This window comes from Amblyomma mixtum, chromosome 3 (genome assembly GCF_055824585.1).
Source record: "Amblyomma mixtum isolate Tamu chromosome 3, ASM5582458v1, whole genome shotgun sequence".
Taxonomy (NCBI): domain Eukaryota; kingdom Metazoa; phylum Arthropoda; class Arachnida; order Ixodida; family Ixodidae; genus Amblyomma; species Amblyomma mixtum.
This window is the reverse complement of record NC_143014.1, coordinates 103,213,517-103,285,605: the sequence shown is the minus strand read 5'-3', so window position 1 is coordinate 103,285,605 and position 72,089 is coordinate 103,213,517. Positions and strand designations below refer to the sequence as shown.

The window sequence follows — 72,089 nt, the reverse complement described above, 5'->3', positions numbered from 1 at the left end:
GTGGTCAGTTCTATGCGAAAAGTGCGACGATTATGTGGCCTCCAAACGGAAATGGGGAATGTATATGAAATGGTGAACCATAGCGGCGGACGTCCTGTGAAATCGCAAATGCCACGCGGAAAGTGGTCGGACGGTAACGGCGGCAGCTGTTCGAGAACTCTACTACCAGCTAGATCTGGCAACAAGACGCCCAGAAGCGAGGTCCTTGTTAAGCTATTGAACACACAACGGTAGGTAAATTAGAGATGCTGGTCAACACCTTCAAGGTTACGCTACAAGCAACACAATAAGTACAATCAAAAGTAGAAGATTGGACAGCCGTCGCCGTAGCCCCATTTGGAGCGCCGTACGCGAAATGTGGAGGTGGTGTGTTCGGATCCCACTGGCGACATGTGGTCGTTTGTTCTTACACTTTGGAATCCCTTACCTTTCTGGTAGGAAATGATTATACTGCTAATTTTCCATCGATCAACACCACAAGGAAAAGTCATTCGCCTATGCTTTCCTTGGTTTCAGTACCTTCGGCTTTTTTCGTATGTACCAGTGAGATGGGGATAAGTTTCCGTGTGGAACAGCAGAAACCATAGCGTTATGAGTTCGCCCAGCAGCGGCGTTACCTTCAGAGTGTCTAACAAGAAAGTGAGTAACCTGGGGAAGACTGCAGTGCATTTAAATTCAATTTTTTCAATTCAATTCAATTTCTTTAGGAGCTGAGGCAAAAGGCTGACTTGCCTGACGAAGGCCTCAGCACCCATACACAGTTGGCAATGCAGTGGCAAAAAATAAAACATTTGAAAGTATCTTACTTGTAGTACAAGTTAGGAAAAAAAAAGAGGACGTACGAGGTCTGTTAGAAAAGTATCCGACTTTATTTTTTTTTTTTTTTGCGAACACCTGATGGATATGAAACAAGCGCGCTTACAGCAGCCGACCTTGAACCCTCGTGCGCATGCACGAATTTTTTCCCGCCTGCCGATAGCGTCAGTCGCTGGTAAGCAGCGTTTGAGGGAGGGAGTGCGCAGTGCTCTCGTCGGTTTTTTGTTGCAAGGAAAATGGCGGAGCGAGAGGAGCAGCGCTACTACCTCAAATTTTGCCAGAAACTTGGCGATAGCCAAGTGGAAATTATTCGAAATGTTCAGACGGCTTTCGGTGATGATGCTATGAGCAGCACACAGATTAAGCAGTGGTGCAACTGGTTTAAAGACGGCCGCACATCCGTGGAGAGAGAGCCACGCTCCGGCCGGCCATCAACATGCCGAAATGACCAGGTAATTGCCGAAGTGAACGCTGTGGTGATGCGGGACTGTTGTGTGACTATCCGAGAAATTGCGGAAGAGGTGGACATTAGCAATTTTTCTGCACATTCCATTATCACCGAAGATTTGGCCATGGAGAGAGTTGCGGCGAAATTCGTTCCGAAGCTGCTGACAGTGGAGAAAAAGCAGCTTCGTGTTGAAGTCTCACAGGAGATGCTGGATTCCACAAACAGTTACCCTGACTTCACCGACGCCGTAATCCCTAGTGACGAGTCTTGGGTGTACGGGTACGACCCGGAAACCAAATCCCAGTCGTCACAGAGGACGCATTCCACGTCACCAAGACCAAAGAAGGCCCGACAAGTGCGCAGCAATGTCAAAGTGATGCTGACTGCTTTTTTTACTCCCTCTGTGTGGCACACCACGAGTACGCACCCCACAGGGTCAAAGAATGACTAAACAGTACTACAGGGATGTCCTCCATCGCCTACGTGGTGCTGTGCGGCGCAAGAGACCGGAATTAAGGTCAACAAGAAATTGGCGCATCCCTCGCGGCATTGCTCCTGCACATTCCTCGCATTTGATTCAGACTTTTCTGGCGAAAAACCAGACTCCTGTAGTTCAACAGGCTCCTTACTCTCCTGATATGTCCCCCTACGACTTCTGGCTGTTTCCTAAAATCAAGAGGTCATTGAAAGGAGCGCGATTTCAGAAAAGAAAGGACATTATGGCTGCAACGACAGCAGAGCTAAATTCCATTCCGAAAAGGGTCTTTTCGGAATACTTCCAACAATGGCAGCACCGCTGGGAGATGCATATGGAGCCCCAAGGAGACTACCTTGAAGGTTATTAGGTTTCTAACGCTCCAGTTATACCAGTTTTTTTATTCAGCCAAAGGTCGGATACTTTTCTAACAGACCTCGTATATGCAGGTTGTAACACAATAATGCACAAAAAACAATTTGTAACACAAGCTTTTCTACATAAAGTTCACAGAACAGGCAACACAACCAAGATTTACTCATCAGAATACATAATCATCAAACAAAGTAACATGATTCATAGAATACACACAGTAAATGTAAGGAAATCTCCAGTGAAGTATTATGGAAATTGAATGTTACTGCTTATAAGTAATGTTTAAGGTTCCTATTGGACCATGATGTGGAAGAATTAAAGTCATGAGGTGGCGGTAAATTATTTATGGATGTAGGAACTTGGTAGCGTAGTGTCTGTTTACCGTAATTGGACCGGATTTTAGGAACCAGTTTTCTTTGCTTTCGGAAGTGGTACGTTGTGGAAGAATTGCCAGGAATGGAAGCGTATAGTTGGTTTTTGTGAATATGTTGAAATAGTCGGAAGACGTATATCTGATCTGCCTTCAGAATGCTGTGTTTGATGAATACAATCCTTAATCAGCACCTTGATGATGTCTGAAGCACGGGCAAAAAGCCTAAGACAGGCTACACCTGACCCGTGCCCCAAAAAAAGGTATACAGCGCCGTGAATGCCCTAGCATGGCGTTGCCTCTGGTTTAAATCCTAGCATAAATGTCAGGATTTATGGCATTCAAGCTCATTAAAGATTCGAGTCTGGCCTTCCAAAATACACAAGTATTTCCTCGACTGTTGGTCCCAGGTTCCGCTCCACATTACCAAAGAGTAACATTTTGAAAACAATGCAAAAGTAATAAGTTATGTTCAAAGAAGTGTGTGGGCGTGCCACAAACACGGAAAAAACTTCACTGCCAGATCAAAGTTTTTAAAAGAAACTAACCTGTATAGTGGGAAATCATCTCGTTATAAGCGACATGATGGCAATCGCTTCGAAGTGCCCGCTGCCGAAAAATTTCTGCGAAAGGTGTATTATACATGTAGGTGAGGCAACTGCCGGCGTAACGGACATGCGGTCGTCGGTTAGAAGTGCATCAAGTTTGCTGTCGAGGAGCGGAGGATGTACAGAAAAAAGCCAGGTTTATAAACTGCAAGACACCTCTAACCAAAACTTCCAGTTTAGTTTGCAAGAGACGCAAGGCCCGCGACAGTGCTGATAGCCACTGGCCGAACACACGTTCCGTCGAAATATGGTGTATCAGCTATCACAGCAGGAAAACCTGTGTCGTGAAAAAGTTGACAGGACGATCATAAAGCCTATTGCGAGAAAGCTGCGATAGCAGTTAGATTTTCTTTCGATGGTCATTCTGATGCTTTTACCCTAATCCCTGCTTCTACTCTTAGCTGAGGCCTCACACACACCAACATTTTTAAGCAGGGTTCAGCCGCCAAAAAATGTTAGCTGGGTGGATGGTTTTTAGTGGAACTGCTGGAGGATGAAGGTGGGTGGAGATGGGGTGGGGAGGTGAGTCAGTGGTGCTAATGGGCAAGTTGGTGGGTTGATGGGAAGTCTTATAGATATGGGTTAGGGTAAGAAGAGGGCTAGCGGGTGGTGCTTCTCAAAGGCAGGTGGCTTTCCCATTGCCTGTATTAATTCGATTTTGCCGTCGTTTTTTTCGTTCCGCCAATGCGATAGGCATCATCTGGGTGCAGGTAGGTGGGTTGGTGGTCGGTGGCGCTTCTGGAGGGTAGAGCTGGGGTGTAGAGGTGGGCGGCGCTTCTGAGGAGGGACGGCTTCACTCGCCGAGACTTCAGAGAGATGACGCCGGCATTTTCGCCAAGTGTCACTGGTGCTGCTATCGCCATAAAGCAATACGGTTTTAAGTTTGTCAGAATGAACTATGAGACCTCTCATCCTAACACCATTCTATCTGAGAAATTTTGTGGTTATTGCTTCTATTACAGTCCAAAACTATGGCTAGATTATAGCAGGCATATAACGGAATGAATGTTCGAAGCAGCGGCAGAGTGTTTTGCGTGGCTGTTTTTCGGTTATTTATTTTATTCATTTTTAAGTACAACACTGCATGCTGTAAAGGCCCAACCAGAAGGGGGATATCATACAGTGGGACATCATTACACAATACTAAATGTAGCGTTCTGTACACGGGGTACAAACACAGTACGGAGGAAATACAGAAAACAAATTGCTACAAATGGGCAACAAAGGCTGTCAATCACAATCTCGTTCAATCGCAGAAAGAAAATTTTCGGATGCAAACCCATGAGAGGGTAGATTATTCCATTCGGCTATAGTCCTAGGAAAGAAAGAATATTTAAGGATGTCTGTGCGGGCGAATAACAGAGACAATTCATGAGCATGGTGACACAAACAGACAACAGATCGTGCAGAAAGCAGAAAGAATTCTGTTGCCAAGTCCATGTTTTTCATATTTGTAAATGACCTTTTAAAAATTTCAACACTCGCTTTTTCCTCACAGCTTTTCTGTGGTGCTCTGCAGCAAGGTTCATGTTTTCTTTACATTATTATTGCATATCAAAAATCGGTTCAGTTGGTACTGCTTTTTCGCTCTTCGTAATTTTGCTGCGGTTCTGATGCGCAGTCCTCTGAATTCATACCTTGGCGGTCAATAATTTGCTTTCCATGCCACTTCCTAAAGCATTTACTGCAGTACCGCATAATTCAATTTTTTTTTATTAAAGCAGTATACTCGCATTTCGCCGTTTCAGTCTTGCCTTAGTGTTCGAAGTATCGCAAAAACCTTAAATTTATCTGCAAATAGTTAACAATCATCTAAATGATTGAGGCACAAATGCTAATCTTAGTCAATATAGTATTTTTCATCTACATTTCTGCTATTGATTACTAGCATCTCATGTTTGTTGCCATGAAGTTGGTTGTAACGGATGAAATGATCAACTTTTTCCTCGGTAATGTGTGTCCTGCTCAGTACTGATATTTTTGAGTTTGTGCGTGTGAGCGTACTGCCAAAAGATTTCGCTCGCCTATAACCCTGCATTTTCTTTTTAAATCTATAAAAGGCCATTAGTCAACTCAAATCAAACTTCAGTTTGTCTCTCAGGGAAATTGAGCAAGGTGTGTTGCTGGGCGAGTTGGTTTTTGCGATGTTTTCCATCTTAAACTTTTCTGTAAAAACTTCTCTGTTATTTCACCTTAGGTTTTATCGCCCACACGTTTTTTACGATTCATTGCTTGTTTTTAGAGATCTGTTGTCTGTTCAATTCATGTTTTAGTGACCATCTTTCCTGCTTGTTTTTATCCTCATCGGCTTCTCAGGTTTTTGCTTGTATCTGTTTTAACGCTTTTAATTCCGTCATCTTTTAGCTGTGTCGCTTTTTTACATCTTCCGCATGCTTTTCCTGCACTTTTTATGCTTGTCTGTTCATCTTTGTCACCTTTCATCGTCATTCGTTTAGCCGTGTTGGTTGTTGGCTTCTTCGGGATCTTTTTAGAACTTTTTGGAATTGTTTCTTTACGCTCCCTGCCTTTGTTTCCCCCGTTGTTTCTATCTCTTTTTTCTTTTTTCTTTTCTCGCTTGTTTTGGCTGCGTTGTTGGTTATCAGTGACGATAAGAATATTTGGTCTATGTATTAGCTCTTTCCATGCTCCCACTTTGCTGATCTGTGCGCGTGCGCATCATTCCCTCTAGTTTGTATAAAAGGCGCGGATCGGCCCCCTTCCGAAATAAAAGTTGTTAGTCAGCGCAGTTGTGTGTCCTTCTTGTTCTGGTCCTTTGTCTGCAAGCGCTGTTTTTTCTCAGGGAAAGTGGCGTGGCGGGTAAAAGCCGCATAATTCGGGCTTGACGAAGCCCCGCCCTCTCTATGTACAGTTCGGCAGTAGTTCCAGTGCATGCAAGAAACTACATTATACCGGGTTCTAATTTTCACGCTTCAGCTCGCAGACCCAAATTAGCAGCTTAGAGAGCAAAACACTTGGATGAAAGCATATGCAGTTGTAAGTACATTGGAAACACACATTAGGTTCAAAACATAATTAATTTGAAAACACAGGCAGATTGAAACACATTCAGTTTAACGCACTTAAGTTTCAACATGTAGAATTATAAGCCATCTTGTAGCAAATCAAAGCACAACATCAAAATAAGCGTGGATAATAAAGGCATTAAGAACACGAAGAAAGTACAAGCACAAGTTTACAGAGAAAGGTGGGCTAGTTGGTGACTAGTTTTAGAATATTAAAACCGCGCGAATTCCGCGCGCTGTCTTGGTTTCTTCCTCGTCCCTTGTCTTTTTGCGCGGTTTTAAGATGCAGTCTAATACAAGTGTACAAGAAATCAAGAGACGTTGGCCATAAGGAAGTGTGCATGTATTTCTAGTATTGACATCTTTTCCGCGTAGGTATCGATGAGCGCAAGGCTATTCAGAAGATCAGCAGCATGGTAAGAAATGGATTGGCGACCGTACTCTGTACGACAATGAGGCACCATCCATGCGTCATTATGACGTGTATTCTAGATGTAAGAGCGAGGCTGAATGTTTACCAAATTCAGGATGCTGTGATTACTCGCCGAAACGGACGAGTGATGTGTACACGTTAGATGGTAAGGGTAAATTAATTTCATGAAAAGAAGCTTATAGTGCAAGAAGTAATCAGAAGTATGTGCATAACACGGAATATTAGCAATAGCGCGCAAGACACGCTTCTGACAGATATTAAGTTTATCTATGTTTTTGTTTGATGTAGCTGACCAGATTAAATTGCAGCAGTTAAATGTCGACAAAAATAGTGCGTTATGAATTAAGCGTTTAACTGCTGCTGACAGAAAGTGGGGATGTTTAGCATCCCGCAAACCTTATTAAGTTTGTTGCGGAGTGTATCAGCATGATTGTTCCATGTAAGAGTTTCCGAGAATGCTATGCCAAGTGTCTTAATTTCATTAACAATATTACCTCTTCGTCGTCTAAAAGAACTTTACTCTTGAGATTTTCCTTTGTGTTCTTAGTGCGGGAAAAAATAGCTCGTGTTTTTTTTTGTATTCAATCGCAGATAATTTCTCTGCGACCAGTTTCTAACTGATGACAAAGACTGATTTGCCGAGCAGGTTCAATCATGTTTTTGCTCCTCTGAAAAACATAGCAGAATCATCCGCGTACCCAACCCACGTAGTTGTGTCATGAAGAGAAAAAATGTCCTTAATACAAACAACAAATAACAGAGGTCCAAGAATACTTCCTTGTGGCACAGCAAAAGTGAGGTTTTTATATTTTAATCGTTCTGTCTTCGATATTGGCATATGTTTTGAAGATATGAAGAGAGAATATTTGCACTACCGTACACTCGATAATGCTCCAGCTTAGACAATAATGTTTTATGATGGACACAGTCAAACGCTTTCGTAAAATGTAAATGCAGTCCTAGTACAAGTTCTTTATGTTCAAAAACATCGATGATGAATTTCTTCTGTTAATAGTGCCAATTCTGTGGATTTGCCTTTCAGGAAGCCATATTGGTGCCTCGAAATAAGAATTTGTTTGAGAAATTGTAAAGGCGTGTGTGCATTAATTTTTCCAAGCCTTTTGAAAATATAAGTAGTATGGAGATGGGAAGGAAGTTATTTATGGAATTTTTGGCACCTGCAGAGTACGCCTGTTTTGTCAGTTACCAATATGTCAGCGTTTAAATCGCAAGTAAGTACAGCACATTCACTCACACCTTAAATGTAAACACTTTAACGAAAGATTCAATAAAAGATCTTAATAGCTACAATACAGGATTAATGTATCTACTCCGAAAAACTAAAACTAAGTTCAGAAATTAGTTAGCACCGCGGAGGTTTGGAAAATCAGCATTTTTTTTACATCGCGGAACCCGACATTTGCTCTATTTTGCACAACTTTTGCGACCTATATGGCAGACCACCTCGAAAGCATGTATTTGTAATAAAGATTATGAAGGTACCTTTATAGTAATGGAATTATATCTCGTCATTCGAACGTAGTTCATTTTGCCCTACTACTTGGCAATGTGACGCTTTTGGCGTTGTCTACTGAACATGTTGCTTTCCACTCTTAAGAAGCAATACCCCCCCCCCCCCAGCCTCCCTCCTCCCGGTCCTGGTTATCACTACTACTATTGCCCATATTACACGTCTGATCTCTTTCTGAAAGGCACATGTGATGAATCCGTAACGGCCACTTCCCTTTGTGTAGTAACTCACAGTAGAAAACAAGACAGTAAGGAAGACGGTCTTCAAAGCATGAACTTCGACAAAGGGAGGAGGGGAGAGAAAAGAAAGGAAGGGTGAGTTGATGGGAAGAAGAAAACCTCGGTCCGCTGGCCAATGTTTCGACAAGAGGATTTATCTTTGTCTGGACAACTGCAGTCATCCTTGCCAGGAACTGTACAGGTGTTTAGATCCGAGCAGAAAGCGCCCAAGTGTGATGAGAGAAACAGAACGGTGGTAAAAGAGGATAGGGTGGGCAGGTGTTCGTAAGTTGTAAAAGTTCTGAAAATGAATGTTCCTTTCCAGGTTTGCATGCATCCATTATTTAGCGAATTGAAGCGTCACTCCTGCCTAGTCTTCTTCAGTCTTGTTTGTGCTTTGCCCATCGCTTGTCACCATGTTTTTGTGACGAAACACGAGTCCATTAGCCAGTTCAACTCGCATTAGCTTGTGGTGCCCATTTTTTTATAAGGAGAAAAGCTGAAGTTCTCTACATTGACAATATAGAGAGTGCAGGAAAGATAAGCTGCTAAGAAAAGACCACAGTTAGGCAGCGTTTAACCTCGGTTATACCCAAAGGTCTAGCGAAAGCCTTTTGGCAATGACCCGGGCCAAATTTTCGAAATGACCTGGGTCAAATTTGGAGGTCGCCATCATGTCTGGCACGCTCAGTTATGGTTGGCCATCGATTTTGGTCCAAATCGGCCAAGGTGAAATTTTCGGGGATGGGCCAAATTTTGGAAGTGGCCAAGGTCAAATCTCAAGGTCACAAATGTGTTAGTGACGGTCAAATTTGCCTTTACATCGATTTTGGTCCAAATCAATGAAGGTCAAATATTCTGGGGCGACCATATTATGGGAATGACCCGAGTAAAATTTGGAGGTCGCCATTGTGTTGCTAGAAAACAAGTTTTGAAGGTTTGAAGGTTTGAAGGTTTATTTCCGCAACTAGGTGTTGCGAGGACAGCCAGGGAAAAAGCTGTATAGACAGCTTGAGAGGTCCTGGCTTCCTCTTACAGTGCAGCATTGACGGCGGCGGAATAGGACATCAAACAAATTGTAAGAAAAAACTCGTATGTTCTGTACATAGAATGACACATGTACGTTCAGTAAGCAGTACATTCTGCTTGTAAAAGAAAAAAGAACTATATTAGGTCAAAGAGACTATAAAGGCAAACACAGGGAGGAGAAAATAAAGGACAGCAGAACTGACAGGTGCACTCAAAATGGTAATAGCAAGAAAAAAAAGAACTACACGAATATTTGGGGCAATTCTTTCAGAGAAATATTGGAGACATCAAGATTCTTGTGGCAGTACAACTGGTTCAGAAGTGTCGGTAAGGTATGCTGCAACATTTGTTTGCCATAGTTTGTACGGCATTTCTTAACATTCCAAGGCTCTGCTGCGCGGGTATCATACACAGTTCTGCTTTGCTCTAACCTAGCAAGTGTAAGTAAGAAGTCATCATTTTTCATTATGGCGAGTTTATATTTATAGCACAGCCTATAGTTATACATGGATTTCATTGGAATAACGTTGTGTCGGTGGAAAAGGCTCGCAGTGTGGAAGAAATACGGCACTTTACATGCAATGCGTATAATACGTTTTTGTAAGAAAGTGAGTTTGTTAATATTTTCAGCTGTTGTTGTTGCCCACACCATACATCCGTAGCTGGCTATGGAAGAGAACAAAGAGTGATAAAGTAACATGTTGACTGACGTAGGAAAATTAAAGCAATGGCGGCGCATGATACCAACTGTTCTGGAAAGTTTCTGAACGACGTAATTAATATGGTCATTCCACGACATATCTACTGCAAAGTAAACGCCCAGAGTTTTCACAGACTGCAAAAATTCTATTCTGGTATTGTTTAATTCAATTAGAGGAAGTTCAAAGTGTTTGTGACGTGGGTGGAACATGACGGCTGCAGTTTTACTAACGTTAATTCTTAAGTGATTATCAGCAGTCCAAGTATTTATTTCTTTTAAGGTTTTATTAGCTCGATTTGCGAGATCAGCCGTTGAAGTACCCGAAAAAAACAGACTAGTGTCATCTGCATAAATTATGTACTTAGCAGTGCTATCGATGCGAACAATATCATTAATATAAAGAACAAAAAGAAACGGACCCAAAATGCTCCCTTGCGGAACGCCAGAAGCTACCGCTTTCAACTGGGAGCATTCACCGGCAATACTAACAAACTGAGATCTATGTCGCAAGTATGAGGAAATCAGCATATGGGCTATGCCTCTAATACCGTAGTGTTCTAATTTTTTAAGCAGCACAGAGTGATTAACAAGGTCAAACGCCTTTGAAAAATCTAAAAATAAACCAAGTACCATGTTTTTGGATTCAAAATGTTTTAGTATGAATTCTTTCTGAGCAAGGAGAGCTAACTCAGTCGATCTATTTTTACGAAACCCATATTGAGCGGTAGTGATAATGTTACATCTTTCAGTGAAGGAGGATAGCCGTTTAAGAATAACTTTTTCGAGGCCTTTGGAAAACACAGGTAAGATTGATATCGGGCGATAGTTTCCCATTTCATTTTTGTTTCCTTTTTTATACACTACTGTGACTTTTGCCCTTTGCATAAGACGCGGAAAAACACCGGAAACTAAGGATAGGTTGAAGATATGGGCGAGGGAAGGTGCAAGAATGTCGATAGTAAATTTTATGGGCTGTATCTGAAAACCTGACGCATCTGTAGCTTTACTATTATTAAGCGCTAAAAATTCTGTAATTACTTCATTTACTGTAACCGGTGTTAAAAATATTGTTTCACTATTTCTGGCACTCATATAGGAAAGATTTACGTCGCCGCTTGATGTGTCAGCAAAGGAGAGAAAGTAGTCATTAAAGGCATCTGCTAGATCAGAACCTTTTAATTCAATGCCTTCATGATTAATTTTTGTGGTCAGTTCGGAAGAATTACTGAAGATAGATTTTAAAACCTTCCAAACTTTTTCAGATTGTCTACCAGTTGAATTAAATCGGTTATAAATATATTGCTTTTTAGCGACGCGAAGTTGCTTTGTAACGAAGTTCCTAAATTTTTTTAATGTTTTCAGTGCTTCAGGACATCTACTTTGTAAAAACACTCTGTAAAGTTTATCGCGTTTTCTTATCAACTGCAACATGTCTTTGTCAACCCATGGTTTCTTACTTTTCTTTGACTGGGAGAATTTCTTAAGTGGAAAGGAAGCATTATAAATGTCAGTAACAATCTCTAAAAATTTTTCGTATGCTTCATCAGGGTCGCTTTCCTCAAAAACATGTTCCCAGTTAACAATAGATAAGCGTTCCTTGAACTCGCATAACGTGTGATGATTTATAACTCGATAAAATGACATTTGGTCGGGTTGTCGTTGAGAAATCGGAGCAAGATTGACAGATATGAATATTGGTATGTGATCACTCAGAGCATAAGCAATGGTGCCTGACTTCAAGCTTTGTTTTGGAGTTTGTTATGAAAAGATCTAAAAGTGTTTCTGATTCTGTCGTAATCCGTGTAGGTGACATGATGACATTTTCACAGGAGTGGACGTTAAGTAAAGTATTGAACTCGATTGTTGTGTTATTGTTGGCCAGCATGTCAATGTTAAAATCGCCACCTAAAATTAACTGATATTGGTTCATGTTAACAAATTCTAGGAATGAATCAAGAAATAAAAAGAGCTCAGCAGAACTGCTACCCGGTGGACGATAGCAGACACAAGATATCCTTGTGCCAGACTTGCCTGCCAGGACTTCGTAATGAGGCGTAATACAACAAAATTCAGGCACCATTTCTGATTCCATAATATTCGAAACTAACATTGAAACACCACCTCCCCCTCTTATGGATCGGTTCATATAGAAACATTTGTACGTCGGAATCACATAGACGTCACCTTCACAAGTAAACCACGTTTCAGAAAACATAACATTGAAACGAGTTTCCACTTCTCTGAAAAAACAGTCAAGTTCTTCTTGCTTATTTCGACCAGATCTGAGATTAACATGAATACAAGAGCAACAATGAGGATTATCAGGCTTAATGAAACTATTGAGGTCAGAAAGATTAACTAGATCAGTAGAAAGAGCCATTGGAAAAAGAGTGCCGCATATTGCCGCAGATTACTGGCTTTACAACTGGTCCAAATCTGCTGGACAATGAATGACAATCGCAGGATCGCGTTGTTTCCTTCTAACGAACACTTTCCCATTCCGGTGCCAAGCGTACTGGTAATCATTTTCACCTGCCCATGCCTTTGCATAGCGCAACAGCTCACGGCTTTGGCGCGTCATGTTTTCGCTGACTGATACGTCCGAGTGAGCATCTCTTAAAGCTGTACAGGTGCCCCAAAAGTAATACGGAGCACGCAAGCGGTGGCCTAAATGGATAAAACTGCATGCCAGCGCGCTCTATCAGCAGATGCGCGGCAAAGAGCGAAGGGGCGTCGGCACATCCGGCTGACCCATCTCGATAACTTGATGCTCGCGTTATCGCCGCCACGAGCGAAGTTGAGCTGCTACCATCAGTGCTCGCCAGGGGCACTTTCAATGCATCATGCAAGCGTTTCTTGTTTGTCCGCGCCGTGTAGAAAGTGGCGTTCGGCAGGTTGCACTTTTTTCTTTTTCAGGAATGCCACCATTTTCAGACTGCGGGACCGCCGTGGGTCGCTCTTCGCTTCGCGGCCAGTTTGTGACAAGGAAAGCAGAGGAAACTTCACGAAGGACGCAGAAAGGAAAGACGAGACACAGACGCTGATATAATCATGGAACGTCTTACTCTGATCGTCTTCCCTTTCTGCGTTCGTCATGAAGTTCGCGCTGCTTTTATCGTGATGAACAAGCTCGTGATGTGTTCGTCGAGTTTGTGCGCAACTGAACTAAGTAAAGATCACTTCCGTTGGCACAAATCTGCTTTCTTTGAATGGAGGAAAAAAGAGAAACAAAAAACGTGCGTGTCTCTCATTTAGTCGTCCCCTATCGGCTATATTTTACAAACATGCAAAGAAGAAAATGACAACAGGGTGGAGGCAATTAAAAAAAACAACTTCCAAAGGCACTTTTCATGCAAACTCAAAGTTTAATGACGGGTAAAGCTCCCGCTCACGTTAATGACATCGACCATGCGTCGATGAAGGGACTCGTATAATGAGTCTACGTATCCGGGTTGCTCTCGAAGGTTGTCCAGTGTAAGAAAGTGAATTTGTGTGGAAGAAAATGGTCTTGAATTATTAGCCCACTTGCTATGCCGTTGAGCACATATTTTTATCAAAGACAGCACATGCATGCTACTGTTTTTGTTTTTTTATTTGTCATGCGTTCCCTAGAGCGAAGCAAATTTTTCACCGCATTAGCCGAAACGTTGCTCGAGTGCTTATACTCGTCAGAGCACAAGCTCGCCGCCATGTGTATCACAGACTTCGGCTGCTCCACAGACAAAGATAATGGAGGACCTGACGAAGCGTAAAGCGCACGGTGCCGATGGCAAACATTTCTTCACGGCCCGGACGAACAGCAAACCATGAGGTATTGAAAGCGCCCCTGGCGGGCAGGGATGGTAGCAGCGCAGCTTCGCTCGTTGAGGCGATAACGCGAGCATCAAGTTATCGAGATGGGTCAGACGGATGTGCCGACGTCTCTTAGTCCTTTGCCGCGCATCTGCTGATAGAGCGCGCTGGCATGCAGTTTTTTCAATTTCTGCCACCGCTCGCATGCTCCGTATTACTTTTGGGGCACCTGTACGCTTCTGAAACCACATGTCACGAGTTGAGAGCTTTGAAAACCGCACAATGATCCCGGGCACCTTTCCTGGCTTTGAAGGAAGTCTGTGCACAACATCGACGTCATTCAATGTAAGCTCTGGCAAATCCACAGATTTTGCTACGTTATTTACCTTTTCCATCAGGTTCTCATCATTTGTCACCGGTATGCCGTGCACCTCAAGGTTCAGCTTTCTGTTTCGCCATTCAAGGTCGTTCACAGTCATTTTCAATGACTCAACATCATCAGCGTCGACTCTGGTCTCAAGTGCACTCACACGTTTCTTTAAGGTACAGATCTCTTTCTCATGTTTTGCCTGTTGTTCAAGTATATCATCGTATTTTTTTGACATTAGTTCAATAGACTTCTTCACTTCATCGACTTGGTCAGGCAGGCCAGCAAGAGCATCAAGTTTTTGACATATGCCGGCTAAACAGCTAGCAAGGTCAGGTTGCGTACTGGGTGTGTCAGAGCTTCCTGCGTTTGTTTTGCGACATTCTGGACATCGCCACGCTTTGCGACCTTTCTCGCCTTTTCCCTTATATGTTGACGCAGAGACACCAGAGCAATTGCCGAGATGGTAGGTGTACTCACATTCGGCGCACTTGATGGCGAGTCCGTCATTTGGCAGACATTCTTCGCAGGAAGGGCATGTCCCCGGCATGTTAGCCTTGGTATAGCTTGTGCAACATACAGGTTTAAATTCGGAAAATCTTTCTCCTAACACTACAACTGAGAGCACGGCAGAAAACAAGGCAGCAACGAGCAACAAGGCAGCAGCGAGCAACACGGCAGCAGCGAGCAACACGGCAGCAGCGAGCAACACGGCAGCAGCAGCGGTGGTGAAAGAAAAAATGGCAAGTAGAAAAGTAGGTTTTTTACCAACCTGTAAGGCGAAAACAAAGCAGATAAGGGGGCGTCCGATCACCACCGTCGCTGCTGCTCGTGTGACCCGTTTACAGCTCGGCCGGTAGAAGCGCGGTGGCGCAAAAGTCTGTGACGTCACACTTAGTGCTGTCTTGAGTCGAGTGCAGCAGGGTTCGTCGTTGAAATCTGCAGATGTAAGTAATTCACGGAAGCTGAGCGTCGGAAGGCACACTGGAATGTCCGCCTTCAGGTCAGAACAAGGCAGCGCACTATGGCAGCAGGCAGTCAGGGGTAACCCACCTGTAAGGCGAAAACAAAGCAGATAAGGGGGCGTCCGATCACCACCGTCGCTGCTGCTCGTGTGACCCGTTTACAGCTCGGCCGGTAGAAGCGCGGTGGCGCAAAAGTCTGTGACGTCACACTTAGTGTTGTCTTGAGTCGAGTGCAGCAGGGTTCGTCGTTGAAATCTGTAAGGCGAAAACAAAGCAGATAAGGGGGCGTCCGATCACCACCGTCGCTGCTGCTCGTGTCTGTCTGGAAGTTAGTCTGGATATCGATCTTACTCTAAATTGAAGGTCAAATTTTGAGAGACCAAGGCCACTTTCGGAGGTCGCAATTGTGTTGCCCTATAGTGAAATTAGCCTAGATATCGATTTTGACCCAAATTGATGGAGGTCAAATTTCAAATGTGGCGGTGGGCCAAATTTGGAAATTACCAAGGCCAAATTTGGAGGTCAAAATTGTGTTGGCCATGGTCAGATTAGTCTGGGCATCGATTTTGATCCAACTCGATGACCATAAAATTTCGGCGGAGGGGTGGGCCAATTTTTTTTTTTTTTTTTGGGGGGGGGGGGGGGGACAATGTTTGCAATGCTCAGGCCAATTTGGGAAGCATCGCATCGGCCATTAGTCAAAGCATGCTCGGCATCTTATTTAAGGCTGTTGCTATGAGCTGCTAAGTATGAAGATCATTTCAATGTCAAATCCATACCATAGCTGAAACTTGAGTTTTGTGTTGAGAAAAGCTACCGCTGTACAATCAACAAATAGTGGGAGGGAAGCCTCAGTCTCTTGTACAACGTTTAGGCAAAAGCACTTGTCTTCGTCTGTGCAAGGTGCGGCCGTAATTGGCAGGGGTTAAAGAGGCTCTTCACTTCAAGGAGGAAGGACCTGGCTCGGATGGGGATGAGAGTGTGGTGTGAGGAGGTTGATAAGGCTGCGACTGCTGGCAGCAACACCAGCTTGGGCGAATATGGAGCACGTGGTCAAAAACAATATAAAGAAATGCAAAGTGGAAACGGAACCTAAAAGCGTGTGCTATGTCAGAATGCTAAGTGGAGGAAATAGGGGAGGAAAAGCATCGCGAAAAACCGAAAACAGTATACATAGGTGTTAAGCCGAACGTAGGAAAGCGACAAAAAAAAGAAAGAAAAACAGGAAGAGGTGACATGAAGTATGGGGCAGCCAAGTGCTGCATGTCTTTCCTTTTTATTATTAGCGTTTATTCTGATTCTTCAGAGTTGTGGGGCCTTTTTAACTACTGCCAGTAATTACCGCACTTGCCCAGACGCAGACAGGCCCTGTTGTCAGAATTACTTACTTTTGGGCTAGTTGGTTCATCATAAAATTTAGAATGGTGCAAAGCAAAAAACACAGGAAGACACGGAGTCTAAGACGGTCTTTCGGTCTCCATGTCTTCCTGTGTTTGTTCCTTAGCGCCATTCTAAATTTTCGTGTTGTCAAAAGGTTGGCCAGTGAACTGGGGATTACCTCCTAGCACCCGGCGTGGTGACACAGTGTCTTTGGCGTTCTGCTGCAGACAAAAAATCGCGGGATCGAATCCTGACCACGGTGGCCGCATTTCGATGGAGGCAAAATGCATAAGCGCCCGTGTACTGTGCGATGTCAGTGCGCGTTAAAGATTCTCATAGTGTAGAAATTTACCTCAAACCCTTCACAACGGCGTCCCTCACCGCCCGTGTGTCGCTTCGAGATGTTTAACAGCCCATAACATTAATATACCATCCCTCCTGTCCTTTGTTCGTCATGTGCTTTCAGTGGATTGAGTTTAAATATTTTTTCTAGAACAAATACAAAGGGGTGAGAATGTCAAACATCGCGCAAACGCGTCACTACGATAAGCGGCAGCGTGCACCCCGAAATTATGGACATTGCCGAATGATTAGCCACCAGGCATAGTAGCGTAATGAAAGAAATGGCGGCGTGTGTGTGTGTGGGGGGGGGGAGGGGGGGGGACTTTTTTGACCTTAACAGTTACTCTCTTTTGGCAACTATCACCACTTAGTGGCATTCAGAGGCGGCCCGTGTCCGACTCCCCTGGAGCCCGTTCTTGATTATAAACCACAAAAAATGTTAAGAACATTACTTACGATTAAAATTAATAGCTTTTTTTTAATTCTGTCAACTTTTTCTAAAAAGAAAATCTTGAACAAAGTTCATAATACTTCGAAGTATTTTACGCAGCTGCATGACAGTGAAGCAGTATATCTGCCTATAAGTTTTTATTTATTGTGCAATCGTATATTACCCTTGCACGAAAGAACAGATTCACTTTTACCTTTGAATTTCTGCAGGTATAACTTCCAAACTCAATGAGCAGCACCTGATGGAACAAACATGAATTAATGACCTGTTCCAAATATCTGCACATCGTATAGCTACCATTGGGCGCTCTTCTTGTTAGAGCAGCAATGAGAGCAATGAGAACCTTACGCATGTGGTTCCCATTTTTGACTAAGCAAGATAAGAGTAGCTTCTGTGTCGTGCTAAACTATTTTTGCGAAACGTATTTCCTTTATTGCAGCTTTATATACAACTTTCCTTACCCGTCCGCTCTTTCTTGGTTAACGCAAGAGCGCCGTTTGGATGACCAAATATGGACAATACATTTAACGAAGCGAATTCGTTGCAGTTCAACGCACCATCTATTTCAGTAGTTTTATTTTCTTTGCCGTGAATTATTCAATTTATTCATTATTTTTGCAGCCTTATAACACACTAGGTGTCTCGTCGCGTTTCGATTAAAGCGGAGGATGTTATTTTGTTGATAGTTTTTAACGAGGCTGAGCGCACCCAAAACCAAATTCTAAAAGTAAGGGCGCTGAAAACGTGATTTTTTCTCATAGGAGATCACCGTAATATTTTATTTCGCGACTAGCCAAGCCATGGACAAGATGAGGATGACATTTACACAAATGTAGCAAGAGCATACAGTGGATATCAGCACGACGCGTACAGGACAATCACATCTGACGTGCAGGGTTCACGCTGTTTTTAGCGACGACGACGACGGCCGTAGCCCTTCTTGACACCAACAGGCCCGTAGCCATAGCTACCAAGTCCGGCTCCGAGCCCACCAAGTCCACCTCCCAGCCCTCCGTGTCCAACACCAACGCCTCCGACACCTACAACACCTCCGACACCTCCGACACCTCCGACGCCTCCAAAGCCTCCAAGGCCTCCAAGGCCTCCAAGACCTCCCAGCCCTCCCGCGTAACCACCTCCGAGGCCGGGTCCAAAGCCGCCTCCTAAGCCTGCGAGGCCGAGGCCATCACCCAGAGCAAGGCCTCCCAAGCCTGCAGCCCCGACACCGCCCAAGGCAGCAGCGCCAAGGACGCCGGCTGAATAGGTGACCACGGGCCTGATGGTGTGCGACACAGAAGCCACTGGCTGCCTAACATAGCTGACCACGGGCTTGGTGACATAGCCAACGCGCACCACGGGTTGCTTCACGTACGACACTGTAGCCACGGGCTTCGCGACGGCAACGGGTGCGGCCACAGCCACTGGCGCTGCAACAGCAACAGGCGCAGCCACGGGAGCTGCTACAGGCGCGGCCAGAAAGGGTGCGGCGCCGACGGCAAGCCCTGGCGCGAAGCCACCGAGGCCGACTCCTCCGAGACCGACGCCTCCGAGACCAACTCCTCCGAGACCAACGCCTCCGAGACCAACGCCTCCCAGCCCGAGGCCTCCTAGACCGGCGCCACCTAGCCCAACGCCTCCTAGGCCAGCGCCTCCAAGCCCGAGACCATTGAAGCCGAGGCCAGCAGCGCCGAGGCCAGGGCCGTAGCTGAGGCCGCCTACATCACCGGAGTAGGCGCATGCCACAAGCGCCGAGAGGAGCACGAGCTGCGTGAAGCAAGCGCCGCCAAAGAAAGCATATCGGTAAGAGCAGTGCAAAAATAAAGCGTCTGAGAAAAGCAGTGACAATACCACATTACAGCGTCGCAGCGACAGGGGTCACCTAGGTTAAAGCACGGTTTCAACGCGGCTCAGTGTATCTAATGTAAGAGCTCAACAACAATGTTATACACTAGAAACCTCAGACGTCACAGGTATGGTTTGTGTTATTAAGTCCAAGTGTCATTGTTTCTACACGACAACCACCGACAATGTACTGCAGCGGAAAAACTTCTTTCGAAGCTGAAGAAGCACTTGTCATACACTCCCTATTATCGCATCTCAATGCACGCCGACGGCACCAACACGTAATTACCTCGTTGACGTAAGCGACATGTCCCCACCTCTGGAGGTATCGGCCATGACATATATATGTCAATCAAGCCAGAGAAGCACTGCTCCATTCACTCCTGAAAAGAGGTAGCGCAACAACGCTGTGGTTGACTGCCTTGCTTTCAGTTAGCCAAACAACTGCAGATGCGTCCGCACTGGTGGTCAACGCCATTGCGAATGCACCCTATACCTGCCCTTGCGGCGTTTGGGAACACACAAGCGATACTCCAGCGTTGCGTTAAACGCGTTGCCATATGGGCCTGTCCTACGGCAGACCGCGTGTATATACTTACGAGGGTGTGCATGGCTGTTCTGGCAGTCTGTTCTTGGCAAACGTTATGAAAATGGTGCCGTGCCATCGACCTGTGCGCATCTTTTATACCGCCGCCTCGAAGACGTCATCCGAGAGCCTCCCATTCGGCGCAGATGCAGCGGCGGATCGAGGAGAGGGGGTCCTCGGATGAGCCCGGCCCACACTCTATGGAGCCAATAGTTTCAACTTTAAGTTCGGCACGTACGAGACTCCTTTGCAACACCCGCCGGCGAGGACGAGGATGCAAGCGCGCCACTTCTATATCCGTTCTCATCTCGCGACAACTGGGCTTTTTTCCCGCCATCTCTTCTGCGTCCGAGTACCCCTGACGCCGGTTCTTTCCGCTCTTCCGTCGCGGATCCCTTTGATACCTTCCTACAAGGGGCTGCTGATTTCAAACCTTCTCAGGTATGCACCGGGTGTTTCCTCGGCGCGCGTTTCCTGCTGCAAGGAGTTGTTTGGAACGATAGGGAACGGCCACATTCAATTACTAAGCGCTCGTAATGCGCGCTCCTCACGCTCTCGGGAATTTCTCGTTTCTTTCTATACACTGGGAAAGGGATACCCGCCCTCTCCCGGCCCCACGGTGTGGTCCCACTGGAAGGAAGCGTCGCTGCTGGCGAGCTGGAAGTGCCGGCACGCTTCTCTTGGCGAACGCGGATGTGACACTGCGAAGGCATGCAGCCGAGAGAGCAAGGCGGCATGCCGTCGCACCGGCCGCTCGCAACTGTATGCGCAATGGCACCACGGGCGCGCAGGCGTTCGATAAGCGCCTTGTTTGGTTTTGATAACTAAGAGATTCAGTGTCAAAGCTCAAGGTGACGAATAACCGGCGCACATATTATCTTGCGAAGGACTGTGTTCCGGCCTGAAAAGAAGGTCCTGTAAGTCCAGAAATCTTGGATGTGAATTTTAATTGAGAGGCAATAGTGGAACACTGTAAGGCACCATTATTGAAATGTTGACAGGTAATAGTCCATTCTGCCGATGCGTAGCAAAATCTTTCTTTTAATTGTCCATCACTCGCGCCAAGTAGTGAAGCCTACCAAATAAATTCAATAAGAATCGTTTTTGACGCTAGCAAAAACGTTAGTAACAAAAAACTGCAAGCCTACCGAGGAGAGATCTGCAGATATATTGATTGTTATAGTATAATTCTACAACATATAATAAAACTGCGTTCATTTCCCTTTGAAAAATGCACTTGTCCAGATTTTCTGGGTATGGTTTCCAGGCACATCGTCAAGTGCTCATGCGTGCAGTCGCTATTATGTGCATGTTTCACAATGTGCATGTGTAGTCACAATGTGTATGTTTCAAGGCCCCCCGAGGTAAACGGCTTCAACTAGTACCACAAAGTGGTGAGCCATTATTTATCTTTTGCTGCTCTGGGCCGCATGACTAATAAAACTTGCTTAAACCGCGCGCTCGGTGGCGGCAGGTGGCACAAAAATTAGGCTGAAAACCTGTTGTTTCTGAACAAAGCTATCATTGGGTCAATTTTATTGCGCCTGTACTACCGTTCGGCTTCTACGAGAGCTATTTGTACTCTAAGCTCACTGCCCCTTGCGAGGAGCATTCACTGAAGGTTAGCAGTCCACGTCTTCCTGTTCCATTTTTTTTGCTCGGCACGACGCCTACAGGGCGTCACCCAGTGGTGTATGGGTCTGGGTAGCTGGTAACTCATGAACAGTTATAAGAGCAGAGGCGAGGACAGAGCAAAATACTACTGCCGTAGCGTAACTTCTAGTTAATCATTATTTCAAGGAACCAGCAAACGGTTCATGACGTTGTATGTGTGTGTGCTTTTGTAATCAATTGTTTTTAAGGATAAAATATTCACCAATAATATGGTCAGCCCCACAAATGAAAAACATGCTTCTTTGATTCTCTAATATATATATATATATATATATATATATATATATATATATATATGTAGCGAAGTATACGCTTCGTTAAAGGAAACATATTTATTCAACTCGACGTTTCGATCGGAAGACCGATCTCCTGAAGAAGATCGGTCTTCCGATCGAAACGTCGAGTTGAATAAATATGTTTCCTTTAACGAAGCGTATACTTCGCTATATACTCTTGTAAGCAGTCAAGTACTTTATGATTTCGCAACCTATATATATATATATATATATATATATATATATATATATATATATATATATATATATATATATATATATATATATGTAAAAGAAAGCAAGGGAAGGGGATGAGGGGCTCGTTATAAGTAGGAGAGAAGCCAACAGCCACAGAAACCAAGGGACACAGGGTGTTTTTAATTAATTTATTTGTTTTGTGCTGTTCGTCAATTTAGAATATTACTGAATATGTTATCGCTTAAAGCTAATTGATTAGCAAAGCAGAAGAAAAAACAACCACATGCCACCGATGGGAACCGAACCCACGACCTCCGAATATATATATATATATATATATATATATATATATATATATATATATATATATATATATATATATATATATATATATATATATATATATATATATATATACACGGCGTGCTGTGTTTTTCTATTAGCCACCTGCTTTATTTCCCTCATGCGCCCTACTAATTCGCGTCTAAACATGCCGGTATCAAGGGTATCAAGTTAAACAGTAACGCAGTTAATCAATCGACAATCTGGAAAACTTGCTTTCGCTGATATAGGCCAGTTTCACACACTTGAGTTTACTAAATTAATATACAACATACGCAGGTACATCCGCGATTTCAAAAAGAATGAAGTAATGTGGTCTATTATTTATTGCACATTGTTAGCATAGGGCCGCAATTTTTCATAGACTTGTACGTTTAAACCAGAGAGGTGGAAAGTTTTCCTCTGAAATTCCATTTGACGCCGCCCCTTTTATAATTGAATTCCACAGAAAAACTTTCTATTCTTAGGCTGTTTGGGAATATCTGCTCCAATGCCATTGCAGCTTGAGCCTCAAATAGTGATGCACTTGAAAGGACCTTGCGATTATTTTAAAAAGAAAAAGAAAGCGGAAGATTTTTTTTATTCTCTCCCTACGCAGTACCCATGCAGGTCCACGATCTTCACAGGTCGCTGTTTTAAGTTCAAGCAGTCACGAGTGTTCCAAGTGAGACAAATGATTTAAGAGGACTCAGCGCCGTAGACGAGAGGAGTTAAAAATATTGCGACTGTCAGTTTTTTGTGCCAGAAAATCTCTCTGATCTGGTTAGGATAGAACTCTTTCGGGGTGTCGATAACTGCGAAGTGCGCGGCAGCTTTCTTTCAGCCGCCTGCAGTAAGAAGCGCAGCCAAGGCGGAACCCAGGAAGCGACGGACCTCAGGGAAACGAAGACGACAGATAAACGTCGAGTCAACTTGTTGGAACTTTCGGCCCAGCCCAGGCGGAAGGCCCTCCTTGAAAACGTCGCAGCGCAACTCCGTTTTAGTGCATTCGGAAGACGGAAGCGAGGATAAGACGCTCGGTTTTCGTAGCCGGTGTGTGGTCGCACGACGCCTCCTCGGCTCCTCTGCCCGCGATGCGAATCGGTGGTGCGGCTGAAAGAGGCATCCCACATACCGATGTGCTTGCTGTGCAGGCAGTGCATCGCCCGCAGCAGTGGCCCAGGCACGCGCAACAGTGCTGACGTGTCGCCACCGTCGTGTCCGGTATCGTTGCGTCCAGATGCCATGTCGGGCAGGCCGCCGGAGGTAACCCCCGATTCGTGATCGCGAGCCCGCCGGTGCTCCGTTGCCGTGCCACAGTTACCGCAGGAAACTCCCTTGCAGTGAAAGGCGCGCGAGCGAGCGAAATCTTCGCACACCCTCCTTCAGACGCAACACAAACGCTTGTGGCGTCTTCTCGGCAGACGAGATGCCTCTGGAGTAAATTCTTCTAAGGGAACGCAGGCTTTCTTTTTTTCTCTTTTCGAACAGAGACACTAGTGTTGAGTCATCTTTTTTTCGGGAGTGAACAAGACAAAAGAGCCGCCAGAAAGTAACAATAAGGTTATTATAGAAAACAAGAAATGTTAGAGAACATTGCAATTTCACTGCTCACCTAAAAGTTTGCCGTTGTTGCTTCCATAAGAAAACAAAGTTTAAAAAAAGAACACACACAGCTGTTTTCATTTCACTGTATGCTGTGATCAGCAGCGTACAGAAAATATCCCCTTATTCCAATTTATTCAAAAGTCGCCGAGTTAGACTCAACTAACTCTCCAGCGCCGTCTATCTTGACAAATCACAGCCTTTGTCACTACTGAGAGCAAAACAGATATGTCCTCTAAATAAGAAAAAGGCCAACTGGATGCGCTAAAAAGAAACCTCGAAGATTTTTCTAGTGTTTCTGCACGTCTGACCCCGACGGCTTTCCTCCCGTTTGGACATATTTCAGCTGCCACAAGCTCAGTCTCCCCTTTACTACATAAAGTCTTCTTTGCATTTCAGCGTAAGGCATTTGTTTCCGTCAGGAAATATAGCATTTCATGCAGTGAGGCACTGCGCTAATAAAGGGCGGCAAAACGGTTTGTCTAAGCCGATAAAGTCTTCAATTCCATAGGAGACGAGCCCTCCAAATGATTCGCGTAGTTAAACAAAAACTACAGATTAAAAGAGCCCCCAAGTGGTAGTGAGAATTTCCGCTGGCTTTCATTTCTACTGGCGAAAAAGCGCTGCTCGAGTGCAGTGCTAAAATGTCCGTCGGACGCGATCAAGAAAGGAATGCCTGGCGGTGATTCGTCCGATCAAGGGTGATCAGTTTACACTGCCGCCACTATGGCTCAAGCAGATGGGAGAACGATTAGCAGCTAAGACACGCGGCAGGCGTTTTTTTTTTTTTTACAGGACGAGAGAATTCGCACCCAGATTCATAATCGATGCTGATAGCAGATGAAATATAAATCGTCACCATGAGAACCGAAACAGCGTGAAGCTTCTTCCACACGTAGTTACTACAAACACTTATTGCGTCTGTGCAATGGGGATATCAGTGTCGCCTATCTAAGCGAGAATCGAAGAAATTGCTCAACTGTCTCGACCCCTAATGTGTTACTTCTTGAATACGAGGCGCTGTCGCATTAAGCGTGACCGAAACGATTCTGAGGTATTCAATAAGAAGCAACCATTTGATCCCAAAATAACAAAATAATCATTGAAACCAAACCCGTAATGGCTTCATTAAGCAATCCAGCAGCATTTAGAAAGTTAATTTTTAGCGCTGTTGTGGGCACTCTATCCTTGCGCAGCTGACGTGGGCAAGAAAGGGAAAAAACTTAATTTCCTCTCATTTCGCCTTCGCAAGTAGCATCGTTACTACAAGAGTTCAACGATATTATCACATTATGGCTCCCCGCATGCCTTCCAACAGCTATTTTTCCAGTTATTTACCGCCACAGTGAGTCAGCGCTCGTTTTGCGCAAATACTTAAAGACAGCTACCCATCGTTTTTCGTTCACCCTCCTCAGGCGTTCTTCCCACAGGATTCTTTTCTGTGCATCCCACATTTTAATAAACAATGTCTACTTCGTTCCTTCTGCACAGCCTCATTTGCGGTTTTTCCGTGATATCAAATCAAATCAAATCGTCTTTATTTCTCTCTCAAGGAGAAAAGGGGGTGACGGGTAAAAGCCGCATGACTGCGGCTTGACAAAGCCCGGCCCCCTCTATGTACAGTTCGGCAGTATTGCTCGTGCACATACAGAATTAAATTTCACACTTCCTCTCAGACCTAAATTTTTTTTTTTTTTGCACCCTACAGAACAAAATCACTCCAAATGAAAGCACATGCAGTTTTAAATACATTCGAAACACACATTCTAGAACACATCAGGTTTTAAACATAAAAATTTCAAACACACTCAGATTAAAAACACGTTCAGTTCAATAATTTCAATTTTTTAAAATTCTGGAAAAACGTTACCTTTAGTGGTAGCAGAAATTAAGACATTTTACAGCAAAAAAGCACCAATAAAAAATAAAAGGCACCAAGAAAAACACAAAACGCAATCATACAAGAGAATCATGTGATGTTGGCTGCAAGGAAATGTGCATGTAGCGCTCGTAATGACAATTTTTCCGGGAAGGTATCGATGGGCGCAAGGCTATTTAGAAGAATAGCAGCATGATACGAAATGGACTGGCGACCGTACTCTGTACGACAATGAGGCACCACTCATGCGTCACTATGACGTGTATTGTAAATGTAAGTGCGGGGGCGAAGGTTTAACAAATTCAGGATGCTGTGATTGCACGCCGATACGGATGAGCGATATGTACTACAAGATAGACGGTAAGGATAAATGCATTCCGTGGGAAGAAGCTTATAGCGCAAGAAGTAATCGGAAGTGTGTGCATGACAAGGGACATTAGCAATAGCACGCAAGGCACGTTTCTGGCAGATTTTAAGTTTCTGTATGTTTTCTTTCGTTGTAGTTGACCAGACTAAATGGAAGTAGTTAAGTGTCGACAAAAATAGTGCGTTATAAATTAAGCGTTTAACTGTTGTTGGCAAGAAGTTGCGGTGTCTGTTTAGTATCCCGCAAACCTTATTAAGTTTGTTGCAAAGCCCATCAACATGCTTGTTCCAAGTTAGAGTTTCCGATAATGTTACGCCAAGAGTCTTAATTTCATTAATAATGCTTACCTCTTCGCAGTCTAAAAGAATTTTGCCCTTGATGTTTACCTTTGTGTTCTTAGTACGGAAAAGAATAGCTTGAGTTTTTTTGGTATTCAACCGCAGGTAATTTGTTTGCGACCAGTCTCTAACTAATGATAAAGCGTGATTTGCCGAGCAGACTAGATCATCAGTATTTGCCCCTCTGAAAAACATAGCAGTATCATCCGCGTACCCAACCCATGTAGCTGTGTTTAGAAGAGAAAAAATGTCGTTAATATAAACAACAAATAGCAGAGGTCCTAGAATACTCCCTTGCGGTACGCCGGAAGTGATGGTTCTTATGTCGGAATTATGATTGTTATTGCTGACATACTGGCACCTGTTTTGAAGGTATGAGGAAAGGAGACGATTTGCACTACCGCGTATTCCGTAATGCTGCAGCTTAGATAATAAAGTTACATGATGTACGCAGTCAAATGCTTTCGTGAAATCAATATACAGTCCTAGTACAAGTTCTTTGTGTTCAAAAGCGTCAATAATGAATTCTTTTTCTGTTAATAGTGCCAATTCTGTGGATTTGCCTTTCAGGAAGCCATACTGGTGCGGCGAGATAAGTGAGAATTTGTTTAAAAAGTTGTAAAGGCGTGTGTGCATTATTTTCTCCAAGCCTTTTGAAAATATGGGTAGTACGGAGATGGGACGATAGTTATTTATGGCATTTTTATCACCCCCTTTATGTAGAGCTACCACTCTTGCAATCTGCATGTTCTTGGGAAAACTGCTGTACTCCAGAGCTAAGTTGTATATCTTATTCAGGACAGGTGCGATCAGGTCTAGGATATATTTCCCTGGGGCAATCTGCATGTCGTTCACATCACGTGATTTAGAATTTTTCATTGTCTGGAATGCAGCAATGATTTCAGTCTCAGTTGTGGGGAAAAACACCATACTGTTACTAACTGCACTTGGTCCAGGAAGTGGGACAGAGCTTATTGCTGGTTTACTGTTTGAGGTGCCAACACTAATAAAATGGTCATTTAGCATATCAGATAGCTGTTTGTCAGCCACAATGTTATTACCCACACTCAAACTGGTGAGTACAGCCTAAAACTATTCTCCCTGCAGCTCTCTCGCTGACTTCTTTTCTTGGTTGCATTTCTGACCTTACGCACATCCCCATTTTCACGTTCATATTTCATATTCGGCTCCGTATTCCTTAGTGCTCCATAAAGTCGGGATTAATAGCTATTTGTAGTTTCTACACAAGTTGTGCTACTTGCGTTTAGCGTTAGCATCTGTACATCACTGTTCGGCTTCAGCAGGTTATATGACAAATAGTTGTGGGATGAGACGACGAATTTTTAATTTCAAGAAAACCTGCATAGGTTCTCCCCTCAGAAAGTTATATCGCAAAGAAAAAATTGAACCTTCCAATCACAGCGCTTTGGATGTGGGTTTTCTTTGAAGAAACTTGACCGGTGATGTTTAAGGTGCAGGACTCGTTAGAAAACAAATGGGAGCATCTTTTTAACATTTGAGGAGGTGGACGCTGTTGCTTTGAAAAACAAAAGACGAATGACTGCTGAATGACACAAAAGCGCTTTGTTTTCTGGGAAAGCTTTCAAGAAAACGAGGAGAAGAAGCCAAGAGCAAGTCGTCGGGAAATCCTGCAACACAGTGAAATTTCCTCCGCCCACGTTGCCAATGAGACAATAGAATTAGGTGCACTCACTGCTCTACAGCATTTGCCTTGCACCGTGCGTTTTATTTCTGTTTCTCATACAGTGACAGCTAAAACGGCGATTTCCAACACGTAAAGAACGTTTCGAAGCAGTCCGATACACACTCTCTTGTCAGTAACTCCAGGAGTGGGTAAGGAAAGTGAGTCGTTCCATGAAATGCCAGGAAGAGTACTTAAAGAATTCGCGATACTCTGAATGAACGTATTCACTATCAATGACGAGTCTCACAAAACTTTCCTAGTGACCTACATGCGCGTACTATTAAAAAGCACATTGAGGTTCTTCCTGTGCACTGATTACTTGATGTGGTGTAAGTCGACGTCCGCAGTACCCAGGGCAGGTTTTGCTGAATCTCATTCTCATACATATCAAGTGCGGACACGTGAGTGTGATTTGAAACTATTGCCTCTCTTCACTGTCCGACATGGCCGAGACTTCGGCCCGCGAGCGACCGAGGTTTTCGTGCAATGCACACCAGCCAGGCGCGTAGAGGCCGCCCCAGCGTCGAGGATCCCCGCGCGGATCGTCGTTGGGGTCGTCCTCGGGGACCATACTGTTCGCCAGCTTCCGCAGCCGCTTCTCGAGCCGCGCCGCGATCTCCGGCTGCGATGATGACAGGTCGTGCCTCTCCTCGGGATCATCTGCGCAACGAAATGGTCAGAACGAGCTGTTTTTCTAAGACAACCCGCGCTCAGATGCCTTGCGTGTGTCATTTGCGACGCAAAGTTACAGGGTGCGGTTGCGAAGAAACGATTAAACTACGTAAATTTGGACCTAACGTCGACAATACCCAATGTGCAATGCAACTCCTTCCAGGAGCACTATTTGTTTAAGTGCGAAAATTGACAACATTGATTCACAATCTAGCCCAGTGTTTTGATGTCGGAGCAAAATTGGCTCCATAAAGCTTGGCCTGGAAAGCGGCACTTTCTGTATGCGTACTCAGTTCTGCTCTGTTCTCCTATGAGACAGAAAGTTGATATGGAAGAGTTTGTATCCTGAGGGCTAGTATTTTCGTTAATTCTCCCATTAATTCGCCCGGATTCATCGTCGTTACAAAATGCGCCGAAAACAGCTGCAATTGTTTACTCACTTCTAATATTATAAAGAGCGCGTGAGATGTTTCTGACATCTTCTTTTCCATTGGCAACCTCGGAAGTGGGCTCCGGATACCACCCGTTTGGGTGTCCGGCGTCACCTAATATGAACTTGTAGTCACCGCCCCTGAGAAAAGAAAAATAAAGCATACAGTGAAACAACATTTAACGGATGTTCATTAAAGAATGAAAGATAAAGTGTTCCTGCGGCATTGTACGAGCGCCTTTCCTGTGATTCTGGGAAGCAGACAGCTCGAGCAGCTGTTATAATCATCATCATAAGCCCACTCAGACTCACCACAGGACAATGGTCACTATTGGTGATATGCAATTACCTTTGTCCTGTGCCACCCTATTCCTGCTCATTTGCTGAACACGTTACTGAAGCCTTTCTTTTGTTGCCCCAGACAGACTCCTCCTCTTATATCTGTATTAGCTATAATACTATAAACTCGAATTTTTTTTCTAATCCATGAAGTTCTCGTTTTATTTCCTTACGTCACACCTCTCTTTTTCTGGCAATGCTCGCGAAGCTGCCCTCAGTTTGTATTCGTATTTTCCTTAACCTTTCAGTCTCATAGGCGAGTTATACACTTTCATTTTGAACGACCTTAAAGAGCTGCTCCTCGTTGCTTCAGAGTTCTTGGCAGATGTGCTCCAACACAAAATTATTGTGCTTATTTCCGCTTCATGATTTGAAAATGCCGACAATACTTTGTCCAAAAGGGCGTATTAGTTCACTTCAAATGCCTGCCTATATCCGGCAACAGATTAGCGCAACACAGGATGTACACGAGATAGGCAGACAGGACGACGTGCTACTTACAACTGATTCTTTTACTGAAGGACACAAATAATATATAAGTACAAAGTACACACCACCTATTAGCTGAAGCATACATCCCAATTAAAATGATAAAGGAAAACATGTTTAATATGGTGTAGGTAAAAAGTGATAAATGCAACTGATGATTCATTAAAAGAAAGGCAAAATGGCACGTGGCGCAAAGGACCAAAATAACGCGATATAATGGGATCTGAAGGGACGCTAACGGAATGAAATAGCATTTAAGAGGTAAGAACCAGAAAAAACACATGAAACAACATAAAGCCTTCGGAAATGGCTTCGTACGCTGAACACTAAAGAGCGCCACATGGAAGACACTCGTACGCTTGTTCTTTACACAGGGAAATCTTTCTAAAAAGCTTTCTTCAATCTTATACAAGAAGACCAATGCATCACTAACACACTTGAGGTCCCTTTTTCCTCATCTAAAAAAGCGTCTTTCAATTCACTGGCAAAACGTTCTCGCATTTTACCGAAAACCACAGTTTCATCAAGAATGGGCTTACACGGACGCAGTTCGCAGTCATTCTAATGTAGCGGCAGATTAGAACTCGTTCCAGTCCACATCGAGCGTCCATGCTCCCTTAACCTTCCATTTAAACAGCGCCCCGTTTCACCAATGTACGCTTTACCACATGTGAGGGGTATCTCATAAATAACCCTCTCATTACAACCCATGAACCTACATGTATGCTTCATTCCGCATGTTTGTTCTCTTCTTTTTTCCTTGTTTATACGAGGACACAATACGCCCAGCATGCAGGCAGCACAAAAAACTGCTGAAACTTTGTACTTTTTTCAAGTTATGAGCTACTCGATGGGAGCAGGGAACAACTTCTGGTCTAATTCTTTCAGCTTCGAGCCTGGACCGATTACTTTTCTTGCCTTTTATACTCCGCTACCCCCTTAAGAACATACTGATGGCAAGCTGCATTTTGAAGAGTTACTCTCCATCATCGGTAGTGATGATGGTAATCGCGATACGTTCTACAAGCCGGTAAAGCTTGGTTGCGCATAATTTAAAATCAATATCAAATGTTTTCTCCACTGCTTCCTTCGATACTTGCCTGAGCGGCTACTTGTGCATGAAGAAAGCCTTCGCCTATGTTTCTGTGTCCTTAAAATCTTATCTCCACTTCTTTAATGAACATCTTGTTTTTTTATCTTCAACGATTTTTTCAAATGTTCAGTAGTAGGTTCAGAGGCAACTGCGCTATAGAACTGGGGAACACGAGCGCATGAACGATGAACAAAAAATTAATTTTGAAGCTCAGAATCCACAACACTGCGCTATATTTATATGACCTTCAAATCGCTTCATAGCGGAGTAGTTTTTTTTCCTTTTTTTCTTTTTCCAGTATAATTGCACACTACATCGAGTTTCGTGAGGTTCACTTTCCTTCGCTTAAGGCAATGCAAACTGTCGACACAGAGACACGCAATTACGAACCAGACGCACTTCATAATTAAAAATGCAAAACGATTTCTTTTTTTTTCATCTCTTTTTGACAACTCTGTTTTCCTTCTGCCAGCAAATAAACGTTGATTTGGCGTATATTTTTATTTAGATAAGAAATTTAAAAAAAAGAATGAATCGCAATCGCGTGTGTTTTTATGTACGCTTCATGCGTCTTAGCTAAGCAAATTTACTGTGAACATCAATTGGTCGTTCTCATGCAGCGCCTGGTAAGAAACTGCCTCATAATTAGACGCCTCCGCGAAGTCAGCTCTTACCTGATCGCTCCCGACAAATGTGCGCGCCTTCGCAGATTGTACACAAATTCTTCGCGTACTTGGTCTGCATCTTCGCTGAGCACCTGCCACTGGTTCACTCCGTCCAAGTCAGCATGTTCGCGCTTCACGCCGGCCAGGCCCAGCAGAGTTGGGAACCAGTCGACTGCGTGCACTATTCTGCATCAGATGGCATTACTTAGGGTTTGTACAGGGACCCAATAACATTTGAACAAAAATGTATGTTCGAGAAAATTTAATGCTGGCAGAGCCTCTTCATTACACTCTACACTGAGTAATTCATATCGAGGGAACGCAGGACCTTTTTTGTTTCTGCTGTTTAGAGTCCTGACTGTGTGGCGCTTCGAGAGAGTCGATATTCCAGAACTGGATATTAGTTTTGAATGCTCTCCATACAGACTTTTATGAGATGGCATTGCCTTTGGGTAACCTGATGGGAAACTCTGATAGTGATTTGTGACGGAACAGCGCAAACACCAGGACAAGAAACAAGCGCTTGTCTCGTGTCCCGTTGTTTTGCGCTGTTCCGTCACAAATGAATAACCAGCACGCCTAAGCTGCTGTCCTGTTCGATAGTGAGAAGATGAAATGGTAACGTGTGACAATTAGTTTTCACCCAGCACACTCTGTCGTGATGTTGCACGGTCAGATTAGTGCCAGATCTTGGTTGCGAGCACGTTACAAAACTTCTAAAAACTTTAACAACCAAATCTTGCAAATATTTCTAACTTCCCATATAGAAGCCAATGTGCTCACGTTTGTTTAAACTCAAAACCCCCTTCACCTGCGGTAATTTCGGTTCATGTAAACGACGACAAAATTACAACACGCAAAAGGAGCGGACACTACGCTGTAATGTCCAAAAGAAACCAAATTAATTTACGCTAGCTGTAATCTACTTCAGCCTGGCAACCCTCTGCTCAGTAGCACATGAATTCCGCAGCAGCTGGTTCGCCGCATTTTTCTTCCTATTTTTGCATTTTTGCTTAGGGACATAGGAAAGTTTACTGAAGCCCTGAATAGAAGTAGGTTTGTACACTTCATACTTTTTACTCTAATAAAGGTGTTGTAACAGTCCTAGAAAAGGGAAACAGAATAAAGAAAAGAAAAGGACACATTTACTTGCTGGTTTTGTACCATAACTGAAGTTTTCTACATTACAGATAGCGTCTTTGTAAAAACTAATTTTGCAGGTGTGTCGTTTTCCCGAAGCATTTGGTATGATCCTCTTTATAGCCGGTATATCAAAGATTTATGTCTTTCGGGAACCGATAAAAACATTTCTTTCTTCGTTCTTAGCGTCTATAAGGATGTTGTATGCTCACGGAAGGCAATGTTCAGTATAATGCCCGTGCACTGCAGGTAATTTTGGTGCGCGCATTACAAGATATTTCGAGTCCATTTACATCGTGCAACCGCCCGATAAATCTTGTGCCCGTAATAGGAAGCCGTTTGATGCATTCTATAACGCACAAACTGCATGTATGTAGTATTAAGCAACAACTGCATGCTCATACAACACGAAGCAGAAAATGGGGGGGGGGGGGGGGGAACCTGCACGCTACTCGATAAATGTTTTTCGTAGGAATCACCTGCAGACAGCAGAAACAAGCCAATAAGTGTTGCTTCTTAAAACCATGATTGCAAGTGTACGGTAGCTATCATGTGAATACGAACTTCGAATGCCCCGATGCAGGAAGCAGGGCTGGATTTCTACATCTTTACTTGCCATAATACGGTTCCTTAAAAACTTGTGCGAAGGCGTATGTGCAAAATTTGTACCTACGCTTTTATTTATAGACTTATTAAAGGGAAGTAGCCAAAGTAGTAGTGTACGTATGGCCCTTAGTTTTCACGTTTATTTTTTTAATTCCAGGGGAAAAAAATTGGGCTCTCTTCTTTACGATCAAACTCAGGTACTAATCGGGTTATTCAGGAAAAATTTTCCTAATTCTGGTTCTCTCGGGTTATTTTTCCTCGCAAAATAAACTGTGCTATTCGCGATTGCTTTCTTTTTTTGCAGGACATATCCTGGACTATTTTTGGCTCATGATTTTTGTAAATCATCAAGAACTAGGTTGCACCAAAACTCTTTACGAAATAAAACCTTGTTTATTTTAAATATCGCTCTGTCCCCACGTGAAGCACTTGCGCGGCTGACCTAGAACTGTGAATCTTTGCACTGTGAAAACGTTCATTAAACACCCCACCTGCTATTTCAAACGAGCAGCAGCTTTGGAGCAGGGCTTCGTCATCATAGGGACAAATAAGCAAATAATTAAGGCTTCCAGTGAATACACGAGCTGCGGCCTCTCGCTTATAAAATTTACTGCTCGAACTTATCCTCAGATTAAGCAACGCCATGGATACAACGCGTTAAATATGACTGAAATCATCAACAGTTAAATGAAAACACTGCTCTGGCATAAGTAAACATCAGATGATGTCTATGCAGTTCCTTTAGATCTATGCATTTTGTAAAGTACATATCCTTGAAGGCCCATTTCGGGGTAGAAATAGGTTTAACCCAATTTTGAAGAACTCTACTCGAGGTGCAAAAATCGGATAAAATCAGGTTTTACCTGAAAACGAAGGGGACTATGTGTATGCTACTTAGTTTGTTACCGATCACATGAATGCTAACGATCACATGAACGTACTTGGTGTTGGAGTAGCCGACCTTCTTTAGCAGGGGTCCTGCCACAAAAGCCGGCACTCTGGTACCGCCTTCCCAGATTGTGTTCTTGTTACCACGGAGTGGCCAGTTGTTTCCGCCTTGGAGAATTTGTCCACCATTCTGAAAATTGCGCAACTTTCATTAAATTCGTTAATGAAAAGTTGTCATTAAATTCAATACAGTACAATAAATGCGAGGCTCCCTAACACTTTACTTCCATGAGGGGCGATTGCGTGCGTATGGCTCTTCACCGCACAGCACAAGAAATGCAGTCTATAGAGATGTCAAGAGAGGTACGTTGACTTTTAAAGAAAAAACTACTGTGGACTGCAAACTAAAACTGTACGATGACTGCTCCAACGTTAAACCCTCATATTGCCCCAGCCAACCATTCAGAGTGCTGTACGGCGCTGTATACAGTATTCCCGAGCCTGGCCCCAGCGTAACAAGAGCCAGAGGTTTTTCAAAAATCGGCACATGTTGCGAGAATGAGTATTAAGCAGCATTGTGTGTAGTTGCCTACAAAAAGAACGCTAATAGCACGCTTCACTGCTTTTTGGTTTACCCCCAAGCCGCTTCTTAATGGAAACAATACAACCTAATGCAAAGGACACTAATTCCACTATAAAATTTGTTTATTTTCTATTATTTGGCAGACAACCTCAGAAGCTCGGCCTTCCTGCGCGATTGCTTCATTCCCCACATGATGGTTGAAAGCTCCCCGGTGGGCGCTCAAGATGAAGCCGATAAAGCACACATTCGGTCCATGCAGTGTGTACTCGTGCAAATGGCTTCACGAGCATTTTGTATGCGACGAAGCGCGTCTCCAGCGCCGCGTTCATTCGGGAGCGGACGCGGTCAGCCTCGGCTCTCATCGATGTCACGTGCGGCCTCGATCTTTACGCGGCCTCTGCCCGTTGTTCTGTTGGTCTTTTCCGGTTTCCCACGAGAGATGCTTCAGCGATTTTCACACCGCGGTTTTCTCAGCCGTTTGTGCAAACACTGTCTTGAGGCTTTATCTTAAGTAGGGAAGATGCCTGTTAAACAAGCATACGCTTTATATTGCTGGCAGCAGTGTGCACTTTCACGAGTTTCTCTAGCCCACGAAGTAGTAAATGGCAATAGCTCAGTGCCCGTTCAGGTGGGGTTGGGGCTTTGAACGCAGCAAATACTAAACTATTCTGTTGCAATGGCATAGCCAAAGCTACGTTAACGAAACGTGGCACAAATAATGCACAAAAGCAGTAATGACAAACTACCTCTCAATTTGTTTTTACAATTAACGATTGCCCTTTTTTGTTTGGCATTCTTTTCATTCTTATTTTTTGTTCTTATACATTTATACCTTTTGTCTAGAAATGCATACAAAGCACGGTGCTCAAATTACCAGTGCGGGAAGCCACATTTATGCTGCAGATGTCAAATGACAGTTGTAAGCCTATATTTCTCTGATTTTTTTCCCACTGAGAAAATTCATGAAGGGTAAAAAAAGAAAAAAACTTTGAATTGACGATTTATGGCAAGCTTAAACTGCAATTTTTTTGTAAAATTTTAGGCCTTCTTGAAACCACTGCATCACCGCATTTGTTTCAAGTTTCATTAATTAATGCAGATTTGACTGCACCATTGCTACTCAATATTTTACTCTCACTCTTTTATTCTTTATAAGTGCTGGATTTTGTATGTGTGCGTGCGTGCATGCGTGCGTGTGGGTGTGTGTGCGAGTTCACTTCAGGGATAAAGTGCGATTTCAGAAGTTGCGTATCGTGTCGAACTACAGCTGGCTAAAATGTTTTCACCAGGATACCATTCGCGGAAAATATCTTCATTTACCGGCTTATAAGATAACTCGCATGAAACAAAAGCTTCCACTTGACGGCAGCCCTGCTTCAGCATCCGAAGACGTGTTTCAGAGACCAAAAGCCGGTTCTCTTTGGAGCGCTGTCCCCAACGGGGCCTTTGCGTGTTCACTGGGTGAGAGATATATGCCAGCAGCTCTCACGTGGTAGCTTTAAGACCGGTAAAAAAAGCTGCGTTAATGGTACCTTGGTGCAAACGTTTCAGCCAGCTGCTTTTCAAGACAAACCATAACTCTGTTCTGCTCTGTTTTGAACTGCTTTAAGTGGGTTAGCGAGGCTCTTTTTTTTTTTCAGAGACCAGATTGTAGATGCGCATTCTAATTCTGACATAAGCAGTCATTTGTATCGAGTACTTTCACATGCTGAGGGGCAGAGTGAAACGACGCTTTAAAAAGCCGAGCGTTTTGTTGTGGGATGATATTATGTTCGAAACGTGCGTATTCCACGTAATATCAAAACAAAAATGAGCCGCACAATATTTACGATTTAACCAGGTTAATAGGAACATCTAAGATGGTGCAGTGGAAGACGTGATGATCCCGGCGACGGTTTAAAGAAGTACGAAACTCTCCATGTTTATACTTTTATAAGGCATGAGGCTATTATTATAGACGTCTTCCTAGGCCTGCGACACTATGTGAATGAAAATACATGAAACTCCCAACAAGGTCTTTATTTGCCGTCATTGCTTTAAACGGTAGAAGCCCCGCTTAAACTTCTGGTTTCTTGAACGGGTTTTCAAGTTTTCCGTGCAATTGGTTCCACGCTTTACGAGTGGCTCTGTGTTTTAGCACAATTGAGGAAGGCGCGTGAGCTCGAGGAGCTGAGCGAGGAAGCAGCTCCCCGAAGGAAGGAGGGGCCCAAGGAACCAGGGAAGTGCGTCTCGGAATCTACGAGGTAAAGATAAGAGTCGGCTCGCAGCTAGTCATCAGAGCCATCCTTGTCACGTCGGAAACACGTCGTCAAAAGCCGGCTGCCTCCTGAACGGCGTCTCTTTTAAACACTTGGAATTACTCGACTACACCCTTACACCCTGTGTTTGTTGATCAAAGATGTGCAGATGAAGAATGTAGAGCCGTGAATTCATCTGGTCTACAAATTTTACCTATTTCGATGAGTTACGTGCATTGGAGAGGTTGCTTTGCCTGCAAACTTCTCGAAAGAGCATGCATTTGGGCTCGATGTGGCCAGAACTTCTTGGGTCACAGCGCCGAGGGTAACCATGTATTCGAAATTCTAAAAACTGATATGGGTATCGCTTACGTGTTGTGTTGTGTTGTGTTGTGTTGTGTTGTGTTGTGTTGGGTTTAATGGCACATGGGGTATCGCTTACGGTGGGCTACCCGCCTCTCAGTATTTAAGGCGCCGAACAGTAAAAGGTAAAGAAGTTAACTATTCAGTATTAATTGACTAACCTGCTAGTTAGAGCATCTTGGCTGTATTCTGGTGTACTACACCGCAGACAGGTCTATGCCGAAAAAAACGCTGTTCTAACTCAAAAAGACTATTTTTAAAAATTGTGCAAGCCGCCGAAGTGGCTCAGTGGTTATGTGCTTGGCTGCTGTCCCGAAAGACGCGGGTTCAATCCTGGCCGCGGCGGTCGAATTTCGATGGAGGAGAAATTCTAGAGGCCCATCTGCTCTGCGATGTCAGTGCATGTTAAAGAACCCCAGGGGGTCGAAATTTCTGGAGCCCTTCACTACGGCGCCTCTCATGGCCTGAATCGCTTGGGAACGTTAAACCCCATAAACGACACCAAACTAAAAATTGTGCGAAGTGTTAGGTAAAACATCCTGTAGTTTACTGTCTACTCTTCAAGTGAACAAGTTTACGGAGTCCCCTTCACTCTTCTGTGGCGGACGCACCTGCCATATCCTTGCATGACATGGTTTTTCGGTTCCATGTCCAACCCTCCCCCGCCTCCCCCTTTCTCCAAAGTATAGTAGCAAACCGGACGAAGTAAGCTTCTGAAACTCACTACATTAATCCTTATCACCCCTTCTATTGTGTTCTAGTTCACCTAATGCTTGAAGCGTGTATTCCAGCACAAAAATCTGAGCTTCCTTTTTATACTGTCCATAAATATTACAGTTCTATTTCTGAACGCCCCGGAGCTACACGTAATTTCAACTGTGTGCGTTGCTCCACTTAAGACTGAAGCTCAGAATTTGTAGGGACAGGTTTGAGCCTTTTCTATTATGTCGCCTAGTTTTCCCAGAACACTCTACCGTGCAAGCAAGGCTAAAGAGATGATGTTTGGCAGCTTTCGCGGAGCTACTCAGATGCGAACACGATTCCGTAAATTGTCACAACAGATACAAAACACGAAAAATTACCGGATAAAATAGTGAAAGCACCGCTTTTGTGTTTGGTAAGATAGCACCGGTTTCGGAAACTGCAAGCCCACTGAAATTAAAACAAAAAGTGAAGAGCGAAATTTCCAGACTTTCTCGCAATCTTTCATTGATCGGAATTTTAGCCCCTCTTGCGGACGCTGACTCGAAACCGCAATCGCAGGTACAAAAAAATTCACCACTTCTAAAGCCACTTCCTTCTGAAGGAGCACTTTATAGCTAAATTCTATTCATTATACTCAGCGGGGTACAAAAAAGGCTAATCCGAACTAACCAAACTCAAATTAACGAGTTCACCAACCTGAGTACAACCTTGCACGATGTTATGAACCTTAATTATCCCATTTCGCGCTGAGAATGATTGTGGAATTTTTTTTGCTGTAGTAATTTTTCAGCGGAGTGGGAATCGGTAAAGCTTCATCGCTTTCCTAGCTTTACAGAAATTGACTGGGTAGAAATAAAACAGCCTGAACAGTGATGTTGATTTGTGAATGTTGGAGACGTACTGAGCTGGGCAAAATCCAACGATTGCCCAAAGCAGCACACCTTAACTTTTTGCCAGTATGTTCAAACGTTTTTCTCACTTGAAGATTTTAATAAAGGTAACATGAAAATAACACTTCCTTCAATTGGGGATTGCGACATAACAAAGGAACTATGCCCTGGTTCCCTAATTACGGAATTAAAGTAAACATGCCCTTTCCAACTGCCATCATTTTCGTAGCATAAACATTCCTTCGAGAAATAGGACCAAAGACGAGGCCAATGCACTCTACAAATACCTTGGACATGACGCTGCAGGAATAAAATTTGTTTGGTACTGTGAGCTCAGTGGTGTTCGAAGATCGTTTGAAGCCGATATGTGCGGCTGGGAGCTGAGAAAGCAAGAATGGTTCTAACTCACATCACTGGTAAATATGAGCAGAGTGTTGTTCCAGTATCCGTGGTGCAGCAGAGCCTTCTCAATCCTTCCCACGGCTTCATCTAATGCGTTCAGCATACCTGGAAGGCAAAATTTTAACGCTGATAATTCTTAACCGAAAGAGACAGTAAATGAGCTTCACTGATGCAGGATCATCTCGTAAATGTATACTTATCTGCGGGTTCGCGTTCATTAATACAAGAGAAGACTAAAGCGTTCGTGCTGAGCACTAAATTTCGAACGCATCCTGGCACGACCTCACGCGGCGGTACACAAAACAGAACTTACTTGATTGAAGGAAAGAAATGACTTTTTATTCCGCCTTGCGGTTAAGTTCGAGCTCGCATGTTCTTCTGAATGCAACATGCCCAGCTTTCATGGACATTCCAGGAACTAGTGTCATCTGCTGGCCTCCAGTGGCGAAAACCACGTATATTGTGACGCCATAGGAAGCATAAGGGGGTTCTCACACAGCTTCCACCCTCGCCGTTCGATGACGTTCTACGTCACATCAGCGGTAACTCAGGACGTGCTACGTCCGCCGCTTAAGAACGTGGGTGGCGCTGATGAACACTCTCAAGGTTAGGTTATTTGTAAACATAAATACCCCCGAAAGCAGAAGATGAGACAGCCGTCGCCGTAGCTCAGCGGTAGAGCAACGGACGCGTAATTCGGAGGTCGTGGGTTCGGGTCCCACCAGCGGCATGTGGTTGTTTTTTCTTCTGCTTTTTCTAATCAATTAGGTTTAAGCGATAATATATTCAGTAATAATCTAAATAGAACAACAGCGCGAAATAAATAAATTGAATTAAAAAATCCCCTTGGTTTCTGTGGCTGTTGGGTTCTCTCATACGTATATTGTAATGTAACTTGAAACTTGGAGGAGAAAACTCAAAAGATTTTGCGTGAACAGAGTGACTGTGATGGACGACTGTCCCTCCTAGTGGCAAGATCTGAACTATAAAGTGCTTCCTATGCTTACACCAACTATTAGTGAGGTCTATAAAAAATCGGTTTGTTGCGCCGAACATTCGTAATTCCCGCTGTGATTTTGAGCGTGCAGCTTTGCGCGGCACGATGTGGCAGCCGTGCAAACTAGAAGCGTTTGTACAGATTTTTTGGGCCTTAGGTAACCAGTGACCTATATTTATGGTGAAATATCCAAACAAAAGTATTTTATAACACCTTGGTGTTCAACAAAAAGAAAAGAAGCTTGCTCTAATCTCAATAGATTTCTAAAGCACTCTCAGAGCGCGTTACTTGAGCCATCCCAAAAGAAATGAATCATTTTAAACTTTCTACGGCTTAGTATAATCTATTAGCAACGGCCCGAAAGATTAGCACATAGCGTCGCATTTGCCAGTCATAAATGTCTTGAAGCAATTGAATGTCCTGTGACTATCACAGGTATTGACGCATCCGCAGTAGCTCAGTGGTTATGGAGTTCTGCTGCTGACACGAAAGAAGCAGGTTCGATCCCGGCTGCGGTGGCCTCATTTTTGATCAGGGCGAAATGATAGAGGCCCGTGTACCGTGCGATGTCAGTGCGCTTTAAAAAAGCCCAGGTGGTCGAAACTTCCGGAGCCCTTCACTACGGCGTCCCTCATACCCTGAGTTGCTTTGGGACAATAAACCACCATAAAACATAAACCTAACCATAAAACCAAAAACAGATATTGACGCAGTTCATCGCGTTGCCAGCAAGACGTCAGAACAGCACATCACTGCTGGTTTTTGCACGCGTAACAAGAAAAATGAACTCATTCGTGAAGCTGGAAAGGCGCGTTTGCGCACCTCAGTGATTAGTTTTTCTGGCAGCAATTACAACCCTATGTTCGTGAACGATCACTTAACTGCCGACAAAAAAAAAATACTTTCAAGAAAGTCTTTGATTTAAACTAGGAGGTGATATGGCAGTCCCTTTCCACCGACAACTGCCAGATATAAGGTGGAAAACAGATAACAGCACAGTTTTTTGCATAAGCTCTGAATCTGATTCTGGACATTTTTACTGATGCGTTGTTCAAAGTTGCATTTCCTCTGCTTCTTCGCTCTTGCTGACTTCATTGCCCGGACAACGAGGTTATGATGTCTCTAATATCACCCGCGGAAATAAAATCTGTCCAAAACGCCTGGTCATTCTGTTCTTCATATCGATGCACATAGCATACGGAAGAATCAAGACTACATTTCTGCTTTCACTCATTCGCTTGGTCATTACTACGCATATATTTGCATCTGCGGGACTCATTGCACAAATAATTGCACATATTTAGACGTGAGCTTAAGTGTTTTTTTTTCCCTCCAATATTTTACATTTGATATCCCTTTTTCATTGTTTTTATTTCTTGCTATGGAATTTGTTTGTTTCGATTTAGGATTGCTATTGATTTTTTCTGTACCATTACTGCATCATTTTTATGCAGTTTCATTTTTCATGTGTGCACTCGGGCGTGGTTGAATTCGTTTTTATCAGGATTCCATGCGTTCTTTTTCTTTCTTTTTGTCTCTTACTCAAGGGTTTATTTATTGCTGCTATTGTTAAGATGTTTTTTTCACTTTTTGACAACCAATCGAGGGTCCCGTTTTAGTTTGTGACTCTAGGACCCCCCTGTGTAAAAAAAATAAAACTTCCGCACGTGGATTTCTCTCATATTCGGCCTTTACAGCAGCACCAAATATGGCCCCCCCCGCTAGCCCAAATTTTCTGTATGCACCAGCCATGAGAGGTGACCGCGTTTACCCGAACACACAATTTTAGTAAGCTGTTTAAATGGGGTTAAGTTTTTTGGCATTCTTTTAATAGCGTCGATCTCGCTGATGTTGAGAACTCAACATCTGGCTGCCCCTCACTTTACAAAGCAAAAAACATAACAAATTTTAACGCCTCAGGCATGACAATGTTATCTCACAAGTGTATTCACAGGGAAAACAGAGAGTCAGGAAGATAAGCAGATAGTTTATCAGAAAATTGATTTCGCATACGTGCAACGCACCGCAGAGCAGTCGGCGGTTCGAGTTGTTGTACTTAATGCAGGGTAACTCGTACTCTGGCGGGACCTGGAGTGGCGCGTGCACAGCTTGAAAAGCCAAGTACAGGAACAGCGGGCGGTCTTCACTCGCGTGAGCAGCCAGCAGTCTGATCGTGTCGTCAGCCAGCAGCTTCTGCTCCGAAAATACAGACCGGCGCCGCATTTTTTGCAATTTCTCAAAAGAGAGCTGCCAGCCTTCCGCACCTTTTAATGGTGACGGCTATTCCTTTTCGTATGAACTTTAAAGGCAAAATGGTCACCTAAAAATATCCAGGCAGAATCAAAGGATTCCCGAAATTATCAGTCCTATAAGCGACGAGCTCACACAAGCACCAACGAGTAGTAAACAAGGGAATAAAGCATGAAGAAGACCATCTAAATTGGTCGACTCCTGTAGTAGTTGGTACGAAGAACGATAACGAGCCTTTATAAATACTGTAATAAGGGAGCAATTACTCATTGACGTCCACCCAAGCGCAGCCAAACGGCTACAAAGGAAAGCTCTACAGCTTTCTCAGAAACTTCGCAGTTAAAGAAAAATTCGTCCTAGTCCGGGGTTCGAACCGGGGACCACCGCTTCACTGGAGCAGTCACTCTAAATACTATTTCTTTTCCCACCACATTCAATTACGTGTAAAAAATTTTCTCTGGTCGGTGTAGACGCACACCAAAGGCATTAGAAGATGTTTCTTACTTTTGTTCGCGCAATTTCTTGATTAGTTTGCGGGGAAGATAGAAAAGAAAGAAAAAATAAAAAAGTTAATGAAAGAAAGGAATTCAGGAAACGCTCCATGTTCATTTTATTAATGAACTTCCAGGGACTGAAGCGTCGATGCCGACCGCACTTTTGGTCCACTTGCTACGGACACTTTTCATTAACTTTCCCTCCATCGTCTGAGTAGTCTTGCTAAATCGTTTGCACATAGCTGTCTGCCCTGTGACTGCAATCGCTGTCGGCGTGACAGTCACTGCCATCACTTCATAATCACACACACAGTCAGAATTGCGAATCACAACACGGCGAGGCAGGAGCAAAAACCCGAGCAGGCCTTTGGCGCTGGTAATGCGAAAGTGGGACATCAGTAAGAAAGAGAAAAGATTAACGGGGAATGCGAAGCGATAGAAGGCACACACGTGATAGCGGCCATGCACCCCGCGCGGACAGCGCTAAGCATGCAAGCGGCGGACGCACCGACGAGTAGTGACCGCGGGCGTTCCATTCGGGCGTCACGTTAGCGCGGTAGTCGAACCCCTCCATGGCGATGCCGGCCCAGGCGGTGTGTAAGAAGTGGTCCTGGGAGCCCAGGTAGAAGCCGGAAAAGGAGTCGAAGCCGCGCATCGTCGGCGTGTACGACAAGTTGCAATATCCCAGGTGCCACCTGTGGAGAGCGTGATACTGTTGCTCCGCTCACGGACTCGAAATACCTGTCTGACCTTGCCACTGGTTGCAGTGGGATGTGCTTACATGACAACGTGATTATACAACGTCGTTCAGGGAAGACAAAGAGATAAATGTTAGCACATTCTGCTATTCAGAATACCATTCGTACTGCCCGTTTGCGTTTGATTCTTGAAGCGCCGCGTGAAAGATGGAGCAGGCTCGTCAATGATAGCTACATAGGCGACTTTTATCCGGTGTAAAAGCAGTCACCGTCCTTGTGTATCGTAATCAAAAACTCACGAATTCACCTACTGACCAGTTACACTTTGCCCACGTGGACCGCGACGGATTGGACGCTTTCGCGAACATGCCCCGTGTGGCCGTGGCCTGGGAACGTATGCTGTAATGGGGAAGGCTTGATAACGTTATCGCTTCCCTAAAAAATAACGAAAACTAAAAATATATATATTGTTTTTTTACACTGCCATCACCGGCTTGTTCTCACGCATGCATTTTCTCTTTCATATACTGTCCAAGCTTTGAGTAACTCTAACCTTAGCTTGTGATTTTATTCATTTTTTTCAAGCGGTTTTGACCTGCTTGCACGTATTTTCATCCTTCTGCGCTTCCGCAACTGATTATTTGCGTGCGTTACATTGTAAATGATGGAGCAGCTTGTCTATAATAGTGCAACGCAGCCCATAAATTCTTCTAGCAGTGGGTGGTCACCTCAGCACACAGCAAAAATTTCGCTTGACGCCAATGCCAAGCCGAGGTCAGTTGTGTCTCCTGATACGTTACCGCATGTAGCGAGAGATATGCTCATTATGACACATGCACATGCATCCAACTGTTCCTCTGTCTACTGCTAAGGTGTGAACAATTGCAGCATGATTTGCTGCATGGCCTACTCAAGAAACTGCTCAGCTGCGCAGTTTGTTTGTTACTTATGGAGGCAAAGGCAGACGAAGAACAGGAAGCAGCGGAAATTAACAAAACGCGCAAAAGAGAAGCCCGCGTGCGAAAAGGAAGCACTCGTTTTGTCGCCATGATCGTAACTACATTATCTGTGTTACTTCTTCGCAAAATCAGAGTGAAAAGCAGTCTACACGCGAGCGCTCTGCTGGCTATGCAACTCGCGCAGGTGGGCGTACTAAAAGAGTTTTGACGCTAAGCCTTATAGTCTTGCTAGTTGGAACAATTTTTGCTGCGCTTTTACACCACCACAAATGATTTTTTTTTAGAGTACAATTAAAGTACACAAAGTCTAACGCCTTGAGTGTTAAACATGCTATCGTTTTATACACTTGCAGATACACTGCTACATTTATTCGCGCAATGCCAGAGCAATTGTTACGATGCGAAGAGCAGTGTTAGTGGCCTGCTCGAGCACTGGGAAAACTCATGGTAGTCATGACTCACCAGTCGCCTTTAGTCTATCACTACTTACGCTGACAGCTTGCCTTCTTTCGCGCGTGCCATAAGCTAATCGGTATGGCTGCGCCACAAATATCAGGTGGTATCCATAGGTTATCTGTTCAGTACCTGAAAGGCACGACGGTAACTCTCATTGAATTTGTTTTTGGTTTCGTTTGGTTTTAGGCCTTTTGATAAGAACTCCAAATCCCCGGCTAATTTATTAGTGATCTACTGATGGTCCTTAGCCAGGACATCATATGAACCAATTTGAAACTTTGCAGATGACAACCCAGGAAGCAATGCGGAACAAGGAACTATGAATCGTAAGCTCTAGTGGGGATTGCCCTATACCTAGCGCTTTACAGGGGCTCAGAAGAAATTCACCAGCTAGCCACCTTGCAACTAGGTTCTCCAGTCTGTAATAATCTCCATGAAGTGTTGACCGTGCTATCCGATAGAAAAGAGAGATTTCCTTTGATGCCTACTTCCCCAAAGCATGCGTCGAGTAGCCACGGCGCGAAAGCTCCTCTGCCATAAGCGGAACGCTCGTGGTCAGCCCAGTTGGTTCCAATGGATTCAGCACGTGGCCCTTAGAGAAGGAAAAAAAAACAAAGAAAAACGTAAAATATCTAAGCATGTGTTTAACATAGCGGAATAAAGGAAGAAAGAATGTAAGCTAAAAGAGGACGCCTACCTGCCGCCCAAGTTTGTACGGGTACCTGCCGGTCAAGATCGCAGCTCTCGTTCTGAGGATACGAGGATATAGAACACATTTTTACTACAGGGAACATTCAGCAAACAGCCCAATTATCTCACGAAACACTTCTTGTTTGCCTGTTCCATGACAATCAATACCCCACATTAGAGATTTCGAATATTAAATTATAGAGAAATTCGCCCGTCATACTAAAGACATTTTGGTCGTACGTAAACTCTGTGCCTATCTTGCACGCTCGAAGCGCGCATAATTGTTGTTAACGGTGGACTCATTCCTGGTTACAGCATAAAATAGACTTCTGCCTTTGCTCAAAGCTGATTGATCAAGCAAACGTTTATGAAGCAAAGTATGAAGTAAACTTGTCTAGCAAAATATAACGATATTTAATAGCTGGTCAAGACCAGTTAATGCCGGGCTCGCACAAATATAATGTCAGTTTCATGTTCTTACAGACAGAAGACGACATTAACCATTCAAAAGGTACCTAAGAAGAAGGTGCGGAATGCCATCATTTACAAAATTAGGTTAATATTCACGTGCTCATAAATAAGCGTGATCTTAACATGTTGATGGTTCGTGTGCTCAATGTATTATTAATCGTAAGGTGAGCCCCATTCCCCACCCGCTCCAATATAGTACCTGTAAGGAACTTTTAAAGCTAAAATTAAATAAACATATACACAAAAATTGACTTTTTGAACAGCAATTTTTCTCTCTAAAGTAAGGCAGTGTCCGAAAAGGAAGGTTTGAAATATCTTTCCGATGAAAGTTAGAAAGTAAAAAAAGTTCGAATGTACGCCTCTTGAGGTATATGCGGCAGTTAATTTATAGCGCAGTGAATACCAGAAATGTGTTGAGACATGAATATTGTGTTTGATGGGTAAGTGGGACCTTTTTCTGCGGTTATATTGTATCATAAATACCCACCGAAAGAAAGACACCAAAATTTTACGCCATTTTATTGGAAAGCAAGCGTTAATTCAGTTGAGACCGAGTATCAATTTCAAGCAATACTAACGGTGTGCACACGGGTTGTGCGTAGTACTGCTCCAGGATGACACCTTCGGAAGCGAGTCGAGCCAAATTCGGGCTGAACAGGCCCTCGTTGTGCCACGGCACGTCATTCCAACCTGCATTAAGAGGATCTCGTAACGAATGGCTCAGTGGTGGCTGCCATGCAAGCACAGCCTATAGGCGGACAGGCAGTTAGCGTCTCTAGATGAGAAGGGAAGATTTCAGGGGGAAGATTTCTGGGGGAAGATTTCATAACATCTTTTTCGTGTCCCCTGACTAGGGTTGCGGCACAAGAGGCAGTTGTGTTCAACAGCAGTGCGTTAACTGCTGATAAAAAAAAAATAGATGGTGGACAATCAATTCTTCCTAGCGGTTCATTCGTATCGGTATTAGGAATTGAGAAAGAAAGGCAGGAAATATATTCCTTTAGGTAAATTCGTGGACTTGAAGTCAGATCCCGGCGTCTGTTCGCCCAAAGCATGCGGCGAAAGTTACCACACTATGAAGCGGTGTGCGCTAGTCATAGCCATGAGCTACAGGAAGTCCATAGTGTTTCGGCCACTTATTTGCCTTGATTATGATGAACGTCGCTTGCTATTGCTCTTTTTACGGCGACCGCTCTATATGTCACGTTTGGCGAAATCACAGCGCTGTCGTCGTCCGCGCGAGCCGCACTCCAGCACTCCCTCCCCATGTGGGCACCCCCATGGCTGCTTACTGCATCCGGCCGCACCAGCACTGTCAGTGAAAGTTTACAAGGGCTTACCCGTGGCGCTAATGCGGGTGTACCCGCATAAACACTTCACATTATCGTTTGCACCGCTCCAGCTGTCGCTCAAATTTGGGTTGCCGCAAGAATAAACGTGCTGCGATTTTTTTCTTAGTTAAACAAATTATTAAAATCATTAGTGAGATTCGAAGCGGAACAATGGCGTATGTCAGAGAGGTACTTCGTTTTTCGCAATTATTTCTCGCTGTGCCTGATGCTGTAAACACGAATTTCGTCTTTGATGATCTTAGCCTTTACACGTTGGTGCGTTTATGTTACACGAAATGTTACGAGTAACGCTTCCTGGTGTCTGCTGGTCCAAACCATCAATGACGCGTTGGATTCGCCTGATATTTTCTGCGCCGGACTTACATGTGAAGTACACGCTTCCAACCTGCTCTTCGTTACCGCCATGGAATGCAGTTCTGTTTTGAATTTACATTGTGTTTGCGGTACTGATAAACACCGCATTGACAAGATTGCACTCACGTCTGAATCTACTCCGCCTACAGGTTTGGTTTGGTTTGGTTTATGGGGTTTAACGTCCCAAAGCGACTAAGGCTATGAGAGACGCCGTAGTGGAGGGCTCCGGAAATTTCGACCACCTGGGGTTCTTTAACGTGCACTGACATCGCACAGTACACGGGCCTCTAGAATTTCTCCTCCAAAGAAATTCCAGCCGCCGCAGCCGGGATCGAACCCGCGTCTTTTGGGTCAGCAGCCGAGCACCATAACCGCTGAGCCACCGCGGCGGCACTCCGCCTACAGGGGTTTTCCAGAAGCACTTCCAGTTCACGTCAAGTACATTCTTAGAATTCGTTAAGAGCGCAGTATGTGTGTTTTCTTCAAACTGTACAAGATCCCTGCAATCAATGCCGAATAAATAAAGCATGAAAGTACGCCTCTCTTAGATTCTTTGCTCATCGTAGCATAATTTCTTCAAAGTGAGACTAATTACGCTCTCTGCAAACATTATATTTTTAATATTGTAACTTCTTTTCCTTCAGTTTCGCGCCTAATTGGAGAAACAAATTCTGGTGCCAAAATATTGTTATTTTTTTCTTTATTTCACAAAGGATTTGGTTTGCAAAATAAACACGTTGCATTCATTCGTTGCTAGTGCTGACTAGCGGGTGCCACTCGCCATGCGACATAATCAGCTTGAATACTGCCACACTGAGTAGGACACCTTGTTTTCCAGAAGCTTCTGCTTTGCAGGCTGCCAATCTATGGTACCCCATAGTGCTGCCCTGCAATTAGCCTCGAAAACCAACGCTAGGCCGTCAAGGGGCGTTGCTTTTCGATGCAGTTATACAGCCAGTGCATATTTCCAAACCTACGAGCCTGCGCAGGCGGTGCGACACGCAGTGACACGACCCATCCACGTACGGTCGATTACTCGTTATACGTTTCCTCATCTGCACATTACATTCCCTTTTTTATATGGTAGGACCATCCACATGCGACAAGACGGTCACGCGCACATTATTCAAGCAGGTAAAATAATAGCGAAAACCATTTGTCAAAACTATTAAAACACACATGATGAGATACTATATGTGGAGAAGTTCACCGCTTTCATCGACGGTGCTAGCTTCCACAAACTTCTGAGTGCGAAGACAGAATAAGAAAAGCCTGCGAAGACGCGAGGCACTGTCCAAATCGCTACAGAAAGGTTCACAGCACGATCACTACAGCAAGCTCACCATTTGGGCTCCATAATAGCCGCTACTTATTGCGAAACTAAAAATTACGTCCAGCAAGGACCATACAGTTGTTGTTTGTTGCTTCCCAAAGCTCTCATGTTTTTTATCCGACCAAATTAATGAGAAATACCGTACAGTGCAGTCTCACAGGGACACCGAATATCCTGTACAGGGTATTCGTTTGTGCATTAGCCGAATGGTACGCAAAATGCGCAATGTTATGAAATCGTTTGCCCATTGCGGCGTTGTCAAGAAGAAGGAGTCGACGGCATCGACGTTCACTCACCTACGTCGTCGGCGACGATGAAAACGATGTTGGGCTGGAGAGCGTCGCTTGCCGAGGCTCGGAGAGCGAGTAGCACGGTAGCCGCCAGCGACCAGAGAGCCAGGCAGCGCGGCGAGTCTGACCTCCGCGGACTGCCGCGGTTCGCCATCTGAGAACCGTGGCCCGCCACTCTACGCTTTGCTCAAGCACCGGCGATTGCGATAAGGTCGCCTGTTTTCTGTGCCCTAGAAGGATAAACGCGTGTGACTTCTCGCGCACCGTCTCGTACCCGTTCACAGCTGAGCACACCCTCTGATGCTAATTGTGTGCGCGTCACAACTGCCTACACTGAAAAAAAAAACCACGCTGAAATAAAGTGTGCACTGGAAAAGCTAGTATAAATGTGATCTACGCAATGGTTTCTACTGACGCATGTTGTTGGAAATGGGGCCATGGAGTTGTGGATAAGGTCTCAGTCCCGCTTGAGCAAGCAAGGGAAGGGAAAAGGGGTTCGTTATGACATACATGACGGGAGCCAACAGTCACCGAAGCCAGGAAGCATAGGGAATGTTTTTAAGCATGAAATGCTTTTAGCTCCCGTTGTCGGCAGTGTGGTGACGTCACGCCGAGACCGAGAGCCATCATCCGGGCACTGAATTCCAGTCATCCGGGCTCTGAAACGAGAACATCCGGGCACCGTACGAGACTTAACGAGATTTAACGAGACTCTCTAAGCCCTCCTACGCGACCAGCATGCAAGCGCCGGTTGGTCTCCAAACGAGTCACAGAAAATAACTGCTGCCAGTGCCTTCTCAATGTTTATCAAGATATCAGTCGAGCTGTGCGTTTGATAATGCATGGAATTATAATTTCCAATTTCTAATAACGCGTGCAAAAAGCACATACATGCCACAATATTTTAGCATGAAATGCTTTTAGCTCCCGTTGTCGGCAGTGTGGTGATAGTCACGCTAAGACCGAGAGCCAACATCCGGGCACTGAATTGCACTTATCCGGGCACTGAAACGAGAACATCCGGGCACCGTACGAGATTTAACGAGACTCTCTAAGCCCTCCTACAGGACCGGCATACAAGCGCCGGTAGCTTCGCGCCGAACGGGTGGTGGCGTTCCTCCCTTCCTGTATGGTGCGGTTCGGCTGTCCACCGAGATGACAGAGAATTACTGCGCCATTTCCTTTCCTCAAAAAGCGTTTCGTTCAAAGGGCAACGCATCGCGCCGAACGGGTGGTGACGTTCCTCCCTTCCTGTACGGTGCGGTTCGGGTGTCCACCGCGATGAGAGAGAATTACTGCTCCATTTCCTGTCCTCAAAAAACGTTGCGTTCAAAGGGCAAGGCATCGCGCCGAATGGGTGGTGGCGTTCCTGCCTTCCTGTAAGGTGCGGCTCGGATGTCCACCGAGATGGCAGAGAATTACTGCGTAATTTCCTTTCCTCAAAAAGCGTCGCGTTCAAAGGACGAGGCATCACGCCAAACCGGTGGTGGCGTTCAGCGGACTGCCTGGCAGCGCTACAACACGCTGTCGCGTTCCACTCCTAAAGGCGAAGCTTAAGCGTCATTAATTAGCAGTTTATTAGTATTTAGTCATTAATCAGTCATTACACACTAATCAGTAATTTGTCATTACTTCGTCATGAATTATGTGTGACGTAATCCAGTGGTAACATCACCAGTGTCACATACGCAAAGTGGTGCTGAAAACGCTTTCGCCTCTACGCACTTCGGACAGTTTCGAACGCGCTGCATATACATTCTTGTCAGGCCTGCGTCTCGTCGTGTCCGCGTGCGCTTCGCATTATGCCCGTAAACATTTCATGCTTACTCTACTCTCGGTTACGGGAGAGGCAGAGTTTTTCTTTTCTTTAATTTGGGCTCGCCAGTGGGAGATTAATAGGGTCATTATTCAAAGATATTTGATTAGAAAGGAGAAGAAAAAACGACCATATACCGTCGGTGGGATCTGAAAAACGACCTCTGAATTTCGCGCCCGGTGCTCTACCAACCGGGCGCGAAATTCGGAAGTCGTTTTTCAGATCCCACCGGCGGCATGCCGTTGCTTTTCATTCTGCTTTATAATCAAATATCAATTAAATAAACTAGTCATCTCCCATTGATCAACACCACATTTTTTTTTTAAATTCCCTATGCTCCTTAGTTTCGGTGACTGTTGACATCCGTCATGTGTCGCAGTTCCATGTGTGTCATGTGCCTGTGATTTTCTTTTGCTGTCAAGATAATTTCTTCTCTCTGTGTATTCTTTCCCCTCTCACTCTTACTCTTGCTCAATGTATGCCTATTCATCGCTGCGCATGCGAAGTAAAAAAAAAACTCCGGATGTTTTTTGTCGTATCTGATTCATATGTGTCATCCCGCTCATTGCTGAAGCCTTGTACATTGAGGTCTATATATGTTGGGGCCTCTACAATTACTACTCAACTGACTAGCCAAGTAGGTGTCGTTTGACAGGAGCAAAGCTTAACGACTCCACGTCATCAGGCAACCCTACTAATATTTGTACTTGACTAGCAGTAATGGTAATCATGTTGCCGCCGCCGCGGTGGCTCAATGGTTATGATGCTCGGCTGCTGACCCCAAGGACGCGGGTTCGACTCCGCCGCGGCGGTCTAATTTCGATGGAGCCGCAATTCTAGAGGCCCGCGTACTGTGTGATGTCAGTGCACGTTAAAGAACCCCACGTGGTCTAAATTTCCGGAGCCCTTCACTACGGCATCTCTCCTAGCTTGAGTCACTTTGGGACGTTGAACCCTATAAACTAAACTAAACCACACTAAACTACGTGTTCATGCGTCACCACATTGAGAGGCGCGCTGTCGGCCCCCGGCCTGGTCAGTGCGCCTCTCAATGTGCTGACACATGAACATGTGATGCGCGGGCCACGGGCGAACGGACCGTCCTGTGAATCGGCCTTAACAGCTGTGGTTGCGGCTCACAGGAATACATGTAAACAGAAGTTTTCAGCGCAGTATTCTGATTTCACAGTGCATTTATGATTTCGTCTCTTCGTGAAGAAAAGCCCAGTAGATCCTAGAACTGAATGTGAAAGTACGAAACGTCACTGTGAAGATGACGTATTTTTAAAACACCGCGACACGTCCGCGTAGGAGTCAAGTACCCCCCGCTGGTGGAACAGGGATAGAGCGCGACCCATAGAAACACATAGCTTTTCAGAAGCATAGAAACACGCTAGCTTTTGTTTTTCGACCGTTTGATAAAGCGCAGTGTTGAGAGGTGCATACCGTCGACAGTCTGGCGTAAATGAATGCGGGCAAGTGATCTTCTTAGCCACCTGGCGCAACTGTCAGTGCGATTGTGTAAGCTCTTGACATAGATAACAGACGCGACTGTGGAATACAAAAGAAAGCATGAGAACCCGGCCCACGTACTACCTTTGTTTCGTCAAGGACAATGGAAATTCTGACGCCGATTTTCCGCCGAGGTTCTTCGAATGCAGGACCGATGACCGATAACGCTGAAGGGCGCCCACGGCAGTAACAAAGCTCAACCTGCTTCAGCAAATTACAGCGACGAAACAAACACGCACCTTACGAGGAGCCCCCTTAATGCGTTTCGATTGTTCTGACCATCCTCTGTTCGCTGGCTGGTGCGCCGCCATTGATTGGCATTGGTGTGTTCGTTAATATTCTTGCTTTTTTTTTTTTTTCGAGATGCACACAGCTTGCTGAAGTGTCGCTGTAGATGCAAAAGTCAACGCTAATGCACGACCCACGCTAAAATGTTTTGCGTCGTAGGAGAATGAAGGGCTTTTTCAGGGATAAACGCTTCGTCAGCGTTGGAGCCGGTGTCGTAGAATTCCATAGTCGAGAGGCTGCACCGTTCACATGCTGCTTAAGGGCAATACACAGTCGTGCCCCGTTAATATGGACACTTAAGCCCCCCACAAAAAGCGTCCATAAATACGAATTTCCGAGAAAAACAAACCAAACTTATTGCAAAAAAACAAACAAACAGCGAGAGTTTATTTCCGCGCCTACTGGGGAGTAATATTATTCAATGAAAACAAAAGCTGCACTACGTGAGGTGTGTTCTGTGGGTCGCCATCGTCCTAAAAAGAAACTGAAGTGCCGTCTCAGCACCTCACTAGCCATATCAGAAAGCTTGGATGTCTAGATGTCAGCCAAGCTTTGGCTTTATAAGTGCATTGAGTGCGCGAGGTGAAGGACTTCCCGAAGCATTCCCTGATTACAATTTCCTCCCGTTCGTCGTTTCTATTTACAGTGAACGAAATCCCAACAGTAACTCTCTCTCTCTGCGGCGAACTTACCCGCAGCCAGGTCCAAGAGCAAACGTTGAAAGGCCCAGCTCCAGTAAAATAAGGTAATTTTATCAATATTAAAAAAGTCGTCTGGTGAAAAGTCAGCGAGAGCAGGCTTAGCCTGCTGTTGAGAAGAGGTTATGGTAGAGTTATTGGTGCACGCATTTTCTCTGTTGATTCAATAACCTGTAATGCCATGCCGATATTGAGACCCTCTAAACCATCCTCACGATTAGGCGCTGTCGGTCACACCTTGAAGCAACCGAACAGGAAAGCTTAAAGCTCGCATCGTATTTTCATATTGGGTTATCAGAATGATTACTTTCAGTCCATCTTCGCTCTGTTTGAACAGGTTCAGGCGGTCGTTGCAGCATGTACTCGCAGATCTGGCACTTAATGCGCACAAGCATTCAGTTCCGTTCTCTTCCTCTTAATGCTGGCCATTTTAAGGCTTCCGACGTGCTTCGTGTCACCTGTGTACGGTCGTCCACACACTTGCTTAAGACTTAAGATTTAAGAAAGTCTTAAATGCGCTTTACAAGTTCACGCACTAAGTTTTGAACACGTCTGGGATACTGCGGTTTGTCAGCTCGTTATTTCACGTTGTGTGATTAAATGCGATTCGTTTTCAGGTCAAACCCAATTTCACCCGACACTTGCAACTCACACAAATTTTTTTTTTCAATCGGGTTAAACCCTACTTCTTGCAGAAAACTCGCCTTCTAGAGAAAGCAGTTCTTGAGCAGTGCATGAAGCCGAAGTGCATAAAGCCGAAGTGCATGAAGCCGAAGTGCATGAACCTCTTTTAGCGCTAGTTGTACATGACGTGGCGCAATTTTATATGAAGTGCGAAAACTATGTATCAGAATCAAGAGGCCAAAACACGGTTAGTGACTACAGCGGCCAGACGTTCAATGGGCATCAAGCGATACCATCGCTGACGATCGACGTCCTGCTCCAAAGGTCTGGTGTTTTAAAATGGTAGCTGTTATCGTGAAAGAGTATTGTCGCAGTGTAGAAACGAAGACAGGGCACTCAAGTGCTGCGCAGGACATCGTAACGCGCAGAACAAAATAAATGCTATTAATTAGAAAAAAAAATATCTCACATTTCGTAAACAGTTTTTCGTGCACCTTTCCTTTTTTTATTTTCAAGAAAATAAGTCAAAAACTGACCATATTTTTGTTCCGCACAAAAACGAGCGGTAACAATAAAGTGCCTTCTATTTCAAAAAATGACACCAAAAAACCCGAACCGTGCAACAGTTTTCTATATAGCCCGAGTTTTTACCCGAATTTGACCTAAAAAAATATCGCCTGAATTTTCCCCCCTTAACTGCGAAAAAAAAAGCCCAAAAACGAAGGGCCCTAACTACCACTTAAACCTCACGGTAGCCACCTTAATACGGTTCCGTACAATTCAATTCAATTCATTTATTTTCACCACATATTTACATGGTTGGAGCTCTGGGGCAAAAAGCTGCTCGGGGCAGCTTGACGAGGCCCAAGAGACCGTAACAAGGTAGAGCGGTGTCGACATATGATTAAAATATAACAAAAGAAAAAAACAATATTATATTCATTGTTATATAAAAGGAAAAACACGGCTAGTGTTACAATATAAAAACTGACTGTGTACTGAAACATAATACATGTTCAAAAAGACCGTTGTAAACGACATAATTACGCAAAGACGTCAGTATTTGATAACAAAACACAATGTGATGATGGAATGACATTTTAGGACAAAGAACGCGCAAGTCCATGACCGGCGCCTCCAGGCGCAGCGCCAGCTTCTGGGCGTCTGCAGAAGTGGTATTGGCTACGTATGAGCGCACAGCTCAACGGGGATTCCATCCCGCTCGTCTAAGAAACGGATAAACTCGGGTCGAACTATCAGTTTGTTCGCGAACTCCAAAAATCTATCTGTTTATTGGCTGCTTGTGACTTCTACAGTCTGCACTCTTCTCGACGGCTGTCTAGGAGCGGGTGAGCCTATAGAGGTCTGGAGAGTCTCTTCTCATCTCGCGCAGATTTCCATTCGCCGTTTGCGCCCATCACGCTGAACCTCGCGTCGGCTTATACTCCAAAAGAGCATATAGGCACGAGAATATTGATCGCGTTCTCTTTCTTCGAATGCTGCCCGCATCGTTCGTACTTTGTGCGTTTGAAGGGTTGCCAAATCTTTCGGAGCTCGCCTGTTGTACGCAGCGTCGCTGGCAGCTTGGCGAATTCTATTACGCTCCTACCCTTTCTGCGTCTGGATGCGTCGACAGAAAGTGCGTTGCCCTACTAACCGCCTCTGACATGATGTAACCAGCACGGTTGTTGGCGAGACAGCACGAGGGATGTCGGCTGCAGATGGCGTGGATCGCCCAGCGTTTATTACAAACTGGTTTAGCACATGAGATGTTCTCCTTTTCAGCGAGAGGAATATCTTGCTGGGATGCCCTGCGTATGCCACAACTCATCATGAAACTTAGCTCGGATTTCGCAAACTGGCAGTAATTCATTTGTAGCCAGGATGCCTAATGAAGTGGTTGGGGTTCTCGAAAGCGTTGAACCGAGAGCAGTCGACACTGGCTGCATTTGTTTTTCAGTCCCGGACTGTCCGGGACTACTTGCGGGCTCGAGTCCGGTATTTGTTTTTCTCGGGCAGCCCGAAAGCTCCGCCCACCTGCCCGCATCGCCATAGCAACGCGTTCGTTTTTAGCCTATGGCAGTCCGCGGGCTGCTTGGGGCTGCTGAGAAGGCAGCAGACGATAGCTGCGCGCCGCGCTGGCAGCCATATTGAGTTAGACTCCGTGTGCATTTCGAGTACTTTTCGTGTTCCTTGAGGTCGATATCATGCGTTAAACCTTCACATGAGCTCCGTAGCTGCTCTCTGAGCCATCACAAGACTTTTTGTTCTTGCATCTTCGTTTATTTTCTTGAAATCCACCGCACACGGACGCGCGTTCGAAGCTGCGAGCGCGTATTGTTTGCTCGTGTCGTCAAGAGGTTCTCGTTCGCTTGTTTTGCGACATGCTGTCTATACGCTTACCTGAAAGCATCGCAGATAAACCACTCGTATACTGGAGCAGCTATAGAGCTTGTTGTCAACATTTTTGCGAAGGCTTTCGTCTATCTGCCTATCCGCAACGAGTTGGGCTACTTTGTGCGAACTTCGCCGCAAGCAGTAGCGGCGAGCATACCTCCGAAACTGAGTTCTGTAATGCACCTACGCTAAGCTGACAGTACAGTCTTTACATCGACTCAGTATCATGATCGAGCGCACGGCGTTGCTTCGGCGTTGCTTCGGCGTCTTGGTGGCCGTGGCTTGCATCGTCTGCTAGCAGATGACAGCATCCTTGTAGGGTAACCGAGGGGGAGCCCGGCTCTGGCGGCGAGTTCGAAAGCAGCCTATGACAAGTAGGTCATGTGACCATGACGCTTTTCCTGTCCGAGCGGAAGCCGAGACCTGCCAGCAAGTAGTCCGGGACTGGAAAAACAAATGCGGCCACTGTGACTTGACGAGACAGGTAAAGAAATCCTGTGGGGTGCGATGCTCGTGGCGTACGGTGGAAAGCGCGATGTCACGTACTTCGACGAGCACGTCGAGCAAAAGTAAGCACGTCGTGGCTCAGGAAGCATTGAAAAGGGAGCAGTTAGATGTTTCTCAGTGTAATCAACACCTCACGAACCACCATTGGCTTGTGATATCAACCTGCACGCCTGGCATTAGGAAAGCAAAACAGAAAACATATTCTACAATAACCATTGAGACAGACGACACTTCGGCAATTCTACATTTTGTTTGCTTTATTAGCGATGACATTTCCATCACTGTGAGCCCAAAAACTGAACTTGAATTTTTTTCAGTGCGCCTTTGCCAGATAGGCTGCTTCCAGAACTTGCGCCATCATGTAGAAACGGTTGAGCCAGCTATAGGTGCCATGCAGACAGTTTTCAGATCTGTTTCCTGTCACCGCGGGGCTAGGCACAAGCCTGAGTCAGCTGTTTGCAGATTTTACTAGATTTGCAAATAATTTAACACCTCTAAGACGACGGACGCACATAAATAGTTAAACAAGGAGCTGAGCAAGCAGGGCGTCCATTTTTTTTTCGTGCGTCGTCGCAACGGTGTTGAAGCAATATATGCAGGCCAAGCAACTATAGCTCAAGCCGCAAATCTTTTAAACTTCGTTTCTAATCTGAATTGTCAGCCTTTCTTTGTGTTCAAGCTTACATGCTTTGTGTTCAAGCTTCCAACATCATTTGTACATAAATATCCCCGATTATGAGGCGGGTCTTCATGGTTTCAAGTGGTTTGGTGAGTTGAATATTCAAATAAGTGCTCGAATAAGTAATTGTAAGGAATGCGCTAAGACTGGACTACTTTGAACTTTCACTGTGAGCATAACTCCTGAAAAAAGCAATAAAGATGCAGGCTGGTAAATTTTAGCTCATTTTTCATGTTCTTGCCACTGTTTCAGTTATACCTTGTCAATACATAGTCCAAATGCAAGGATGGAATTCATTCGGCTTTATTAACCTCTTATATCAATTAATTTTATACACGTCGCACGTAGAAATGGAAGAAAAGAATGCACAGTACAGCTGCAGTCGTTCCTACCAATCTCTTATTAGAGTAGAGTCACCACGGCCTATCCTAAAAGGCGCAGCTACTCAATTTGTGTTCAGTAAACAAAATGCGCCTACCATGGCTATGGAACCCGATTTTTGCTCGCCTTAAGGCACTGCACGAATGAAAAAGATCTTATAGTAAAGTTTGTTGCGCTGCTGACAGAAAACGTACTTTGGTGGTCAACACGGCATTTGCTTGGCAGTTTTACGACATACGAATGACCCTGGGAACGACATAATGAAAATAGCAACAATGATCATTTTGTCCTTCTTTTCAACTTGCTGTGAAGCACGTGGATGAATATGGCAGTGCAGGCGTCCCTGTAAGAGCAAGAAAAACGCCGGCGTTAACATCGAAACACTATCGTACAGGAATTATGCAGGTTAAATACTAACGAAAATCGCGTTACACTGGGGAAATGGCGGCAGTGTTAACGACAAAATTGAACTGGGGCAAAACAATCTCAAAGACCAACCGCACTGGCTTATCGACTTTGGCGTTCGGCTGCCGATCTCAATGTAGCAGGATAGAATCCAGGCCAGGGTAGCCGCATTTCGATGGAAACTAAATGCAAAACGCCCGTGTGCTGTGCGACGTCAGTGCAAGTTAAAGAGCACCAAGTTGTCTAAATTGATCCGGAGTGCTTCACTACTGTATCCCTCATAGCCCATGTCGCTTCGGAACGTTAAACCCCAAAATACCCCGTATCTATTAAAAACATCTCAAAATCATGAAGCTGGTGCTGAGTCTTCCGCATTAATTGTGCTTGAGGCTGACAAGCTCAACAAAAGCTCATACGTGTCAGCCTTCGTTCTCGCATTCGATTTAAGCTTCGATTGTATTTAAGCACCCGAACTTTGCACTCTGATGCATTGGGTGGCACCTTATAGTCAGGTACTCTATTTGGAACGCATGCGCTAGATGTTACCGTCTTTCGGACAGCGCGCTTGTGGCTTCAATTAAGGTTCAGGGTTGTATATGCCAAACTTTATTCGCATCATGACGCTGTAAGGCGAACCGATAGAGTAGTCATGAAGTATTGCTTTAAAAAGCCGTGGTCTGTCCATACTGACAGAGGATAGAGCACATAGGCTCAATAAAACAGCAAGAGGAACCATACCATATCACAGTGAGCGTACATATAAAAATATAAATTTTCGCAATTCAGTAAGAGTTAGAGATAAAAATACATAGAGGCACGATAAGTAAACGGTGGGAGCAGGAGCACAGAAAGCTAAACGAATACATGCATAGTGTTCAAATAAAAAGCGATAAATACCGCCAATAATATTATATCGGTAACAACGCGTAACACTCAGCGTGTTGAATTCGATGCCAACTTAATGACTAGCAGATTCACAAAGTATGACAGGTTTACTCTGAATATCTTCTAGTGACCAAATTATTTAGAAATTGTGAAAGCACATCAAGTAGGATAATATGAAAAACCTTACTTTGCAACGTACAAAAGCCTGACGTGCAATTTGAAAGCCTTTGTCCCGTGCGTTCGTACACTTGCAGTATTCGCTGTTGCCTGTGCTGTAACAAATGCGTTCATCTTTTTTTTTATTCAGGCATGGAGGCTATACCACTTTTCAAACGTTTAAAATTGTCTCGTGGAAGCGATTGCGAGCAGCCAGCTGCAAGTTCCACCGCGACTGCACACCATATTGTAAAGGTAATTTTTGCCGGGTTTTCTTTCCCACAGCTATACATATCCGAGGCTGCAGGTTAATTTCGACGACTCGGAATTCTTTACCGTGTGTCGAAGTCGCAGTAGACGGGCGTTCCTGGACTTCGCCTCCATCAAAATGCGGCGGCATGACTGAAAATAGCATCTAAGAGCTCGGGCTCAGCCGCCGAGAGCCGCGGTGTTCCCACAGCTAATAATGTTAAATGATCGCTAGAACCAATACCACTTGTCAGTGTGGTCTCACAAAATTCGGTTTTCAAACCACGCGTGACTGGACGTCTTACGGTGCCTCGAGATTAAGCAAAAAAGTACACGTGAAATGGTTCCCGTTTCGTGAACGTGGCCTTTAAAAGCAAAAAAACCTTCGAGGTTTGTTTTTTTTTCTTTTTCTAAAGTTGCGGGTGCAAGAAAATTAGCGGCACAAAAATGGATGTACCAACGGTCATCTTTTTTTTTTTTACTTCAATAAAAGCATGGCCAGTATATTTAGACAGGGTAAATGAAAATTCCTTATTACATACATAAGCAGAAAGGAATTCCTCTGTGCAATTGCAAGCATCGGCCATCGTGCGTACAAACAACACGTCCGACGCATGCCACTCAGCCAGTCAGGCGGAAAATGAAATGCGACCAGGTTCAAAATGAAGCGCAAAGAGTGCTAGCGAGGTTCAACCGCGGACAGGCACCTATGCTAACGCTTCCACTTCGCAAAACAAGCTTCACTCGCGTAAGAACCCCACAGGATGCCGCTGCGCCACTTTCCTGCTCGGAAAAGAGAAGCCAGAGTAATGCAGAGCCGGCTAACGAGAGAGAGAGAAAAAGAATGAAGGCTCGCGAGAAACGGAAGGCGCTAATTGGTTGGAATAAGGTTTGCTCTGTTTCATTAATTGAACTTGAGTCTTCTCGGCAAAGCGGCGTGCAGTCATACATATCGCGCTACACACCACTGCGAATGCCCCTACGGATAAAAATTACTGCTTTCCGATTCAATTTCACTGAAGCCGAGCAGCTTTCCGGGCACTGCGTTTTGTCTTTCCCGGGCGATGCATAGATTGCGATCGCATGCCGTTTGGGTTTTTGCTTTATCGATCAATGCGCTCGACCGGCCGGGCGTGAACCAAAGCGGCCGTCTCGGTTTCCCAAATGGTCCCGGCAATTACCGTTTGTTTTGCTCTGTGGAAGCACGAAGCCCCACGGGGGCCCATCATTGCGTGCCCGCGCGTGCGCAGCGAAAAACACCGGCAATCACTGATTTCTGATTACAGTTCGTGAGCAATCGCGTCGATCCCCCTTTTTTCCTTTTTAACGACTGCGCTGTAAGCGTCTATTCCGAGGAACTCGATAACGATTTCGGCGCACTATACAAGGCAGACAGTATAATTTGCGCTTGCTTATGGGATGCTTCTGTCACTGCGTCTATTATTGATACAGTTTCATGATATGACCGAGAACATAAGACACGGTCTACGGCAAAGCAATGTTGCTTGGAATGGCGCATATGAAGTAGGTTATCGCTTTTTGATTTACTGATTTCAGGCATGTCCGCGGCGAATAAGGACGCGATGTTACATCCCTCCAACGAGAAGCTTACGTCTTATCAAAAAGAAAATAAAAGACAGAAAATGCACGTTTACAGTAAAAAAAAAATTCCACTAGTGCGAGCATATACACAGGCCTTCGTTCGGCTTGGGAATGATGGTCACTTATAATAGCCGCGCCACTGTTATTTCAAGCGGGTACAAAAACCTCAAAGGCACCTACCTTCTTTACATAAAGTCTTAGCTTGGTTGGTGAAGCACCAAGACATGTGCAGAGCAAACTACAACATTGGCCATGGAAAGCGCTCTGCTACACTTGCTCGGAAGGAGTTCACGGATGTTTAAATCCGTCTAGTGTCCCTTGAGACTGTTGCAGTCCCAGCAACACGGAGACACGTACCTGCTTAACAGAGCAAATTACCAAGCGTCGACTGTCTCACATAATATATACTGACATTAACCAGATTTATTGGAGTTTGAATTTGAGTTAGTTCCTTCAACTCTACTTTATTCAGCTATTAGCTGCAACCCCCTAAACATCAATTTCCCTCTCGTCACAAACACTTCCTTTAATATGATACATGTAGACCCGGTTTATTTGCGATTCACAAATGCCACTAACCCTTTTTATCCATGTGTCGAAATAAAGAATGTCCAGAAAAGTTATTATTACTTTGTATTTATTTATTTATTTATTTATTTATTTATTTATTTATTTATTTATTTATAGAATACTGCGGACACTAAGTCCAATTAGAGTGGGAGTAAAAGTTAGCCAAATCATAAAAAAGCAACATTGAAAAAAAGGCACAAAGAGCACTTGTTGGTTACACCTCACTGGGCAATGCTTTGGTTATCTTATTCCGATCAGTTATTGTGCATGGAAACAACGAAAACTTGTGAGTGTCTCTTCTAGCTGTGGTGGTAACGTCGAGTTCGTCTAGCGGATAGCGGCGTTAAGTACAACGAGGGGTCCAGACCGAGTTTGTTATCTAATAAAAGAGAAATATGTCCTAAACTTTTTTCTTCGAAGCTCAAGTCTTTGCATCTTGTTAATTTCCATTAAGGTGGTGGAGGAGTCAGTCCTTGCATATTTGTTGAAGATGAACCTCACAACTTTTCTCTATATTCTTTCAAGACTATACACGCATATTCGAATTTAGGTCGTATTACGTAAACATAGCAAGGTAGGTTAATGTTAGGAGTGGCACTTTTAAGTCTATATATTAAGCAGCGCAATTTGCGAAATGCGGAGGAGGAAATATTGCTTAGTATATGCAAGATCAATTGCTTGTTATTGTTACACCAAAGTATTTGTAGTAAGATGCTTGTTCAAGAGGGAAAGGGCCTAAATTATATCGGTCAAATCGCTGCAAACGATGGGCTAATTCATTAACAACAGATGAATATACTGGTAAAAACGTTCCAAGCAAAAAGTTACAGCATACAAAAAAATGTATGACCTTGACTTCAAATAAAATTATGTGAACTGCCTGAACAGTTGTCAAAGCAAACGATAACGCTATATCAGAACTAGCTTACAACGAAAATGTTTGCACTGAACCCGTTTTAGCGGCGCAGTGTTCGATTACTTTTATTTTCTGGGCAATGATATATTTAATCCTCAGAGGGCAGATGGGCTAATTGTCGGCGCTAAAAAAGAAAAATGGAAGCTTCAATTCCAGGAGCAATATTCGGTCTATCTCTATCTTTTCTGAGTGCTTTTTTTTTTTCTAGTTTCACTTCCTTCTGTGTCTTACAGAACCTCACAGATGCCTTTTCTGCACTGAAGCGAAAGAAGTGGCATCTTGGCAGGCAGCCATACTTCCTTCAGTGAAAAATGCGCGTGGCTTCGCTGGCGGCTTGAGCTTCCAGAGCCTGGGACCAGAGCGATCCGCCGCCTCTGGCGGATCTTAAGGCTTCGCGCAAATGAGCCCACGTGCGTATTCCGAGACGGCCGTTGCATTCCGAAGCAAGAGATACACATCGCGCGCTGCCCCAGATTTTGTTATGTACGCAGAGACAGCCCGAAGCGTCGCGAATTCTGCATGGGCGTGTGGCTGGGAATCGAAATGAAGTTGCGACAGTGTGGCCGGTGCGCGCACAGGGTCGTGCTGTGCTCGGAGTCACGAACAAGACCCCGGGTGGTCCTTATGAAGCGAGGCGTATAGCATCCCGCAGGAAAAAAAAAAGACGTTTTTCGTTCCCGGAATGCAGCTCGATCCAACCTCTCAGTGCATGCTATAATGTGACATATGCTACTTACACCGCTGCAACTTATTTATGAATTAAAGAGGCGCGTGTCAGCAATACCATGCGAAAAGGCTTGCAGGCAGCCTTAACATGTCTATGGAAATTTAGTGGTACGTACATGGAACAACAAATTTAAACCAGAGTCCTACAGAGTGGATTCGCTCAGTCACTTAATTCTCACAAGAATGTTCAAACCTGCATGAAAGACAGTGTAGAGCCACTGAGCTTAAGACCGCCACGCACAGCCGAAATATTTGTGTTCCCGCCGGCCTGCAAGCTGTTAGTCGACGCGGTTGACACGGTCGCGCCGACGAGCGCCCGCGCCGAAGAGCTAGCCGGGTACGCGTTACGTGAGTTACGGCGCGCCGGCAGTCTCGTCTCGGTCCCTTTGAAGGATCCCCGCCGCGAGAAACCCTAAACGGCACTTGCACCCGCACCGCTTTTCGGGGGAGCGCTCCTTTTTCTTTTGCTTGTGCGTGTGTGCGCCGACTCCGCGTATTCACCGTGAGGGAAACGGCGCCGCTTCTGGGCGGCGCGCGGGAAGCCGGGAGCACGGACTGTGTTTGGTCGGTGTCAGTGGCGCGCTTTCCGAACGCTGGCATTTAGTTTTCTTTTTCTTTAAGGCAACGGGTGGCTTCGGCGGCGGCATGCCTTAGTTCTTGAGCTGCGCGGACAGATGTGCGCTTCAGCTACGCACATTGCCCGAACTTGCGGCCTAACGGCGGCGCCGAGACGATTTTTCTTTTAGCCGTGTGCTTCTGTTACCGCTGGCTGGCGCCGCTTCGAGGAACAGGGCAAATGACGGTTCTGTTTGTGTTGTTGTGTGTATTCCTGCCTCTTTACGTGAGCGCAGTCCGACTTCCCGAGGGGAAGATGCTCTGTTACGGTTTCGTTGCGTTTTGCTTGTGTTGTATCTTATATCAGTCACGTGCACAGTGGCCCCGCCTAAATACACGGCCACAGGCAACTGTTACGTCACGAAAGGGCCGGTCCAATCAGCGATGAGCTGAGGGGGTTAAGAGCAGATGTTGGCGGGAATCTGGGGGTTCTCGCCAGGAGCTTTGGACCGGGAGAGCTCTGGCGGCTCCACTCTGTGGTTGCTCTCCCTTTGTTTCGATTCTGTCTACACTGTACCATCATGCTAATCTTATATGTATAAAGTTTCTTTTTGTTTCTACAACGAAAGGCTTCGTCATCGTCCTTCGCGCTAATTAATGCCAATCACAAGACCGGGCCGTAACGACAACGAGACGGCCTGACCTCGCTACGCAACAGCAAGCGAGGAGAAGAAGAAAAGTGGAAAAGAACCCCAACTGACAGCGAAAAAGGAAAGTCGGGAATGCCTTGTTTATAACGGACTGGTACGCAGACCTCCGTGCCCCGCGCGTCCCATTGCATCTCCGTTAGAAGCGACAAGTGTGTTGTATGCGGTGCCCTCTACGGCCTACATGGTAAACCACTTGGAACGCACCACGACTAGCCGTCACACCGGCACGGGCGGTCTGGGCGCGGCGCGGCTAAGCGACCATGCGTGTGCTAACGCCCCGTCAAGCCCGGCTGTGACTTTGGGAGAGTGAAAGCGAAGGAGTCGTGTTCTACCAGCGCATGCTCTGACGGGCGCAGCAAAGTGCAATTTGGACAGAGCAAATGTCATTGTTCAGCTTTCTAATGCCTTTGTCGAAGCATTTGCATAATCCTTTGTCAAAAATACCCAGCCAAAGGTTTTGCTGCTAAGCCGTGTAGCAGACTCTCCAGCACGCCTGAAGTCCTGAGCTCAGGAGAGGTGAGGACGACAGTCTCTCACCTTGGAGGAATTTGGAACGCTGGCGATGCAAAACGAGCCCTCCAGCGTGGTTCAGAAGCAAATTTATTGGGCTGTAGCTTTTTGACAAAGTCCGTGCACCATTGTATATTCAGTAGATACTGACGTAACTTTCCATTGCTGAGAATCAGCTGCTTCCTTTTTTTTATTTTTGGAGTCTTGTTGCCTTTCGCCCCAAACAAATGAAAGTTGCCGCAGCTATTCGCTCCTGTTAGCAGCACTGCCGTATATTAAATACGCTTTTAACTGACTAACCACAGGTGCGGTCTTCTGTACACAGGGTGAAAGCTAATTCACGTGGTCTGTTTCTTCCTTCTACTTCGTCCTTTCCTTATTTAAGGTGCTTTATAGTATCTTGAACTGACCAACTGAAAACACTACGTGTGAAGTGGTTCGAAACTTTCTTTTCCAAACTTTTTTTGGGCGCATTTATCGTTGACAGTGTTGTTAACGTCTGCTTAATGTTTTTTTTTTTTTTTCAAAGTTTCCTATGACAGCTGTGCGTAACACTTTGGTATCATCATTATCCTGTAATTATTGCCATTATTTGTTAAAAATGCAAAATGAACCCCTTTGTTGGTGCCACATACTATATCAGACGTAACCTCCTACGTGCCGACCGCTGCTAGGTGGAACTTTCCTACACCGTTAAGCCTTGGCGCCTGTGTGAGAACGATAAAGATATGTATATTATACCGTATTATGGCGAATTTAAGTCTCTTTTTTCTTTCAAATCAAACACAATCCAGCCAAGTGAGAGTGCTTGAAATTCAAGCGCGCTTAGGGTGCACTGCTTCACAATATAATACAGGTTGTTTCAGCGAAGGTGAAACAAAACATAGAGATTGAATCTACGGCTTTGTAATGCCAGTGTTGCCGGACATCAAAAGACAGAGCAATAATATTAACTGGTAAGATGGTTAACTAATTTCTAACAGTTAACTTGCCAACCATTACACCACGGCCCCTGGTTGCAATTGTAAATTTTCGCCGTCACGGGCCATTTTCGAAATGCGCGCGTCTTTAGAAGCTTCTAGCATACCGTCGCGTACTGGCGCGAACGTATACCGATTTGCCGGACGCCTCATGCGCACGTGCAGTGGCATGGGTGGGACCAGGCGAGGCCATTGCGCGGGCGCAGTTGGCGTCCGGTAAACCCGTACACGTCTACCCCAATACGTCGCCGGTATGCTAAAAGCCCCTTTTTGCGCGCACGAAGCGACGACCGTCTCTCCATTGCGCACATGTCGCGTGATCTCTCTCCCGTGTGGGTTGGAGCAGCACGGGCGGGACGCATAAGGTCACGTGACACGTGTGCCATGGAGTGGCGCGTAGTGGTGGCCATTGTTTCGCGCTCCCCGAGGAAGCACGCTTCCCGAAAAGGGCGATCGGTGGCCGAAATTTGTTGTGCCATAGCGCTGAGGGTAATCGCGTTTTAAAAATTGTAAAAAGCGATATGGCTTTTGCAAACGGCTGGCTCATAATCTCCGCTTGCGACCCGGCACCTGACTGCAATAGTTAAAAAGTTAATTGTTAGAAATTAGTTAACCAGCTTACTAGTTAACATTGATTACTGTTTTTCGATGTCCGCCAACACTGGTATTGCAGTGCCGCACATGCTATAGCTCAAAAAACCTATTGTCAAAAATGCTGGTTCAAGTTCCCTGAAACAGCGCATACATACAGTCGAGCATGCTTAACCGGCTGCATTAAAACGAACTCTCGCTTATTACGAACGAAGGTGGTACAACTGTCAAAATATGTATAAGGGCAATGGTATTGCTTCTCAGAAACGAACAATCGTCGCCGCACCACTACGTTAGAGCGAACGAGGAGACACCGTAAATTCCCACCATCAGTCGAAAACGCGACAACGCTCGCTGATGCGGTATTGCAGTGACTACGGCGCGAAATTTCAACCACCTGCTCCATTACACGATGACAAGCACTTTCCTTTCTTCCGTCGCTCTCAAAAATAATGACTGCGCTGTTCGCGATGATATCATTTTCCTTTTACCAATCGGCGAAGCAAAAGAATATTCATGATCTGGTACCACAGCGCTGGCAATACGAGTTGACCGCCATAGGCACTGCAGCACGTCATCAAAGGACGTTGCGTTTTTCCGGCCTTCCTACGTGCGGAGTGAGCGCGAGCCACGCCTACGAGCGTGCGTCACACAGCAGCGTGCTTGTCGCGTGCTCTCTGCACACTCGCCGTCCCAACCGGGCGCAGCGGAAAGAGCCAAGAGCACGTGACGCCCTCGCCGCCATGTGACGCACGCTTGAAGTTTCACCCGTGTGGGGGCCCAGAATTCCTTGCTCTGCAGCGGCGACAAGAACAGTAGTTACGAAAACCTAAAAACTGTTATGGATATTACTTACGGTGGGCTACAGGTCTCTCAATAAATGAGGAGCCTAACTGTAATAGTAAAAAAGTTAACTATTGGATGATAGTTAGCCAGCCTGCTAGTTAACACGTCTTGCCTGTATTCTAATGCACACCACCACAGGCAGTGCTATGCCAAACAACGCTCTTCTAACTCATAAAGCCTTTTTTTAAAAACTGGTAAGAATCGTAGCTAAACGCGGTGTACATTTTTTTTTTTTTAACCCCTGAAGTATGCTCGTCAAAGAATGATCAATGGTGTAAAACATGGCTCATGTCATTAAATATTTCTAAAACCGTGTTAATGTCCATTCACCGGCGTCGTAATTACGTAGTGCCTAATTATAATATTAATAACCTGCAGATTGGAGCATCCGAATCATTCAAATATCTTGGTGTGCCTATCTCGCGTGACCTAACTTGGACCTGTCATATTAACCACATAATAAATTCTCCTAATTGTGCTCTAGGTTATTTACGCCGTAACCTTTCACTCGCTCCTCCCCCTATTAAACAGCTTGCTTTTCAAACCTTTGTGCGACCCAAGCTTGAGTATGCTAACGCTATTTTTGATCCGCACCACAATAATCTTACTAACGCCCTCGAATTGGTTCAGAACCGCGCAACACGATTCATTCTATCTAATTATTCCTACCACTCAAGCATCTCAGCGCTAAAAGCTCAAATCAACTTGCCCCCCCCCCCCCCCCCCTAGCCTCGCGCCGTAAGATAGCACGTCTTAACCTTTTTCATAAATTATTCCATTCTTTGCCTCTTGATAACCCCTACATAAAAAGAGCCCACCGCATCGCCCGGTTCAGCCACAGTAACGCAGTGTATCCCCTACAAGCCCATACTGTGACATTTCAGCAGTCATTTTTTCAGCGTACTGCACGAGACTGGAATGACCTGCCCACCGAAGTTGCCATTATCATCAACCCACTAGAATTCAAACGGAGCATCGCCAACCTTTCATCTTAACATTTTTTACCATTGTTTGCCAGATGCCGTCCACTCCCTCATGTAATGTCTCAACCGAGACCTTTGAGGAAATAAATAAATAAATAAATAAATAAATAAATAAATAAAAGTAGTCAGGTGGTTAATACTGACTTAATTCGGAGGACAAAGCCAAAACCAAGGATTAGTGTCGAATAGTTTTTCACCTGATGCCCTTACCAAAGAAAAAATATAAATATAATGCATCATGGTACGGTGGAATGCTACGTTACTTGTACACTTCCCCATAAAGTTCACCCGAAGGGATTTCTGTGGTTGCGAGGATAGTAGTGGCAACAGTTATTCAAGAGAAACGAAAGCAATCGTCATAAACTGCGCCTTCACAAGGACTGCTTTGCACGACGTCAAAAACCATGCTGTCCAGCTAATCATAAAAAACGGTTCCATAACATGCTTCAGTAAAGATCTTAAAAAAACGGAGTGGTGGCCCCATTGCTCTGACATGCAGTCTTCCTGAATTAGACAGCACAGTGGCCTCATATGCGATCGTGTTTCTGATATGATCGCATGTCAACCTATTTGTGATACAGTTCTTTTCAGCAAAAAAAAAACCCCCGAACAGTGCCTCCACCCACTTGCGTTTATTTCTGGGATCGTAATTTAGAGCACTCAGTAGCACTTCGAGTCGTCCTCATTCTATGAGATCTTTAACGTTCTTTCGGCAAGGCGGAGCGATTAATTGACTTTCAAACAATGGATAGAAATTGACAGTCGCGTTAATAATAGCCGACGTCATTTTACAGAGATGTGAATCTTTGTTACCTTGCAAGGCAGGCCCCTTTAATCACAGACGCGCGTACAATGTGGCCTACCACTTTTAGCAGTGCCTGTACATATCTACCTGTAGTGAATGACGGGCGTTCTTGATTTCGCGCGTTCAGACGACAGTCACTCTGACGACCTCAGCGGTGCGCAGACGCTCAGTGCAATTGCCATTCTGCTTCATTTCCTCCTGTCTCTTCACGAGGCTGCAAGAAGCAATGTAAAATATATTAGTGCACGATGCCCAGACACGCACGCCAACGAAACTCGCACCCTTTGTCCTTGATTCAAAATAAAAGTTGGTAAAGCACAGAGCAACGCACTACGAGGTTGTTGTGTCCCCTTATTGCTTTTGTGTGTGTGCGCCCCCTCCTAACGACCACTCGCATTCCCCTCCTAACGACAGTTCGCATCCTCCTCCTAACGACCACTCAATCCTCCTCCTAACGACCACTCGCATCCCCTCCTAACGACCGCTTGCCCCTCGTCGCACGCTGTCGCCGGATGCCCCCCCACGGTGCGCCCCCGCACCCTCCTCCTGTTCTGGGAAGCCACTCCCTGCCGTGGACGCTTCTCCACTCCCTCCTTTCTTCGGGCGGCCAGTTCGGCTCCTGCCTCGGTCGACGCTGGTCGCACCCTCATCGGCTTTAAATAAACGAAGTCTAAAAGTACCGTGTGCGTCTTTCGCTGCATTCAACACAGCGACCGGACACGACAGTGGCGACGAGAAAGTGGATTCGACCCGCGCTACGCAACGCTATTGACAAGCCATGGCTACGCGAGGGTTTCCCAATCAGATACCAGAGTTCAACGGCTCATCGTGGTCATCGTGGGTTGGACGCCTTCAGTTCTACTTTGAAGCTAACAACATCACAGACCCAGCCTTGAAGAGGGCCAACCTGCTGACGCTGTGCGGGGAGCAGACCTACGATACTGTCTGCGCCCTTATTCAGCCAAGCACACCAGCGGCAGTGTCTTACGACGACATCGTAAAAGCGCTGCAAAAGCACTACGACCCAAGGCCATCCGAGGTCTACAGCCGGGCTCGCTTCCAACGACGAGATCAACTGGGAGGAGAAACTGTGAGCGCCTACGTAGCCGCGCTCAAGAAGCTCGCTGCCGACTGCAATTTTGGAACGCTGTCGACAACAGCTACCGGGCAGGAGGGAGACGCAGCTTCTTCTGCTAACACCACCATGCTTCCCTTGGACGTGATGTTACGCGACAGATTTGTGTGCGGACTGAGTGACGAGTCACTGCAGCAGCGCCTGTTCGCTGAGAAGGACCTCACATTCAGCAAAGCTTACGACATCGCCGTTCGAGCGGAGAGCGCCGGTCACCAGCAGAGAGGGATTCGCCGGAACACCGAGCCGGTACACCAGACAAGCAACCAGGTGCGCAAGCCTTCTGTTGTTGTAAAATCGGTCAAAAAGGCACAACGCTGCTGGCGGTGTGACGACCAACACAACCCCCAGGGATGTCGATTCCAGTCAGCCACGTGTAATTTTTGCCACAAGCGAGGGCATATCGAAAGAGCATGCATTACGAAACGGAGACTTGCCAAGATAAAGTCACCTTCCCAGCCTAATCACAGCGTCAACGCCTCAGAGAATACGCCGCTATCTGATCTCCATGGAACAACATCAGCAACACCATCTGTGTTGTACGACCTGAACACCATGAATCTCGGCACGCGACCGAAGATTTTTACAGAAGTAAGCGTACATCACC

At 45.0% G+C, this 72,089-nt stretch overlaps 2 protein-coding genes and 1 pseudogene across 2 annotated transcripts in view; all 3 read right to left on the bottom strand.

Annotated features, from left to right (window-relative positions):
• Positions 1-18,232: 18,232 nt before the first annotated feature.
• LOC149351202 (uncharacterized) lies at positions 18,233-19,844 on the bottom strand (annotated as a pseudogene).
• An 8,270-nt stretch (positions 19,845-28,114) lies between these two features.
• LOC149351201 (arylsulfatase B-like) lies at positions 28,115-50,121 on the bottom strand. The gene is made up of 11 exons (XM_089576997.1): positions 49,966-50,121; positions 47,209-47,320; positions 46,167-46,218; positions 45,958-46,061; positions 43,865-44,051; positions 42,637-42,805; positions 39,623-39,720; positions 34,489-34,625; positions 31,811-31,987; positions 29,226-29,356; positions 28,115-28,773 (listed from the first exon to the last, which is right to left on the bottom strand). Exons 1-11 carry the CDS (start codon positions 50,111-50,113, stop codon positions 28,532-28,534), a joined length of 1,557 nt encoding a protein of 518 aa, XP_089433123.1. The 5' UTR covers positions 50,114-50,121; the 3' UTR covers positions 28,115-28,531.
• An 8,003-nt stretch (positions 50,122-58,124) lies between these two features.
• Positions 58,125-72,089, bottom strand: part of LOC149351200 (beta-alanine transporter-like) — a 77,956-nt gene continuing 63,991 nt past the window's right edge. The window contains exons 12-13 of the mRNA XM_089576985.1: positions 70,438-70,564; positions 58,125-59,204 (exon numbers count right to left, since the gene is read on the bottom strand). Of these exons, the coding sequence (XP_089433111.1) occupies positions 70,474-70,564 (91 nt within the window). The 3' untranslated portion in view covers positions 58,125-59,204; positions 70,438-70,473. The remainder of the gene's footprint in view (positions 59,205-70,437; positions 70,565-72,089) is intronic.

Excerpts from the sequence above, each read along its gene's own strand:
- LOC149351201 (XM_089576997.1), bottom strand. The coding sequence starts at position 50,113 with ATGGCGAACCGCGGCAGTCCGCGGAGGTCAGACTCGCCGCGCTGCCTG. Across the intron at positions 44,052-45,957 it reads TCGACGCATGCTTTGGGGAA|GTGGCACCTGGGATATTGCA; the intron begins GTAGGCATCAAA and ends CGCTCTCCACAG. Across the intron at positions 29,357-31,810 it reads CATTTGTCGGGAGCGATCAG|GGGCGGTGACTACAAGTTCA; the intron begins GTAAGAGCTGAC and ends TTCTTTTCTCAG.